At 47.0% G+C, this 70273-nt stretch overlaps 3 protein-coding genes and 1 long non-coding RNA gene across 13 annotated transcripts in view; 1 reads left to right on the top strand and 3 right to left on the bottom strand.

Annotated features, from left to right (window-relative positions):
* Positions 1-2975: 2975 nt before the first annotated feature.
* On the bottom strand, positions 2976-45068 carry SLC37A3 (solute carrier family 37 member 3). Of its 7 annotated transcripts, none has more exons than XM_066362868.1 (17): positions 44997-45068; positions 40128-40244; positions 38565-38650; positions 35323-35484; positions 33899-34004; positions 27290-27382; positions 22896-22979; positions 20340-20485; positions 16083-16179; positions 15257-15341; positions 14371-14549; positions 11294-11435; positions 9633-9734; positions 9014-9061; positions 7518-7669; positions 5471-5536; positions 2976-4253 (listed from the first exon to the last, which is right to left on the bottom strand). In XM_066362868.1, exons 4-17 carry the CDS (start codon positions 35409-35411, stop codon positions 4161-4163), a joined length of 1482 nt encoding a protein of 493 aa, XP_066218965.1. In that variant the 5' UTR covers positions 35412-35484; positions 38565-38650; positions 40128-40244; positions 44997-45068; the 3' UTR covers positions 2976-4160. The 7 variants fall into 7 exon arrangements, with proteins under 7 accessions (XP_066218965.1, XP_066218968.1, XP_066218969.1 ...); XM_066362871.1 differs by having other exon boundaries at positions 44905-44998; XM_066362872.1 differs by lacking the exon at positions 44997-45068 and adding an exon at positions 43312-43330.
* Positions 45069-47986: 2918 nt separating this feature from the next.
* LOC136391299 (uncharacterized) lies at positions 47987-52934 on the bottom strand. The gene is made up of 4 exons (XR_010748838.1): positions 52845-52934; positions 51515-51649; positions 51204-51404; positions 47987-48131 (listed from the first exon to the last, which is right to left on the bottom strand). It is a non-coding gene; the product is annotated as an uncharacterized lncRNA (long non-coding RNA).
* On the top strand, positions 52249-64243 carry RAB19 (RAB19, member RAS oncogene family). Of its 3 annotated transcripts, XM_066362878.1 has the most exons (6): positions 52249-52266; positions 52403-52510; positions 52756-52873; positions 54705-54917; positions 58611-58794; positions 61825-64243. In XM_066362878.1, exons 4-6 carry the CDS (start codon positions 54717-54719, stop codon positions 62091-62093), a joined length of 654 nt encoding a protein of 217 aa, XP_066218975.1. In that variant the 5' UTR covers positions 52249-52266; positions 52403-52510; positions 52756-52873; positions 54705-54716; the 3' UTR covers positions 62094-64243. The 3 variants fall into 3 exon arrangements, with proteins under 3 accessions (XP_066218975.1, XP_066218976.1, XP_066218977.1); XM_066362879.1 differs by lacking the exons at positions 52249-52266; positions 52403-52510 and having other exon boundaries at positions 52563-52856; XM_066362880.1 differs by lacking the exons at positions 52249-52266; positions 52403-52510; positions 52756-52873 and adding an exon at positions 53340-53521.
* A 3005-nt stretch (positions 64244-67248) lies between these two features.
* The window catches only part of MKRN1 (makorin ring finger protein 1), a 21260-nt gene continuing 18235 nt past the window's right edge, over positions 67249-70273 (bottom strand). For both annotated transcript variants that reach the window (XM_066362875.1, XM_066362877.1), the window contains exons 6-8: positions 70268-70273; positions 69591-69729; positions 67249-69229 (exon numbers count right to left, since the gene is read on the bottom strand). The exon at positions 70268-70273 is cut by the window's right edge and continues 105 nt beyond it. In XM_066362875.1, the coding sequence (XP_066218972.1) occupies positions 69017-69229; positions 69591-69729; positions 70268-70273 (358 nt within the window). In that variant the 3' untranslated portion in view covers positions 67249-69016. The remainder of the gene's footprint in view (positions 69230-69590; positions 69730-70267) is intronic.

The following is a 70273-nucleotide window of genomic DNA, read 5'->3' on the forward strand; positions in this document are numbered from 1 at the left end:
ATTATTAAAAATAGGAAGATAAGAATACACACTCTACTGGTAGCCGGTAATATGCCAATCAGCTTGATTTTGTAGAGGGGTCGCAAGTGATGGGGAATCTTGTAAAGAAGTAGACTGATTGATGCAGGACTGAAACATCTCACCCCAGGTGGCTCCCTACTCTCTCTCCAAGGTTTCTAACTGCACAGTCTAAGGATGGGCTTCACGTTTTTGGCCCACGAACCCCCTATAATAAACTCCAAATGTCTGTGCACGTGCGAATGTTGATCTAGGGGGGAGAGTAAATGGCTTTCAGATTCTCAGAAGGGTTTATGGCTCAGAAAGCGTGAAAACCCTCACGCAGGCAATCAGCAGAGTGGTCTGCTGAGCTGGTACAAGCTGAGCCCCTTTCCGTCGGGATCCACTGTTCACTCAGTACCAGGGAGAATTTAACAAACGGATGCCAACTAAGTATGTCACAGAGCTATTATTGGCAGGTTATGGGAACAGCTCGACAGGGATAGTTTGCGATGCCTATCGGAGAAGGGCACTAGCAGAGGGTGAGCAGAGAAGAGGGCCCAGGAAAGGAACAGGAAGTAAGAAGCCTCAATAAATTAAAATGCCGTATAAGTCAAAGGAAAAATGCCCCGGGGAAGATGGAGTAGCTCCCAGCATCAAGTTCAGGAAAAGGATTAAAACAGAAGAAAATGTCAAAAAAAAAAGAGAAAGGGGCGGAGGTCTTCAAATTCTATGACCTTCAGATGCACAGTTTCTGTCGGGTGATGAGGTAAGACATCAGAGGTTAAGGATAAGGTGTCCAAATTGGGACACTTGAAAAGGGAAGTGCTGTTGATAATTATGTCAGAACATCAGGCATAAGCCAGGACTGTCCCAGCAAACAGAGCTACCTAGTTACCTAGTTGAGGAGGAAGTGGGTAGTACAGCCAGGAAGGCAGCAGACAGCAACTGCAAGGACTCGGCTGTGAAAAGATAAATAGGACATGAGTCAGAAGAACCAGCAGAGATAAGAGGTTTTATCAGTTACTTATACAGTGGGCGGCAGGGAGGACTTCTGGAGGTTTTAAAAGGGAAGGGAAGGCCTGACCAGGCGGTCGCGCAGTGGATAGAGTGTCGGACTGGGACATTGAGGACCCAGGTTCAAGACACCGAGGTCGCCACCAGTTTGGACCCAAGGTCGCTAACTCGAGCAAGGGGTTACTCGGTCTGCTGAAGGCCCGCGGTCAAGGCACATATGAGAAAGCAATCAATGAACAACTAAGGTGTCGCAACAAAAAACTAATGATTGGTGCTTCTCATCTCTCTCCGTTCCTGTCTGTCTGTCCCTATCTATCCTCTCCAACCCCCCCCCCCCCGTCTCTGTAAAAAAAAAAAAAAAGGGAAGGGAAGGGAAGGAGTAGATGAGAGCATCCTGCATCCTCCCTCCCCTGGGACATCACGATGCACACAGAAGGCCCTCAGACATTTCCTGCATGAATGTTGACTCTGGTCCTCCAGCAAGCAGGAAGGAACAGAACAAGCAGGAAGCGGGAGGGGCCTTTCTTCCTTTGAATCTGTACTGAAGGGGAAAAGAAAATGCATAACAAGAAAAGGCCAGCCAGAGCATTTAATGTCAACCTAGTGAGCATCAGAGATCGAGCTGTCAGAGAAGAATGCATGTCCATTTGCAAATGACCCTCATACGAGAAAAAAAATCAGTGAGAAAGTGATGTTACCTCTTGGGAGTTAACACTAATTCCTATGGAGAGCATCAGAATGAGAACAGTAAGGAGATACAAGCATAGTGCAGCACACGTCATTCAGTGCGGAGCAGTTATTTATACTTTCATTTCAGATACACCTACGTTTCAAGTGGGTGAGAAAACTGTAGTAGGCGCTGGGATACGGAGGTGTGACCACACTGACTCGGGGAGGTGGAGGCCACACGCTGGAGGGAAGATGGAGACCAGGCTGCGGAGGAGACTGTGAACAGTGTAGAAGAGCCTATAGAATGTGCCCTCGGTGGCAAGAACATTCGGCACAGCAAAGCGAGTCTGCGCCCCAAGTGCAGTAGATCAAACTTCAAGCCAGATCACCAAGCTCAGAAAGCCACGGAAATACACTGTGACCTGTGTAATCACGCAGAAGCATGGAGCGGGAGGACTCTCGCGGCAAGTTCTTGCTTCCAGGACAGCTCTCAGCTGCCGGGGGCTGCACTGGGCAACAGGAGAACAAGACCGTGACCTTGCATGGTCAGCACCACTGGACTGTCCATCGAACTGCCCCGTCCACCCAGGCTTTCTCCGTTTGTCTCAACATTTCTCTTCCATCTTCTACCGGCAGCCATGAAGTCAGTGAACGTTTCCCATTCTCTCTGTATTTTGTGTTCCTCTCAAAATGTAGAGAAAAAAAAACAAATGACCACACTGTTCTATAATCAGATACCCTGGGCCAGAGGAGCAGTTCACCTGAGGCTGTCGGAAGCCTGGATCGCTGCTTGACTTCACTCTGAATATTTCCGTTCAAAGACGCTAAAAACTCCAATCTGCTAGGAGTGAACTTTTCTCTATGAAATGATTCAAACACACAAGTTTTCCATACGTTGTACTTTCGTTAGAATAAATTATTCAAAAAAAAAAAAAAAAAAAGATGTGACCACACTGACCATGTGGAGGGAGGCAAAACTCTCAGCCAGATGCCAGGAAGAGGGAAAATAATCAAAACAGGGCTCAGCTTCAGACAATCCTTAAATTACAACCAGGCCACGCATCCCAACGTAGCATCACCTCACACAAAGGGGGAGGGAGGGCCGACCCAGCCCCCGAGGGGAGAAGCCTCCGGCGACACTGCAGGGCCGTGAACAGTCAGCAGGGAACACTCCATAGCGGAAGATCAGAGGGCAGGAACCACATTCTAAAACGGGGAGCTCAGACGATGCATTTAAATAACCAGATGGACAGACATTTATTACAAAAAGTCAGTTTATTTTCCCTCCTGTGTTTCATATTTTCCCTTTTTGTCAGTAATAAGCAATTAATTGATTAGAAATCTGCTTGATTAAATACCAATAACAAGTTTACAAACATACCACATTTCATATAAAGCAGGTTAAAAAATATTCCCTAATGCAAATTAGTCCTCAAAATTGCACATTTATCCCCTAGTTTGCTTACATAATTTAAAATATTTATACAGAATGGCGTTAAAATATTGCTAATTAGTATAGAATTCACAGCCTTGAAGATGGCTCTACAAACTTCTAAAGACTAGATACCTAAACACCCTCAGGCCCTAGTGGTCCATCAATGTGACTCAATGTCACATGCCTAATGCTTACTAGGACGGAGGGCTCTCCTTTTCCTCTAACTCTAGTGTTCTGCTGAGGTAACTCAAGGAACCCGGTTGCAACAGAGACCAATCCTCTGAAAACAGGGCTGAGCACATTAGCTTCCCAGGAGACCCCAGAAAGCAAGTCTGGGGCTAGGGCTTCAGTTGTGGGATACACGCTGTAACGCTCACAACTGATCCACTTTCCAGTCCTTGAAAGGGTGACTCACCCTTCTGGGAGTCAGAGTTAGTTCTGCATGAAGATGGCAAGCCAGCTGACAATAACCTGGAGAGACCTCTGCTTCTGCGTGTAGTGTGATTTTTCCCACCGAGGTTAACAAAGGCATTCCTGGTCCAAGGCAGGCTGCAGCTGGATCCAGCTGGGACCCTGGGTTAGGTTGTGATGCTTCAAAGGTGAGCCACTCTCTGCAGACTCGTTTCCGCAGCACAATGCAACGAGCCTTTCTGTAAACAGGGCCCAACCGGGACATAATCCACACACAGCAGCCTCGTAGTCACTCAGCTTTCCCAGCTGGAGAACAACGGTCCAAATCCAATATAGCCTTTAAGGTTGAAGAGATAAACCTCAATGGGCCCAGCGAAAACGCTGGCAGGTTCACAGGCCATTTGTACACTCATGATACAACACTAAAATTCATCAGCATGATCCCCGCAGTGTAGCAAAGCAGCCCCGCCTCCCTCTGGTCAGCGCCGCCAGCAGCTGGCCCAGTGGACAGAGACTTGGCAGTCTGAGGTGACGCTGGAGCTCTTAACCCCAAAATAAAATGAATTAAAAGAAGTGAAATTTTAAAAAGTCCTGATGAGTCTCTATTATTCTTGTCCGTGTGTGCCACGAGTCACTCCCTCAGTAGGTGGCCTTGTTGTCTTTGCATAAGAGAGCGTATTTCCCTCACTATTAACGGCGAAATAAACAGAATGGTACAACTTGTCTGTGAAGAGAAGAAGAGCATTAAATGTGCGGTAACTATTTAATTCTGTCAGAGCATCACATTTTGAACATAATAATGACTTCGGACAATTACATTCATTCTGACTTTGTACAAAAATAACTCTAATCTTCAATAAATTAGAACATAATTTTGAAAATTACGGTTAATACTACAAAATACTTAATGTTATATAGAGTCTCTTAAAGAAAAAAAAGGTACACAAATTAAATAATTTGCGACAGGTGGAACAGAACGTCGAATTCTGGGGCTCGGACTACAAACAGTAGTTTTGTAGATCCGGTTTCCTTCTGTTACGATTTCTAGTATGATCGTAACAGCAAGCTCATCAAGAGGCATTTCCTGCTATTTGGCATGGACATCAGAAGCGGAGCAGAGACAGCAGGCAGGAGGCAGAAGACAGGATCCTTTGTGACAGCAGAGTACATGAGCCTAGGGCAGCACCAGGGTACTCCAGGTGCTGAACTGCTCACGCTCCATGGACAAGACTGTAGTGTCAGGCCCTTGGACGACTGAAGCGACCTCCACTCAGGACGCCCTCGACTCAGGGACAGCAAACTGATGCAAACCCTGGAGGACGCAGTGGCTGCCAGCCTCTCGTGGAGACCTGTCTTGAGCGCCAGCTCTCCAGCAATGGGACCATCTGCATCACGTGCTTATTCAACAGAAAACAACATTTCAAAAGCAAAAGGCCTTGTTCTATCTCGGTTATTTCTCAGAAAGTACAAAATTCCAGCCAAGAATGTCTAAGGCACAACATATATTTTCTCAAGAGACTTAAGGTTCCTTCTAGAACCTGCACACCACAGTGTTAATCAGAGAAATTCTTCCCTTTTAACTCTATGTGGCTCAACGCACGCTGTAATTTCCACCAGAATTCCCAGATTCTATTTAGCAGACAGAGAGTACCCTGGAAGAGTACACTGATTAATGGCTGGTGAGACTTTAAATAAATTTTGTCATTTCTTTCTGGTTTTATAAATGATAGTACTCATTAGACTTGGGTCAAGGGCAAACTAAGGGCCCTTCCGCTTCTTGAAAAAAGAATATCTTTTAGACTAATACAATGTTACTTATCACAAAAGCAGCTTTAAAAGAAATCAGCAATTTTATTGGTTTAAGCAGTGATTTAAGTAAATGCTACAAACTAAATTAATAAGAAAGCCTACCAGTTCAAAAACAAGGGGGCACACACTTACCATGAGAATGAAGAAGTAGAAAACCCACATCCATCCTAGGTTGTCCTGGATCAAAGACACTAAGTACTAAAAGGGAAAAGAAGAAATTACAATATAACCCTTCATACAGTACTCAAATGAAGTCGCTAATAGTAGATTAAACATGGCTCTTCCAGAAAATGGAGAGAGTTAGGGTTTATATAACATTTTGCAGCTTATATAGCTTGTTCACACACATTTCCATGTATGCTCTTCGCAGCCTCTACTCTATAAGCTGGCAGAGTCCAAATACAAAAACTGCCTTACATGAGACCTGAGTTCAGAAGGTTTATTTCTATTGACTTTGCTATTAAGAGAGGAAGAGGAACTTCCTCAAGTCACTTCTGTTTAATCATTCTTTCTTCCAATGAAAGGTACATATAATTGATGCTTTCAAAAATGATTTGTCTTGCCTGCCTGGGCAGTGGCGCAGTGGCTAGAACATTGGACTGGGCCGTGGAGGACCCAGGTTCAAAACTCCAAGGTTGCCAGCTTGAGCGCAGGCTCATCTGGTTTGAGCAAAAGCTCACCAGCTTGAACCCAAGGTCACTGGCTTGAGCAAGGAGTTACTCGGTCTTCTATAGCCCCCCCTCCATCAAGGCACATATGAGAAAGCAATCAATGAACAACTAAGGTGCTGCAACAAAGAATTAATGCTTCTCATATCTCTCCCATCCTGTCTGTCCCTCTCTCTGTCTCTGTCACCAAAAAAAAAAAAAAAAAAAAGATTTGTCTTTTATAAGTGTACTGCTCAATTTACAATTACGCTCTGTCCTTCCTGGCTCCTTCTGCCCTCTCTGCATCTGTGATCTGACTGATATCTCCTCAAATTCTGGCTTCCCATTTCTTTAACCACCGGGCATCCCTGAGGTTTTTGCCTATATTCATTCTCCTTTCCCACTTAAAACCTCATCACTTCCACGGTTGCAACTCTTTTCTCCATACAGATGATCCTCAAATCCTTACTTCTGCAAAATCAAAACTCAGTGACCTGATGTGGTACACCCCTGGGAGAGGCATGACTCATGACCGCCTCAGACAAGAAACACCTTTCTGAGATAAGGCTGCATTTAAGCAAAAAACATCGATCTGAATAGTTCTAACTACCTACCAGCTGGCTAATGTCAGCCTATCCGGCCAGAGCCTCACACTTCAGCAAACAGCAGAATCAGCAGTGAGGCTTACGGAAATCCAGACCCCTAGGCTCTCTCTCAACTCAGCAAGTCCGTGGTAAGCTTCTGTTCTGTACTTCTAATGACGACCCCAGACGACTCTAATACAGACATTTATCAGCTGCCTTGGGACACAGCTGTAGGAAGCCAAGACGACGGCTCAGAGCAGCTGCAGAGCCCTGGCCCTTTCGGGGGGGGGGGGGGGGGGATTCATGTGATATGAGAAAGAGAGAGAGAGTGTGTGTGAGTGTGTGTGTGTGTGTGTGTGTGTGTGTGTGTGTGTGTGTGGTGCAGGGTTTGCACATCAGGGGGATGATGAGAAGCATGTGCCTCATGGCCTCCTTCAGTGCCAAGTACAGGCTAGAGAGCAGGGGTGGTGGGCTGGGACTGAAGGCTGTATCTGATGAGGTGTGAACTTACTCCTGACAGGAAGACTCTGGGAGTCCAAGTGGAGAAAAGGAACTAAAAATGTCGAGGCAACCTCCATATCAGGTCGCATCAGCTGGACCTTAAAGCAGTGGTTTTCAGCCTTTTTACACTTGGGGACCAGTAAAAACAATTATTTTGGGGACCGCTAAGATAGAAACCACCCTGAGCATAAGTCAAGTCAACTAAGATCACTGGGTCTATAATCTTCATATTACATCAGGGTGGTGAACTCTTAATTTCTGGCAGACTGGTTCGTGGACTGGCTGTTGAAAACCCTGCCTTCACACACTAAACCCCAGGCTGAGTACAGCACACGACAGCACGAGAGTGCCCCCTACTGTGGCCCAGGAGGCAGGTGTGTCGATAGATTCTTCCCCAGCTGAAGGACCACTGCTCCCTCGACTCCAGCCCCGCCCCTCCCCACTCACCTGGCCCACCGCAGCGCCGATGCTCCCGGTCCCGTCGACAATCCCCGTGACCGTCGCCAGAGCCTCACTGCTCCCTTGGATCACTTCTTGACGACCCAGGTCGGCAGAAATAGCAGAGCTGATCATGTTAGAAGGCCCACCAATAAAAAATCCTAAAGTCAAACAGAACAAGTTCTTATCAAAACACTACTCACAACTCCACTAGGAATCTACTCAGGAAGGCAAACCCTGATCTCCCCATCTTAATCCGTATATTGAAGAGAAACAGAAAAAATGGGGAAAATAATGACTAAAAATGGAAACTCCCAGGTAGTATCATCTTCAAAATAGATAGCATCCACTTTTCTGAACTCCCTTCTCAAATTATGTGACATGCTAATATATTTTATAGAAACCAAAGATATGAAAAAAATATAGTGAACACATAGCCTTTCTAATTCTGTGAAGTGTGCATTCATTAATAGCTAATTGCATGAGCTTGTCAACTTCTGTCATGGCAGAGGCATCACCGAGCACGTGACTACCAAATTCAACCAGACAGAATAAACAAGCAGAGGGGAGGAAAAGCTATTGAACGGTGTGCTGGTCCTGTATGCCCCGCTCTCGGGGGGCTGGCTGAGGGGCAGGCAGGGGCTGGACCCGAATCAGCCAACATGGCCCAAGAGCTCCACGACCTTCAGGCAGCCCAAGCAGCTCCCACCACGCTGAGTGCGATCTGACATTTAAAAGTACGGACTTTGCCTGACCAGGTGGTGGCGCAGTGGATAGAGCGTCAGACTGGGATGTGAAAGACCCAGGTTCGAGACCCCGAGGTCACCAGCTTGAGCGTGGGCTCATCTGGTTTGAGCAAAAACTCACCAGCTTGGACCCAAGGTCGCTGGCTCAAGCAAGGGGTTACTCGGTCTGCTGAAGGCCCGTGGTCAAGGCACATATGAGAAAGCAATCAATGAACAACTAAGTTGTTGCAATGCGCAACGAAAAACTAATGATTGATGCTTCTCATCTCTCCGTTCCTGTCTATCGGTCCCTGTCTATCCCTCACTCTGACTCTCTCTCTGTCTCTGTAAAAAAAAATTAAATTAAATTAAAAAAAATAAAAGTAAGGAATTTTTCTGTAACGTGGTCCTGACTACACACAACTGTTTCATCGGGGGCTGGAGGGAAGACACACTGACCAACTCCAAGGCAGCAGGAAAGACTAGCTGCACTGGACCGTGGGAAAGCAGGTGAGCGGGTTCCCACTGTGGCGTCCTCCTAGGCCATCCCTAGAGTGCTAGGAGAAGCTGTTAGGACACCTCTGTCAGAGGGGCCGACTCTGTAACAAAACAGCGGAGGTCACAAAAGAGCAGAGAACAGGATCCAGGGGCAGTGGCTTTCCTTGTACCCTGACCTCTGCAATTAAGGGTCTAGTGTCACTCAAGCCGAGAAAAAACCAGTTCCCTTTCCCTCTTACTTCGACAGGAGAGAGCGTGGTGAGACCGGGCCAGGTGACATACCTGTCACGGCCATCAGCAAGGCGTTAATGGACTTATTGTTCGGGGAACCTGTGAGGAAAGACACAAACATCAGAAAAGTGCATTACGTGAGCCTCCCTGGACGGTCCACACAGACCTGGGTCTCTGTGACCTCACAGATCATGCCCAGACACAACAAAGGGACACAACTCTTTCCCAGCCTCTTCCAACTTTTATTTGCAATGTCTGCCTCTCGCTGAGCTAACGGGACTTCTAAATGCTACAGGAAAAAACCTACTCCCATCTCAGCAGCGTATTAAGGGACATACACCAAACTGACTAATTACCATCTTGCCTCTTCTGAAACCTTTTCCCTTTTATTGTTTTATTGGCTCTAATGCTGCCCCTCTGGAGCCTCCCTCACAGAAAGCATGCACACTCTCAAGCAAGCTTTTAAACAAATCAACAAAGCACCAGCAATGTCAGTTTCCTCCCCAACACAAATAAAACTCCGTGATGACACTTTTACCAGGTATTCACAGGACAACACAAAGGTCCCACGTCATGCCTTTGTAGCCAATCTCAAGGATCCCCCCACCCTGGGCAAATGTCTTAGTCCTAAGAGATCAGGAAAGTAATTTAACTGCACGGGAATACTCACGACTGTATCCAACCAGGGACCCAACCGCCAGAAGCAGACTCAGAGCAAGAACGGGTGCCCGCCTCTGTAGCACATCTGAGATGAAGCCTTGCAGGGTCCCGCCTTTGAGCACAGAGAGCGCATCACAATCAGAATCATTCACAACTTAGCTCGGTGACCTGAAACTTGCTCACCAGCTAACTTCCACCTGCTATCTGGATCCGAGCACTGGTCTATCCAGAAAGATGGCTGCCTCTCCTAAAAAGTTTCCTCCACAGTTTCCTTTTAGGAAGATAACTGATAGATAATCATCAAGAGGGCTGATTGGAGAAGGACATGGCAAATCAGACACCAAAATAAGTAAAAAGAGAAAATCAACCAAAACCACCCCACTGTCCCTGTTGTTTTCCCTTCTCAAAGCAGCTGTGAAGGCTTTTCCGGATTTTTCTTTTTTACTTAAAAAATGATTAAGGACCATCCATGTTTTATAGACTATTAGTAGCAGCCAATAAATATTCACTAAAATTAAGCAGCAGTTATGGGTTTATAATAATTAATAGGTCCTGATGTTTAAAAAGAGATGCTATGAACCCTTCAAACAACACAGCCACATTTAGACACAGCCCCATGTTAAGTTCCAGGGGCCAGGAGGCTGCTGGTGCAGCGTCATCAGACAGAAGGCCCCGGAAGTATGGTCAGGGCTAAGGTGGCAACCTCACCTTGGACTCTGGACGTAAGAAGAAGGGCAAACAAGTTCAAATACAACAGGAGGATACACTGGGTCCTTTCACGGGCTCAGGGTAGTTTAGTCTTACCACAAGTCAACATGAAAACATTGCAGAAAGGACAGTAAGGTCTTGTCATAGCTATTTATGTCATAGCCACTAAAATGCATTGTGCATCTGTCTTATTTAAAAGTTTCTTACTTCCCTGTTTATACTTCCAGCTGTAACAAAAAGTCACTACTGAAATCTGCTGTGTACAAACCAGCTACAAAATAGTCACACAAATTAATCCCTGCTCTTATTTCTACCAGTGTGATCTGACAATCCACACTCAGCTGTCAGGGACAGTGGACGCAAGGGTTCCATTAAGAGCAGGGGTCCCAAACTTTTTACACAGGGGGCCAGTTCACTGTCCCTCAGATCATTGGAGGGCCAGACTATAAAAAAAAACTATGAACAAATCCCTATGCACACTGCACATATCTTATTCTAAAGTAAAAAAACAAAACAGGAACAAATACAATATTTAAAATAAAGAACAAGTAAATTTAAATCAACAAACTGACCAGTATTTCAATAGGAACTATACTCCTCTCACTGACCACCAATGAAAGAGGTGCCCCTTCCGGAAGTACAGCGGGGGCCGGATAAATGGCCTCAGGGGGCTTCATGCGGCCCGCGGGCCATAGTTTGGGGACCCCTGGTTAAGAGAGATCATAAAGGGAAATGTCCCAAGACAAAGGACTGAGAAACAAGAGCCCATGAATCACAGGCTGCCACAGGCTGGCTCTTCTTTTCTAGAGATGTGGGTTTTAAGTGTTTGGCTGTTCACTGGTAGGACAGTTTAGGAAAAATGGCTGTGGAATAAGTAATGAAACTTGAAATGATGTCAGATGTCATAACCCAGTAAAAGATGACGAGTGACTATCACAGAAGGAGACACATCACGGGCGTTACCTATAATTCCTCCCACGTCGTACCAGATGGACAGCTTGTCAGCTTCGGCCTCCTTCCATCCAAAGTTGTTGCTCAGGTAAAAGGGAAGCCAGAAGAAAAAGGAGTAATTCACTAACTTCAAGCAGGCGTAGGCCAGGGAGTACTGGAAGGAAAACATTCAACTATCAACAAAGAACAAATTGTTCAGGACCACAATTTCTAATGCAATTAAAAAGCAAAACAAAACAGAGGAGTATGGATGAACACTACTTGACTGTAAAATTAAACATTTCTACAAATTCCCACTGGGCTGACTTCACCTAGCCTCCCTCTTCTCTCTACCCCATGAGCTTCTAGAAAGGCTCACAAGCAGGCCTTTGCGACAGAAAACAACGGACAGCCACTTCCCAATTCCCCCCCAGTCTCTTCTCCTGCCAGTCCCCAGGTAGAAGCAAACCAGTGTTTGTACAAGGCAGGGCACATACTCATAAAGTATTTGTTTATTTAAACAAAGATTAAAGGTATTCACGCCACTGACTAGCACGAACCATAAGCAAATACACCCAGTAAATATCACAGCTTCTATTACAAGCAGCCAAACTATTTTGGTTCTACTTCCTGCAAAGTTAATACTGTGAATGACAGAGAGCAACATGACTAAACTATAGTTTCAAGATCTAAGAAAAGCATCAGTGTTACAACCACTTTCACATTAGTTTCCAAAAGCTTTCTATTCCCACATCCAGGGGGGAAGGCAAAGAATATCTTTGGTGTCTCAAAGGAAAGGACATGATTGTCATGGGCCTCGTGGCTCTACTTGAGGACAGCAGTGGCGCTAAGACTCCTATATTCAACACATTATTACCAGGAAATCCTGCAGCATCAAAGGAAAAAGGGGGAGGAACAGAGAGACTGACTTCAAAGGGTGTCTGGCTAGTATATTCTTCTCCCTGGGGCCGCCAGTTACTCCCTGGGTATCACTTGTTTTCACACCGCTTCCTGGGCCAGGCAGCACCACCCCGCAGAGCCGGGTCCCAATCAGGAGTGCATTCTGCCCAGACAGTCTGCCACACAGACAGAGGAACGAGGCTGACAGATTTCCCTCTACATCCCTAAACGTCAGGGAACAACAACTCAGGAAATACAAGGAATAGAGAAAGATTCTGTACTGAGTCACAACAAATTTAAGTTCTGTCTCAAAAGTACTCCATTACCAGCGGAATATTTTAATAACTGGCTAAAATACTAATCCTTAGCATAAGAACAGGTCTAAAGGAACATGCATTCCTCTTATACATCATCCTTTAAAGAATTGTGGAAACCTGCATTTTAACTCACACTTAACTATATGTTTGCAAATGTCAGTTCCTTAGCTCGGGGCAAAGGCAGAAGGGGAGTGACAAGCATGAACTAGACAACCTGCAGACTGAATCTAGCTCAGAGGCTACCCTCAAAAAACACGACTGCAGAGTAAAATAAAATCAGGTGCATGTTCACCATACGATCACTCAGTGTTCTAGACCCCAGGCAAGACTGGTACGCTTTCTAGTCCATAGGGAGGGGAACCGAGACACAAGGATGGGCTGGTGACTTAGCCCAGGGCTCCCACAGAGTTAGTGGGCAAGCTGGAAACATAACCTAGGCCTCTTAACTTCCACTTCCGCACTAGAGCACCAGAAACATCAAGACAGAATAACTGCAGCAGAAGGGATTTAGTTGAGATGTTAGAGAAGTTCTCCCGACTGTTAAGGCTATGGCAACACTGGGACACACTACCCAGACACACTGGAGTATTCTGCTCTGGATCTTGTCATAAAAGGGCAAACCACTCGCTTCCTAGAATAAGACTACCAGCAAACAGGGCAGATTTAATGACCCATTCAAAACCCCTCTTGGCTGACATCTAATCATATAATACTGTAACAGGCCAAAAAGAATATATTTTAAAATGCCAACCTTGGCCCTGGCTGGTTCACTCAGCGGTAGAGCATGAGCCCGGCGTGTGGAAGTCCCAGGTTCGATTCCCGGCCAGGGCACACAGGAGAAGCACCCATCCGCTTCTCCACCCTTCCCCTCTCCTTCCTCTCTCTCTCTCTCTTCCCCTCCCACAGCCAAGGCTCCATTGGAGCAAAGTTGGCTGGGGTGCTGAGGACGGCTCCATGGCCTCCACCTCAGGCGCTAGAATGGCTCAGGCTGCAGTGGAGCAACACCCCAGAGGGGCCGAGCATCACCCCCTGGTGGGCATGCTGGGTGGATCCTGGTCCGGCGCATGTCTCCCTCCCCAGCTTCTCACTTCAGAAACATATATATATATAAAAATGCCAACCGCCTGACCAGGCGGTGGCACAGTGGATAGAGCATTGGATTGGGATGCGGAGGACCCAGGTTCGAGACTCCGAGCTCGCTAGCTTGAGCGCGGGCTCATCTGGTTTGAGCAAAAGCTCACCAGCTTGAGCCCAAGGTCACTGGCTCGAGCAAGGGGTTACTCGGTCTGCTGAAGGCCCACGGTCAAGGCACATATGAGAAAACAATCAATGAACAACTAAGATGTCCCAACGAAAAACTAATGATTGATGCTTCTCATCTCTCTCCGTTCCTGTCTGTCTGTCCCTATCTATCCCTCTCTCTGAGTCTCTCTCTGTCACTATAAAAAATAAAAGATAAAATAAAAAAAATAAAATAAAAAAATAAAAATAAAAAATGCCAACCTTGCTTCATACTCAAATGCTAGGTCAGGGTCAGCACACTGGGGTGTGCAGCTGAATCTGTACACCCATCCATTCCATGAGTACATGGTTTCTTTGCTCTAGAGTTAAGTAGTTGTGGCAGACACTATGTCCCCCCCACCCCAAAGCTGAAAAGACCATCTGACTCTTTATAGAAAAAATCTGCCCACGTCTGCATTAGATATCAAAAATTTCAAGTGGCACCAACATAAACATAAGCAGAGGGGCACTATCCAGCATTCCTCTGAACAGATCTTTCTAAAGTAAAGTATCAAAGAGAAGCTAGATACCTAAAGCCGCCCTATCCTAGGTAGAGTGGACCCCGGGCTCTGGGAACGCTGGCTGCACCCTGGGGACCCGCAAGCTCCTTACCGGAATGACGCCAGGCAGGCAGCACGCCTGGGAGAAGCCTATTGCCTTAACTTCGGCCACGGCGCTGCCTTCCTGGACGGAGTAATTGGGCTCACAGGCATCTTCGCTCTCAGCACCACTGATTAACGGCCTGTGTGTGTCTTCTTCAAAAGTTTCTTCTACCTCAATCCCTGGGAGACCTGGAACAACAGGGATGGCCACCACTCACAGACCGCCCTCAAGGTGTCTGGCCCTATGCTTCGAGTGGATCATTATTTACGGGGCTGACATTATTTTAGTTCCATTTTATGGATGAAGCAACAAGGTTCAGAGGCCAAGGTCAATGACTGTTAATTAAGGTCACATAGCAACAAACCCAGGGTTCTAATTCTCCTTTACTGGCTTCAGTGCAACGTGTTTTCAACTAAACAACACAAGCTCCCTTATGTACAAGAAGTTAACTACCCACTAATAAACTGACATGCCCCTTTAATAATACTGAAAAGATAGAATCATACATCTACTGTCTTATGTGGTTTTGCTTATATTAATTCTGTATTTAACCAGAGATAAGTTTCACACTAAATTATCTTTATGGAGGAAAATAATCTGGCTCAAGAAGTGAAATCAGAAGCACATCCGTGCTCATTTCTAACCAGGGTCTCAAATATAAAACTCATTCGCATATCTGAGTATTCCCTGAATCTGCCAACGGTGAGCGTCACTCCCTCACACGCGCATGGCTGCGCTGGGCTTAGCTGGACACAGGACACGACCCTGCTCCTTTAAGCCACTGACGGGAGCATCCAGTGCTCCCAAGAAAGAAGAGACTCGCTGTTCTGGCCTAACATTTCTCTCGGCCTATAACAGGAAGGCGTTCTGAACTGAAGCAACAGCGCGTCCTTACCAATTTCTTCAGGTGACACCAGGAGTCCAAAGAAGATGATGATCCCACCAGCAAACTGCACAGCCGCTGTCACCAAAAAGGCATACTGGAGGAGAGAGGGTGGGGCTCTTACACATCTGGGGTGTCTGTCTGTCAGGTCAGAGGCACAGTGAGAGGTGGGGCAGGGTTGGGGCAGGGACAGGGTGGGAGGAGCTTAACGAATACTAACGGGATAAAGGTATAAGTGGAATTTCTTTTCATACATTCATAAGCTGTTTCTATTGACTTTCATCAACTACACACTCAAGTTCTTTAACTTTCTGTTGGCCTTTTTATCAATTTGTAGGTGCTTTTTTAAAGATTTTATTTACTGATTTTAGAGAGAGGAAAGAGAAAGGGAGAGAGAGGAGCAGGAAGCATCAACTCGCAGTAGTTGCTTCTCGTATAATGGGGCAAGTCCAGGGTTTTGAACCAACAACCTCAGCGCTACAGGTTGACACTTGATCCACTGTACCACCACACGTCAGGCTTCCTTTTTCTTTTTTTTTTTAAGATTTGTGGGTGCTTTTTCATATTAGGAAGATTAGCTCTTTATCCATAACATGAGTTGTAAATACCTTTTCCCAATGGATTGTCTTCAGGCTTGGGTGTTTTCCAGAAATAATGTTCTGTGATCCGATTTTGTCAAAAGTATGTTTACTTTTAACAGAAGCCTTGCCATACCCAGGCACAGTTCAGTTCAAGGTGGTTTTAAATGGCCACAGTCTTATTTCTGTGTGTGTGCATGTGTGTGTGTGTGTACACACATATGTACATACTTGAGAAGAAGCTAGAAATAAACACCTACCTCATAGCCATACTGGAGGACAGAGGAGGCCAGGCACGCGCCCAGAATGTTGCCCACAGAAGCACAGGCACTCCAGAGCCCGAACACAACTCCCCGTCTAGGAAGGAGACGGTGGAAACACAAGACAACAGAATAGGAAGGAATTAGATCTGCAGTTTAAATACAAAATGGCCCAAACAATGAAGGTTCACATTACAGAGAATCAACACTCTATTTTAGGATTTTTTAAGTCACCCAAACGGCAAACCATTGGGTCTCTTCTAACTCTAAGAGTTTTTTTAATACTAAAGTTTAATTTGGGGTTCATCAAAAGAAACAAGAGAATTTAAAGACAAGGCACAGACTGGGAGAAAATACTGCATATCACTAATCTGATAAGACTTGTAACTGGGATATAAAAAACTCTCAAAACTCAATTAATATAAAAAACAGATAATGCAATAAAATGTTAAAGAGTATGGATCTATAATATCTCAAAATAAGAAATTCTTGTAAAGGCAGCAAAAGATCTTGATACTTCACATATAAACAATATGATGCAAACAAGCACACGAAAAGATGCTCCACATCACCAGACATCAGGGAAATGCAAATTAAAACCACAATGAGGTATTACTATACAGCTACAAAACAGCCAAAAGAAAAGACCAAGCATGTCAAGTGTTGGCAAAGGTATACAGCAACTAGAACCCTTTACACTCTGCTAGCAGAAATGTACAATGGTACAACCACGTGGAAGAAACTGGCAATTTCTTAAAGAGATACAAACACACCTATCATGTGACCCAGCCATCCTACTCCCAGGAATAACCCAAGGGGAATGAGAGCATTATGTCCATACAAGGATTCGTACACAAATGTTCACAGTGGCATTGTTTCTAACAGCCAAAAACTGAAACAACCCAGATGTTCATCAACAGGTGGACAGACCAATAAACTGTGACACAAGGGGTTACTATTCAGCTATCAGTAAATAAAGGAACGGACTATCAATACACTACATGAAGGAATCTCTAATTATGCTGACTGAAAGAAAACAAGAAGAAGTACAGACTGTATGATCCCATTTACATAAAGTTTTAGAAAATAACTGAAGTGACAGAAAGCAGATCAGGAGTTGCCTGGAGAAGGCATTGGGAAGGACAGGGATGGAGCTGGGAGGGAAAAGGATGGAGCTGGGAGGGGTAGGGAATGAAGCCAGGAGGAGTAGGGGATGGAGCCGGGAGGGGGGCGATGGAGCAGGGAAGGAACTGAGAGGGAGGAGGGGGGTCAGGAGGGAGGGGGATAGAGCCAGGAGGGGTGGGAAGGAACTGCTGTTTCTGTGTTATGGAGCATAAGGGGGTGATAGACTGTCTATTATCTTAACCGTGACGACGGTTTTATGGGTGTACTCATGCTATAACCCATCATACATGTTAAACGTGGGCAGCTTACTGTATACCTCAATAAAGCCATTTTTAAAAGATGGACGGGTCAAGGAAGAGTCTGGTGGAAGGGAAACTAGCTTTTACAACAGCCTTGGAGAAAAAGAGATTAGCTCTGGACATCAGCAATGGCAGTAAGGCTGGTATAAGAAAAAGAGGCTAAGAAAGTTAACTCTTTTTTAAAGATTTTAATTATTATTATTTTTGGCAGAGACAGAGAGAGTCAGAGAGAGGGACAGACAGGGCCAGAAAGACAGGAAGGGAGAGAGATGAGAAATATCAATTCTTTGTTGCGGTTCCTTAGTTGTTCATTGACTGATTTCTCATATGTGCCTTGACAGGAAGGGGGGGTGGCTACAGCAGACCGAGTGACCCCTTGCTCGAGCCAGAGACCTTGGGCTCAAGCTGGCGACCTCGGGGTCTCAAACCTGGGTCCTCCACATCCCAGTGTGACGCTCTATCCATTGCGCCACCACCTGGTCAGGCAAAGATTTTAATTATTGATTTAAAGAGAGGAGAGCAAGAGAAAGAAAGAGAGAGAGAAAGGCAGGGGAGCGGGGAACAGGAAGCATCAACTGGTAGTCGTTGCTTCCGGTATGTTCCTTGACTAGGCAAGCCCATGGCTAGGCTGACCGGGGACCTCAGCACTCCAGGTTGCCGCTTTACCCACTGCGCCACCACAGGTCAGGCAAAAAGTTCACACTTGTATTTTATCTATTTGAAACATATTTAATAACACACTGTGGTTTGGTCTAGATTATCTAGCTCTTGAAACATTTTTATAACCTCAAGACAGGAGGAATCTTAGATACGAACAGGGAGTCTGGGCTGCTACCTCCAGCTGTGTGGTTACACACAAGTCACTGCTGAGGCTCAGTGTTCCCAGCAGGGACAGTCTGCGGCCCCAGGACACGTGCAGCCAAACAGGAAAGGGTTGGGCGCTGCATAAGTGTTCACATTGTGCTCCCGAGCCTCCTCGATTGAACAAACTCTGACCCTAGCAACCAGAGGGAGGGGACTGGCTCATCCAAGGTCACAACCTTTTGAGGGCACGGTCCTCAGTGAATCAGTGCATGCCCCAGAGCCCCAACCTCTTTCACCTGGAAAACAAATGATTTGAACGAGCTCATCTCTACTCCCCACTGCTGAAACACCCCGTTCCTCTAAATTATGTAAGGTCTGTCCAGAGGGTTCTGGAGGAGAGTCAGAAGGCCAGGCTCTCAAGAACACTCGCTAGACAAAGACATGCTCTTACAAGAAACTGGCTGAAATAACTATGGTTTGAGTTGTCACTGTCCTACTGGCACTTTGGGGTTTATTGTCACGTTAACAGGAAGTCACCTCTCAGCAGTTCATAGGGAATTTCAGTCATTGGTGTTACTTATTTAAAAACAAATGCTCTGACTTGCAAAAAGAAACTATAATGGCTTTCTTGAATTCTTCTCTCATTGGAACTGACCCACAGAAATAAGAAAGTGGTCAGCCTGCCCAGTCACTGCCATTAAATACTCAGTGTCACCCAATTTCTAAAAACCTATAAAAATAATCTCAAAATGATCCATGTCAAAGTAATTTCCTTTTAGTGATAGGATTTCCGGTGGTGCTGCATTTCTCTTTGCTCATTTATATTATCTAGTTTGTCCACAATAAACAAGTCACTTTTGTACAATTTTCAAGAATCATGAGTGGAAAAAATTACCTTAAATCTTAAAAATAAGCAGCACGTCAGCATCACCCACTCCAGAAGAAAATGAGAGTATGACAGGGGACAGTGCCTCTGAACGCCCACTCTGTCACACCAGAGGTGCCACAGGCACAGCAAAGGAGAAATGGCCAGCACACTGAAGTCTACTCCAGAGCGTGCTCGAGAGGGGGAGCTTCCTCTGACTACAGACATTTTATACACGAACTCTCTGAACGTCACAGATCAACAGTCAGCCAGCATCACTGCCACCCACTGTGAAACCGGGAGCAGGACCCCAGCAGAGCTGGTCAGAGCATGCCCCACCCCTGCACTGGGGGGACAGTGGTGCGGACGCAGCCCAGCGTAAAAGTGCAAACAAACAAAAAAGACAGAGCCATAGATAAAATAAATATGCATCTCACAACACACAGATATTTGCCTACGAGAAATGACAGAAATTCAATGTAATAATATTCCTAAAATTGGAGGATCGCAAATAATAATAAACAACAAAGCCAATTCTTTGGGTATCTCAGCTTATTTCATCCTGTAAATTCAGTATGGCTATTCCTCCCGGTGGCCTAGAGAGTCTCTAGCAGGTGCCCGACCTCACATCTCGGCCCACACCACAACTCAAACACAATCGAATAATGACTTAAAGGTTTAGGGGGAAACACCCCAAAGTTTGGCATTCTCACCTGCATCTCATTGGAGCCTTTGTTAGGTGACTTACGGCAAGCCCTATGGGTCACTTTTGGCCTCAGTTTCCTTATCTTAATAGAAGAAGGCTAAAAAAGGCCACCAAGTCTCAAAAGGGAGAGGAAGGCCAACCCCACAGGAAGATACAGGATGGGATGGCACATGAGGTGCCTGCTCTCGAAAGGGGAAGATAAAACCTGGGGCATGCTCCCTTAGGCGCACTCAGAATCTGACCCAGAACCAGCCTGCGGCCAGAGCACGCTGTCAAAGCGGGCCCACACCACTCCCAGTGTACTCTGGCGTGAAACCTCTCCCTGAACCAGCCTAACTTTCTTTAACGAAAGGAGGACGTGGTCGTGTCAAGGGCTCGAGTCCACTGACAGACAAGTCTGGATAACCCGATACTACAACCACTTAAAAAGAAAAGCAGAAGAGGAGGGATGCGCATACCCAGCTTTCCCGAACCAGTTGCCCATGACGGCGACCACGCAGGGCCAGCCGGTGGACTGTAGCAGGCCGTTCACAATCCACAGACCGCAGTACAGCCACTTGTTGTAGAAGTGCAGCCACTCCGTGACAGTGCCAAAGACAAACACCTTCGAGAAGGAAGAGAGAGGGACATATGACATCCACACAGACCCTGGGGGATGTTCACTGCCCAACACACATACATCTCTGCGGGAAGAGACTACAGGGAGGGGATATTCGGGGTCCAGACCTATGCAACGTGGGCTGACTTTGCGATGTGCCTGCTCCAAGCAGCACGGGGTGAGTGAGACAGCCACCAATCCGCCACCAACCAAACAGGCACAGAGGTCAGACAGCATAAAATTCATAGTGATCATCCCTCCAACAAAGTCTCCAACTCCTTGACCTTTTTTTATATCTATAGTTGACCCCTGAATGACACGGAGGCTAGAGGTGCTGACCCCCAAGCAGTCAAAAATCCACATGACTTTTCAATTCTCTAAACTTAACTTCCAATAGCCCACTGAATGGAAGCCTTACCGATATTTTGTATGTTTATGTATTATATGTTGTATTCTTACAATAAAGTAAGCTAGAGAAAAGAAAATATTACGAAAAGCTTAAGAGAAAATATATTTATAGCATCTACTGAAAACAGTCCCCATGTAAATGGACCCGGCGGTATAAACCCATGTTGTTCAAGGGTCACCCTCATTTCTGTTTCCTCTTCCTCGGGCCCTTGCTTGTGGAGGACTGTTATGGGGACTGAGTTCAGGTGAGCAAGTCAAGTTCGAGCCAGGCCAGGTACATCGTGGGAACTGGGAAGTGCCAGCTATTACTGTAATTACCACTACTGGGTGAATCAGAGATTTGTGGGCTCAATGATTCGGTAGCACACACGTGACTACTCTTCTAAAGGGATTTTGCTCGAGTGGGCATTCATTTGTGGTTAAAGACTCTTTGGGAATATTTGGCATGGGTACATATAGTACTGTAAGATTCCAGTTATATGACACGGTGAAATGAGCAAAACAATCAGCACAGAAATGGCCAGTGGTCGCCAGGCCCTAGAGGAAGGAGACGTGGTGGTTACATGACTACACTCGCTCGTCAAATTCAGGACTCTACCCTAGAAAGTTTACATACATTAATTTTTCAAAAAAAAATCTTTTCAAAGTATGTTTTAAAACAGGTTTTAAGCCCTGGACCGATAGCTCGGTTAGTTAGAGCATCGTCCCGCTATGCAAAGGTTGCAGGTTCAATCCTTCATCAGGGCACATACAGGATCAGATCAGTGTTTCTGTCTCTCTCTCCCTTTCTCGCTCTTTAAGATCAATAAATTTAAAAATTAAGTATATAAATAAAGCAGGTTTTGAAATTGTATGTACATACATGTGGTGAGCAGCTTGTGAATAAAACAGTTCAATTTCTAAAATGTCAAAGAAAACACTTTTCCCTATATACAAATGGCAGACATTGAAAACTAATAATAGAGTCTACTAAACTCCATGCCTTCATTCCATCAATAGAAAAATTTCTCGCCCGACCCCTGTAAAGTAGAGCTGACTCAGACCTGGACGCGGCCCCTATACTGTGCCAGGCACTGCTCCAAGCGCCTCACACAAACCTCACCAAACCCTCACCACAGCCCCAGGGGCTGGGCACGGCTGGGGAAGCTGGAGCAGAGACCACAGCTAGGGGACTGCAGGGGATGGGGACACCCGGCTGCTGTCTCAGTGTTGAAACACTGTGCTCCAGCCTCCCGGGGAGAGCAAGGCTGGTGCCGACACATGCAGGCCAAGCAGCAGACAACATTCATGCCTTCAAAGACATGCAGGCGTGGGAGTGCAGAAGGGGGACGGTGACTCTGGGAGGGGTGTCAGTGAAGGAAGGCTCTATGAGAGAATGTCATGGCCGGTGACTTGAAGAAGACGTTGAGGGAGGCAGACTTTGGAGAGCTGAACAGAGGGCCGTGAGAGGCAGGGAGAGCAGCAAGGATAGCAGGGAGGCAGCAAGGACTGGACATGTTCGTGCCATGGGAAGTGTTCATAAAGGCGGCTGGGACCTGGTTCTGGAGAGCACGGAACCCCATGCTGTTCACTCTGACCTTGTTGGTGACTGAGAGTCAAGGAAGGGGCATGATCCAAATCACACTTTTAAGAGACTCCCCTAACTGAAAAGGCAGGCCAGGGATTCAAGAACCAGAGATTAATTTTACTTTTCTTTTTTTTTTTATTTTTTTATTTTTTTTTTTATTTATTCATTTTAGACAGGAGAGGGAGAGACAGAGAGAGAGGAGAGACAGAGAGAGAGAAGGGGGGAGGAGCTGGAAGCATCAACTCCCATATGTGCCTTGACCAGGCAAGCCCAGGGTTTCGAACCAGCAACCTCAGCATTTCCAGGTCGACGCTTTATCCACTGTGCCACCACAGGTCAGGCTAATTTTACTTTTCTACATACAAAGTAGGGGGATTGCTGGGATTCTGAAACACCCGATGATAATCATCATCATCGATTTTTTAGAGCTTCCAAACTTACCACTAATGCAGAAGAGCACATGCCAAAGGACAGAACGCATCGTAAGTTCAGCCGGTCCCCGACAATACCGCTGATGAAGAGGCCCTGGAAACAAAGCATTTTATTTTACAGCCCTGAAAACCAGCACAGCCCGAGAAAGGAGGCCTGCAGAACAAATGGGCAAGCAGTGCACTGGCCCCACCTAAAACTGAACCTCAGCCTCATGCCAAGACAGCTGTCTCTACCCGTCTCATAAATGTTCCATGAAACTGGGCTTCTGCACACTTCATGCACCCAGACGTCCTACGTCAACGCAAAGTTATGTTCTACTTGATCCCCTAACTGCCTAAAAGGAGATCGGGAAGAAAAAATAAAGACTTATTCCAGTAAAACAAGAACACAAATACATTTCATTTTCTAGTTATCTAGAAAGGGATCCCTCTTTGCCATCCGCATGCTGAATTAGGCTGCACTCCAGCATGTTCTATAGGACAGGCTTCTGCCTGATCAGTCTGACCCCTGCGTTTCATGACACCACGACGCAAGGGGGGAAGGCAGAGGCAACAATCAGCTGACTGCAGGTACAGGTGTTCTGCCTTCTGCTCTCATGGACTAGCAGGAATTAAAATGCTCAGATCAGCCCTGATCGGATAGCTCGGTTGGTTAGAGCATCATCCCAATATGTCAAGGCTGCAGGTTCGATCCCCAGTCAGGGCACATACAGGAGCAGATCGATGTTTCTGTCTCTCTCCCTCTCTCCCTTCCTCTCTCTCTAAAACCAATAAAATAAAATTTTTTTAAAATGCTCAGATCATCCTGACCAGGCGGTGGCACAGTGGATAGAGCATCGGACTAGGATGCAGAGAACACAGGTTCGAGACCTCGAGGTTGCCAGCTTGAGCACAGGCTCATCTGGTTTGAGCAAGGCTCACCAGCTTGAGGTCACTGGCTCAAGCAAGGTTCACTCAGTCTGCTGTAGCCCCCCACCCCCCACCCTGTCAAGGCACGTATGAGAAAGCAATCAATGAAAAACTAAGGTACCGCAACAAAGAATTGATGCTTCTCATCTCTCTCCCTTCCTGTCTGTCCCTATCTGTTCCTCTCTCTGACTCTCTCCATCTCTGTCACAAAAAAATAAAAAATAAAAAAGCTCAGATCATGGCAGCAAGCAGACTAAATAAAAGAGTCTGCTTTCTTCCATAAATATGTAAAATGTACAGAAGTCCTTCCTAAAAACATAACTTGTGATACAAGTGTTCCTAATAAATTGACTATATTACAATCTAAATGATAAACGTCATAATAAATGTTTCTCTGTCATTATCGACAAGCCTGCAAGCACTGAAGATCCCTGCTCTAAAGCTGCCGTCCACAGTCCTACACCACAAACAATGCAAGGGTGAAGGAAATGGCCCAGGTATGTTTCAGACTAGGGAATCAATTTACTCTGTGCCGCTCCAACCGCCTGCCCAGCACCTGGAAGCTACAGAGGATCGCACAGCTCAGCAGAAAGAACCACACCACCACTGACTTTTTACCCCCAACCCTATGTGACCCTGTGGGCAGGTATTAGCATCACAACTCTATACATGAGGAAATTAATAACAAAAAAGGTTAAAAGTGTGAACCCAAGTTTAACACTGCTAGCTGGCGGTAGAACTGGTTTTTCCACTTGACTCCTGCTGCTTCTTAAAATACCTCACAAAAGGCTCAAAGAGCAGCCCCGCTGGGAGTGCCCAAGACTCTGGGCTGAATGGCCACATGCTGGGACCTTGTACCCAAATCACCTGGGGGGAGGAGCTGGGCTACAGGATCTAAGGCCTGTTCCAACCTGTAACTTACTTCCTTATAGAGAAGATACTTCAATAATTACCCAAATAAACATTCTGAGGCGGCTCGGATTCACCCAGTGTTTCACATCACCTGCACTTTCAAGCTTATCACTGGCCATAGTTACAGGGCAGGACACAGATGCTGGGGGACAAGGCAGCCTGTTCCCACTGTGCCCGGGAGCCACTGCTCCTGGTCCCCACAAGCGACACTGGCTGCTTGGTCAAAGAAAACAACCTCAGAGGGTGGCAGCTCCGCCATCCCACTAGTTGTCGGGACTCCACCCTCTCCTGGGGCTCCGGCTCCCCCTGCTCCGTCCAGCCCCCTGCCCACTGCTCTTCCCTACCTCTACACACTGGAAACCCCCAGCCCAGTCTGCACACCTCCTCTTTGTCCTCACCAGCTCTCTTGATGACCTCACCCAGTCTCATAATTTTTTTTAATTATTTTTATTTATTTATAGATTTTATTTATTCATTTTAGAGAGAGGAGACGGGGGGGGGGGGGAGACAGACAGACAGACAGACAGAGAAGGGAGGGAGGACCAGAAAGCATCAACTCCCATATGTGCCTTGACCAGGGAAGCCCAGGGTTTCGAACCGGCAACCTCAGTGTTCCAGGTCGATGTTTTTACCCACTGCGCCACCGCAGGTCAGGCCAGTCTCACAACTTTAAAAATCACGTTCAAGAGGAGGACTCTGAAATCTTTACCTCCACCTGCACGTCTAGATACACTGACCTCACTTGCCCACAGCAGGGCTCTGTTCAAACACCCACTTCCTTGTGAGGTTTTCCCGGGCACCCTATTTAAATGACACCCCCCCACCAGAGCTGGCTAGTCCCTGTCCCAACTTACTTTCCTCCACAGCATTTACCACTTTTAAACATACTTTATAATTTACTTGTTTATACAATTTTCACTGTTTCTCTGTCAGCTCCCACTCCAAGAATACAAGCTTTATAATGGCAGGAATTTTTCCTGTGTTGCCCACTGGTGATCTCACTGATGGAAAAAGTGCCTGGCCCATGCTAGGAGCTCAATACTATTTGTCGAAAGAATGAATGGATGAGCCTGACCAGGCGGTGGCGCAGTGGATAGAGCATTGAACTGGGATGCGGAGGACACAGGTTCGAGACCCCGAGGTCGCCAGCTTGAGCACGAGCTCATCTGATTTGAGCAAGGCTCACCAGCTTGGACCCAAGGTCACTGGCTTGAGCAAGGGGTTACTTGGTCTGCTGAAGGCCCACGGTCAAGACATATATGAGAAAGCAATCAATGAACTAAGGTGTCGCAATGAAAAACTGATGATTGATGCTTGTCATCTCTCTTCGTTCCTGTCTGTCTGTCCCTGTCTATCCCTCTCTCTGACTCTCACTCTGTCTCTGAAAAAAAAAAATGGATAGATGAAAGGATACAGCCTGACCTCTGGTGGCGCAGTGGATAAAGCATCGACCTGGGAACACAGGTTGCTGGTTCAAAACCCTATACTTGTCTGGTCAAGGCATATATGGGAGTTGATGCTTCCTGCTCCTCCTCTCTCTCTTTCTCTCTCTCTCTCTCTCCTCTCTAAAAATGAATAAAAAAATAAAAATAATTTTATTTTTTTAAAAAGAACACGGCCCTGGCCGGTTGGCTCAGTGGTAGAGTGTCGGCCTGGCGTGCGGAAGTCCCGGGTTCGATTCCCAGCCAAGGCACACAGGAGAGGCACCCATCTGCTTCTCCACTCCTCCCCCTCTACTTCCTCTCTGTCTCTCTCTTCCCCTCCCGCAGCGAGGCTCCATTGGAGCAAAGATGGCCCAAGCGCTGGGGATGGCTCCTTGGCCTCTGCCCCAGGCTTAGAGTGGCTCTGGTCCCGACGGAGCAACGCCCCGGAGGGGCGGAGCAACGCCCTGGAGGGGCAGAGCGTCGCCCCCTGGTGGGTGTGCCAGGTGGATCCCGGTCGGGCGCATGCAGGAGTCTGTCTGACTGTCTATCCCTGTTTCCAGCTTCAGAAAAAAAAAAATACAAAAAAAATAAAATAAAATAAAATAAAAAATAAATAAATTTAAAAAAAAAAAAAAAAAAAGAAGAATACGGCCCTGGCCGGTTGGCTCAGTGGTAGAGCGTCGGCCTGGCGTGTGGAAGTCCCGGGTTCGATTCCCAGCCAGGGTACACAGGAGAGGCGCCCATCTGCTTCTCCACCCCTCCCCCTCTCCTTCCTCTCTGTCTCTCTCTTCCCCTTCTGCAGCCAAGGCTCCATTGGAGCAAAGTTGGCCCGGGCACTGAGTATGGCTCTGTGGCCTCTGCCTCAGGTGCTAGAGTGGCTCTGGTTGCAACAGAGCAACGCCCCAGATGAGCGGAGCATCGGCCCCTGGTGGGCGTGCCGGGTGGATCCCAGTCGGGTGCATGCGGGAGTTTGTCTGACTGCCTCCCCGTTTCCAGCTTCAGAAAAATACAAAAAAAAAAAAAAGAATACAAAATAGAAATGTCAGCCAATGCTGAGTGCTCCTAGGTCAGCAAATTCAAAATGTCTGACGGACCTCATGGACTCTGGCATCACTTCCTCTGACATTGTTTTTCAGAGCCCTGTGAGGCTGCCACTTACCACGGCATAGGAGAAGAGAAAGATGGTGTCCAGTGTTCCCAGGAAGAGCGTGGCTTCCTCCGCACTGGGGAACAAGTGGTTGCGGCTCCAGATCTGCAGCAACAACAAGAATGTGTCAGTCCTGCTGGTACCTATCCATGCTCTGTTCCCCAGAGCACCTGCACACACCGTTCAGCCCGCTCCCACAGAAACCCGCTGATGCTGAAAGGGTGAGGCGGTTCTTCAGGGCTGGGAACACAGGCGAAGTCAACGCCATCTGCGTGGTACAGCAGCCCCACCCTTATCCATTGTTTTACTTTCCAGTTTCCAGTTTCCAGTTTACTTTCCATTGTTTTACTTGAGGTCAACTGAGGTCCAAAATATACAGTATTTAGAGGAGACAGCACCTGAGCCCATATTCACATAGCTTTTATTACAATATATTGCTGTGTGTTCTGTTTTACAACTAGTTATTGTTGTTAATCTCCTAGCGTGCCTAATTTATAACTTAAGCTTTTTAGAGGTATGCTCGTATAGGAAAAAGCGTATAGTACACAGGGCTTGGTACTGTCCATCTTTTCATACCTCTACTGGGGTCTTGGAACATATCTGCTGGGGACAAGGGGGGACAATTGTACTAAAAAGTTTTCTTTTTCTCTTTAATTTTTCCATTGCTGGTACAAAAGCTGTGGTGGGTCAGACCGCTGTGTCATGGCACGAGCCAAGCTGTATTACATTAATCACTGTATCCTGTATTGCCACACTCAATTTCACTTATGAATGTCCTTGGTAAAGCAGTAAAAACTATTGACTGTATTAAATCTGACTCCTGAGCACTTTTTTGTTCTATCCTGGGGGATGGAAGTGAAAATCTACCCATAGCGCCCCACAGACCAGTCTGAGATGGTTGTCCTGGGGAAAAGGCTTGTGCAACTGTGGGAGCTGCAAGGGGGGACGTCAGTTTGACTTGAGAGAAAGACTGACAGACACAGGGCCCAGTTCTGAGCATGCGGCAGATCTGAGTATCTGGCAGACATTTCCTCAAAACAAGAATGAAACCAGCCTGTCACTTCACGATTCATTCAGGGTACAAGGTAGACAAATGGATCTTAATGTAAGATTATAAAAAGTTAATTAATACAGTTTCAGATTCCACATGCAACTACCCTGTAAGAAACTGCCACTTGCCAAATTCGGGTATTGTATCAAAAACAGATACCCACAATTAATTGAAAAGGCTGGAAAAATACTTCCCTCTTTTCCAACATGGATCTGTGGGAGCCAAACTCTCCTCAGAGACCTGAAAGGATCATGTTGCAAGAGACGGAAGTCAGCAGCAGACAGGAAAACCCACCGTCTTCTATTCCGCCACACATGAAGAGATTTACAAAAATGTGTCAGTCAATGCTACTCTCCTCATTAACTGAATATTTTGGTCTTGAAAAAGTCGTTTTTTTCATTAAATGTCATTCATATTAACATGTTGTGGGTTGTTTTGAAAATAACTTAAAAATTAATGTATTTTTTCAATTTCTCAGTTTGAATTTCTAAAACAGTACATATCTATAAATATAAACCCACATAACCAAAAAGTTCAAGAACTGTTAGACTAAATGATTTCTGAGATGTATTGTTAAAGAAAAAAAATTTTGGCCCTGGACGGTTGGCTCAGTGGTACAGCATCAGCCCAGATGTCCTGGGTTTGATTCCCAGTCAGGGCACACAGGAGAAGCACCCATCTGCTTCTCCACCCTTTCCCCCTCTCACTTCTCTCTCTCCCCCTCTCTCTCTTCTCCTCTCCTCCCACAGCCATGGCTCAACTGAAGCGAGTTGGCCCCAGGCACTAAGGATGGCTCCATGGCCTCCGCCATCAGGCACTAAAAAATGGCTCAGGTTGTAAAAGAGCAAGGGCCCCAGATGGGCAGAGTACTGCCCCCTAGTGGGCATGCCGGGTGGATCCCGGTCATGGCTCATGTGGGAGTCTTGTCTCTGACTCCCCTCCTCTAACTAAAATTTTTTTAAAAAGGGAAATTTTGCCCTGGCCAGTTTGCTCAGTGGTAGAGCGTCAGCCTGCGTGCAGGAGTCCTGGGTTCAATTCCCGGCCAGGGCACACAGGAGAAGTGCCCATCTGCTTCTCTGCCCCTCCCCTTCTCCTTCCTCTCTGTCTGTTTCTTCCCCTCCCGCAGCCAAGGCTCCATTGGAGCAAAGTTGGCCTGGGCGCTGAGGACGGCTCTGTGGCCTCTGCCTCAGGCGCTAGAATGGCTCTGGTTGCAACAGAGCTACGCCCCAGATGGGCAGAGCATCACCCTCTGGTGGGTGTGCCAGGGTGGGGGGTGGGGGGGGATCCTGGTCAGGTGCATGCGGAAGTCTGTCTGACTGCCACCCCGTTTCCAACTTCAGGGGGAAAAAAAAAGAGGGAAATTTTGACTTAAGAATAGTAAAAAGAAAAATCACAATTAAGAATGAATACACAGCCTGACCAGGCGGTGGCACAGTGGATAGAGCATTGGACTGGGATGCAGAGGACCCAGGTTCAAGACCCTGAGGTCGCCAACTTGAGCATGGGCTCATCTGGTTTGAGCAAAGCTCTCCAGCTTGGACCCAAGGTCACTGGCTCAAGCAAGAGGTTACTCGGTCTGATGTAGCCCCATGGTCAAGGCACATATGGGAATGCAGTCAATGAACAGCTTAGGTGTCACAACGAAAAACTAATGATTGATGCTTCTCATCTCTCTCCGTTCCTGTCTGTCTGTCCCTATCTATCCCTCTCGCTGACTCTCTCTCTGTCTCTGTAAAAAAATAAATTAAAAAAAAAAAAAGAATGAATACACACACACACACACACACCCCGGTACATATCTTTAAAAGAAAGTAAAACCTCAAATTATAAGAGCACATACAAAGTATTATTCTAATGTATTGCAACTCGTTTCTGGGTGGCTGATGGCACTCAAGTTTTACTTTAACAGCACATCACATGCTGCTCTCCTGATCGATAAGAAAGCAGCTAACACAGCTATTTCAATCAGTAATTCAGCATGCCAATCGGGCCCTAAATATCTCCAATTAGTGATTTTGCCACATTTTTCCTCTAACCACAATCTTCGATCCTGATGCTGTCTGGACTGAGTAGGACCCAGGATTAAGTCCTGTTGGGCACACACCCTTGTGACCTAGAAACCCGGGGGCCTTAAATAGCTGCTGCAAGTTTCAGGGTTTCTTTTTTTTTTTTTTTCTTTTTTTTTTTTTTTTTTTTTTTCTTTTTTCTGAAGCTGGAAACAGGGCGAGACAGTCAGACAGACTCCCGCATGCGCCCGACCGGGATCCACCCGGCACGCCCACCAGGGGCTGTGCTCTGCCCCCCAGGGGGCGATGCTCTGCCCATCCTGGGCGTCGCCATATTGCGACCAGAGCCACTCTAGCGCCTGAGGCAGAGGCCACAGAGCCACGCCCAGCGCCCGGGCCATCTTTGCTCCAATGGAGCCTTGGCTGCGGGAGGGGAAGAGAGAGACAGAGAGGAAAGCGCGGCGGAGGGGTGGAGAAGCAAATGGGCGCTTCTCCTATGTGCCCTGGCCGGGAATCGAACCCGGGTCCTCCGCACGCTAGGCCGACGCTCTACCGCTGAGCCAACCGGCCAGGGCTCAGGGTTTCTTTACTCTTGCAAGAAACCACCCAAACTCCCACAGGTGTGGCTTTCCCAGGAACTGACAGATGGCAAACAGCTTTCTTCTGTCTCGATGAGAAAATTCAGCTGAAATACACTTCTGCTTGCCCACTTTAACAAGCGCAAACAGAACAGAACCAAAAACTAAAACAACAAAGTATGACTAAAAAAGAAAAAAAAAAGATTCAGAAAATAAGATAACAGAAAAAAGCCTGGTGAAGAAAGTTTATGTCAGTAACGCAGCTCCGGTCAAGATGTCATACCAGCGGGTCAGAACTGGTCCAAGTCCATACTTGTAATGAAAGTCATCGACAAAGGGACTGAAATGCTCCACGGTTCAGCTGGCCTGCGAGCCTGTGCATTACCATGTGACGGTACCGGCAGTGTGTACCTCGGGCTTTCTGTGCTGCAGGGGCAGGGGCTGCACTAAGCCACAACACTGCTACATGTCAGGACACTTCCTGGAAGCGTGAAATTGTGGGCGCACTCGAAAGGTCACAGTGAGAATGTTTGTCACAGAGTAAGGGCTGTGCGCGGAGGTGGGGGAACTACCAACACGAACAAGCGTCCTGGTGTGCAGAGGGTGACCTCCAGAGACCTGTGATCGGGGGGTACTCGCCGCCGTCTAAGCTGAGACCCTAATAAGCAAGGAGGTGGCTGAGGAGGGGAATTGGGACCCCGCTCCCCTCTCCAGAACAGGACTTAGGACTCTCTCATGCTATTCTCAGGGCAGGACTGCACTGTGTAGACAGGTTACCACTTTTTAATTTAATAGAACAAATTTTTGTTTACAATTTTCAGGCAAGTTGTCCTCAAATATTAGATTTAACCATTACCTCCTTATTATCTATAAACATAGATTTCATGCTATTTTCATTTAATATTTCCAAAGTTTGTCCACATCAGTGGATTCATTATAAATTCTAAAGATACAGAGACTGTGTACCTAAAATAGCTACGTATAAAAAGACAAGTTATACTAAGTACATTTTGAGAATGCTAGTTAGGGAATTTCAGAAGGGTTTCACAATGTATCTGAACCACGTATTTTCTAGAGTTCAGACTCATTTTACATATACCATGGTGCCTTCCCACCCTGGACAGGGGTCTCAGAGGGGAGCTAGGGCACAGGCGTTACCAAGCCCCAAGCACAGGAGGGAAGGGGACGCTGTCCCGGCCTCTGCACCCCCAGCAGCAGGCGTCAGGGAAACCACCCTGCACCTGGGAGTCTAAGAAAGAATGCACAGTCTGCACTGCTCTGTGTGAGGGCCGGCACACATGTACACAGCTCCTGGTTAAGTCAGCACTTGACTCCTACACAACCAATCCTTCCAGACCACCTACTGCATAGTTCTAACACACCAGAACGGTGAAACCTATTTTAGCAGCAGAGTAAATAAATACCTAAGCAGAAAAATGAATGCAAGTTAAAACACGCTAATAATGTAACGGTTCCTGGCAGGAAAGAGTTAACATGGCTGGCCTGAGATTGCTAACCTTCAGAAGACGGACCTGCAAGGCTGGCCCTTGCCTAGCACCTGGAAACTTGGACCCCAAGAGGGTTTCCATGATCCCCTGCTAAGACTGGCTCACTGTGCCTATGCTGTTCAAACAATGGGGTTTATGCTCACCACCTGCTTGCCTTCTGGGAGCATGGAATTTCCATATGTGCCAGGCAGAGTGGCTACAGGAGGCGCCCCAATAAAAACTGGGCACTGAGCCTCTAATGGGCATCCCTGGAGGACACGTTCCAGCTACTGTCACACCTGTGCTGGAAGAATTAAGCACATCCTGTGTGATGACTGGGAAAGGACTCTGGAGCCCTGTGCCCGGTTTCCTGCAGGCCTCACCCTGTGCTTCGTCCTTGGCTGGCTCTGCTCTGCAGCCTCTCTCCATAATAAACCACAGCTCTGAGGACAACTCTATGTAGAGTCCTGTCAGTCCTAGTGAATCATCAAACCCAGTTACCGAAAACCCAAAGGCAGCCTTCAGTGGTACGACCTGAAATCTAGTGCTTAAACCAAATGCTACTGTTCTGTGTCTCAGTCAGACTCTACCTGAAATACCTCCTTTAGTGCTCAGTGTCACTGAACTGCAGGGAAGGAGACAGGGATGTTTTACCCTAAACAAGAAAAGCTCAGGGAGACAGGTTTTCTTCAGCTATTCAACAGGCCATTGTGCAGTGGGAACAGACAGCATACACGGCTCCAAACTAAACAACAAAACACTTTTATCTCAATGGAAATACTTCAAAAGAACTTCCTAGTAATGAGAAAGGAAGAAGTGTAATTGTCCACCTCAGAAAACAAGCAGCTGCTTCTCCCTACAAGTTTTAACACAGAAGCTTGGCAGTCACCTTCCAACAACCACAAAGAAAGATTCAGGACCAGCTGGAGGTTAGGAAGCAGGACCTCCCAACAGCCAGTCCATCCTGAAGGTTTGTGATGAGTCAGCTCATCATTTACAGGTACTCACTGCGCACACGACACTAGTCAAGGATCAGTGGGAAATCTAGCCCTCTCTTCTTAACGTCTTTCTTTCAAAAGCTCCTGATAAGTGACGAAAAAATTGTTCAGGAGTACTCTACTAGAATGTCTGCTCCATGAGGACAGGGGCTTTTTTTTTTTTTTAATGTTTATTTCACTGATTTTAGAGAGAGAAGAAGGGAGAAAGAGAGAGAGAAAGAGAGACAGAACATTGATCTGTTTCTGCATCTGCCCTGACCGGGGATCGAACTGGTAACCTTGCCAGAATGGTGAGAAATAAGCTGGTCAGAATGGTGCTGACCCAGGGCAAGTTAAGAAATCAGGCCAGCTAAGAAGAGTCTGGATTTTATGCCATAGGAAACAGTAAGTCATTTCAGAGTCCTAAGCCAATGAATGGAACAAAACAGAAGACCTTAGGAAGAATTCAGCGGTGGGCACGGTTCCCTTCTTAAATTCATCCCAGCCCTTTGGTCTACTTACCTCTGCAGGTTCAATCGATTTGTTAAAAGCACTTGGAGTCCACTGCTTAGAGATGCTGACTTTGACATTGCTAAATGTTTTTCTGGATGCATGAAGCAATGAGTAACTACAAAGGAGAAAAATTCAGCTGAATGAATAGCAAAGAAAATGGCATTCAATAAAATCACAGGTATATTCCTATTTGTTTTGCTCAATTTTAGAATTTTCTTCAAAAAAAGAGAAAGGAAATACAGCTTTACAAACTGCTTTATCAACTGAAACAGTCCCTGCCAAACAGAATAAATAATTAACTAGTCGTCTTCAATATGAACCCCCATGTGCATTCATAACTTATCCCTGTACCTAGAAGAAGATGGGGATGTGGCTGAGCCCAATATGCTTTAAGTCAGGCATCCCCAAACTACGGCCCCTGGCCACATGCGGCCCCCTGAGGCCATTTATCCGGCCCCCTGCCACACTTCTGGAAGGAGCACCTCTTTCATTGGTGGTCAGTGAGAGGAGCACTGTATGTGGCGGCCCTCCAACGGTCTGAGGGACAGTGAACTGGCCCCCTGTGTAAAAAGTTTGGGGACCCCTGCTTTAAGTTATGGTTGCAGTTTTGTAAAAAAAGTTTAAGTCTTTAGAAAACACTGGCTGCTCACTGCCCTAGCCATTTGGAAGCTTTTTCTTTGGGTCCTGACTTTTCCTCGTACTGCAGCTTCCCCCCACCCCTTACAAATGGATATCCCCTAAACCAAGCATCCAAAACTCCCTATCAACTCTTACATAAAGAACTGTCTTCCTACTTTCTACCTTAAAAACAAAACAAATAAAAAAACCAATCTACCCCATTTATGGTACCTTCAATAAAGAAGAAAATCTATTCAGAAGAAATAAAGCAGCTGAGTCACAGCAGTAAGTCTATGCCATCAACAGACCACTAGGGAGGGCCACAGACTCATCAACACGTCTCTTTAGCCAGGCTGACCAGTCAGGGACCTCACACGAGTTACCCAAGTTCTGCATGACTTGGTCTCACACCCTGTTTACTGCTCCAAGGGGCACAGGGTGGCCCTGAGTATGCACACCCTTTGTTCTCAGGCTCCTGGTTTTTACAAATAAAGGGCTCTATATTAGATCTGGGTTACTCAACCACAACACCTTCGCTATTTTGGGTCCCCCAAATTCTCTAGCGTGGGGCTGTCTTGTGCATTGTTGGATGTTTGGCAGCATTCCTGGTCTCTACCCACTAGATTCAACTAGCATGACAACCAAACATGTCTTCAGACATTGCCAAATATGGGCAAAACAGCCCCAGAACGACTCTGTTAGAGCTACCAAAAGGTACAAGAGGAATAACCAGCCTCCTCCACAATAAGCACTTGCCATGCAATTGGTATCTCCCTGAAAAGAGAAGCAGCAGAACACCTGCGGCCGCCCCTCACCTGAAGAAGGTGAGCAGGAACACGGCGACGTGATGGTGGCTGAAGCGGGACAGCAGAGCTCCTCTCTGAAACCCATCTGGCCAGGCCATGTTCTCCTCGACCTCCCTTCCAGCCTCTGACCTTCAAGCCTGCGACAAGAATGAGTTACACCATTTCTTCTTTCTGGAAAGGCAAAACACATTATTAACATTACTCCAAATGGGCAAATGATTATTAAAAAACGAAATTATTCAGGTCTATAACCACTCAGCATAAAACCAGGCCTGGAAAGAAAAAGCACGTGGGCTAGCTGACACCAGAAGACCAGGTGAGTAGTTATGTGCATAGCGGTTAGCTAGCTCTTTAAAATAAAAAAAGGAACAGCCTGACCTGTGGTGGCGCAGTGGATAAAGCATTGATCTAGAACACTGAGGTCACCAGTTCGAAACCCTGCATTTGTCTGGTCAAGGTACATACAGGAGGGGAGTTGATGCTTCCTGCTCCCCCTCCTTTCTCTCTCTCCCTCCTCTCTAAAATGAATAAATAAAAGTTGATTCTGACTTTTTTTAATAAATATATAAATAAAAAAGGTACCCTGGACCAATGATTTCATCCTAACAGACAGAATTCTCATACAACCTGGTAAGGAAATCACTAATTTTAACAGAGGAAAAATAAACAAAGGAAATAAACAGGTAACTCAGAAAAAATGAAACGGCTATTAAACTTAACAAATAAAAGTTCCAGTCTCACTAGGAATATAAGAAATGCTAATAAAGGCAAGAAAATGTTTGCATAGTTATAACAGGCTGTGGCCAATGCAGCTCAAGGTCCAATGGTTTTTGACATCACACGTGATGCTGATGAAAGGGAAATTAGTATGGTACTACAGAAAGACAATCGCCAAGGTCACCAGAGCCTTTCACACAAAAGTGTCATTTCCAGGGTTCTATTCCTAAAGAAATACAAGATGCATTCAGGTCTAATAAACACAGTTAGTTTTCACAGAGTCAAAGGAGCATTTCCATTTTACAGAAATGAACTTGTGTCAGTCGTAAGGGACGTGGGGAAGGAGGCAGGGCCGCTCCTCACCGATCTCCCTCCAACCTTCCAAGGACGGTCCTCTCTGAAGGCCGCATCCACGCTCTGACGGCCCAGAATAATGAAGCCTAACGTAAGCATCTAAACTTGACTTCTCCACTTACGAGTCTGCGGAAACAACCTAACTATGCAATAAGGGTGGAATGATTAAATAAATTATGATATATCCATAAGGTCAAATACTTAATAATCATTTAACATAATGAACTAATGTTTTAATACCGAGAAAATGTCAAATGAAAAAACTAGAACATAAAATAAATATAATCAACTCTATGTTTACATACTATTGACAAATAAAAAAGGAATATACTGCCTGACCAGGCTGTGGCGCAGTGGATAGAGCGTCAGACTGGGATGCAGAGGACCCGGGTTCGAGACCCCGAGCTCGCCAGCTTGAGCGTGGGCTCATCTGGTTTGAGCAAAAAGCCCACCAGCTTGAACCCAAGATCGCTAGCTCCAGCAAGGGGTTACTTGCTCTGCTGAAGGCCCGTGGTCAAGGCACCTATGAGAAAGCAATCAATGAACAACTAAGGTGTTGCAACGCGCAATGAAAAACTAATGATTGATGCTTCTCTTCTCTCTCCGTTCCTGTCTATCCCTCTCTCTGACTCACTCTCTGTCTCTGTAAAAAATAAAAAAATTAAAAAAGGAATATACTAGTTTTCCTTAGGTAGCAGGATTATGGGTAATTTTTTTAAATTTTTATTGATTGATTTTATTGAGAGAGGAAGGGAGAGAGAGAACGAGAAAGAGACAAGAACATCAGGTCTGTTCCTGTATGTGCCCTGACCAGGGATCAAACCGGTAACCTCTGTAACCTCTGTATCCTCTGCAGCCTCTGTGCAAGACAAAGCTTTAACCAACCGAGCTATCTGGCCAAGGCAGGATTATGGGTAATTTTAATTTTCTAGATCCTTTCCTAAAAATTCTGCAACAAATGTGTATATTACTTCTATTATCAAGAGAGGAATATCCAGAGCACTGTAAAAGCCCTATTACTCATCTGCATAATAGGAAAAATTAAACTAACAAAATGACTTATATGTCAAATACAGTACAACAATCAAGGTAGGAGACAACTCAACACTAAAATGAGCAAATCAGCCTGACCTGCGGTGGTGCAACGGGTAAAAGCATCAACCTGGAACGCTGAGGTCGCTGGTTCAAAACCCCAGGCTTGCCTGGTCAAGGCACATTGGGAGTTGATGCTTTCTGCTCCTCCCCCCTTCTCTCTCTCTGTCTCTCTCTCTGTTTCCTCTCTCTAAAAAATAAATAGGCCCTGGCCAGTTGGCTCAGTGGTAGAGCATTGGCCTGGCGTGTGGAAGTCCCGGGTTCCATTCCCGGCCAGGGCACACAGGAGAAGTGCCCATCTGCTTCTCCACCCCTCCCCCTCTCCTTCCTCTCTTTCTCTCTTCCCCTGCCGCCGCCGAGGCTCCATTGGAGCAAAGTTGGCCCGGGCGCTGAGGATGGCTCTGCGGCCTCTGCCTCAGGTGCTAGAGTGGCTCTGGTTGCAACAGAGCTACGCCCCAGATGGGCAGAGCATCACCCCCTGGTGGGCATGCCAAGTGGATCCCGGTCGGGCACATGCGGGAGTCTGTCTGACTGCCTCCCCGTTTCCAGCTTCAGAAAAATACAAAAAAAAAATAAAAATAAAAAATCTGTAAAAAAAGTTTTAAAAAAATAGCAAATCGACAGGGCTCTGCTTTCAAGGCTGTGCTCCTGCCTGACCAAGCAGTGGTGCAGTGGACAGAGCATTGGACCAGGATGCAGAGGAACAAGGTTCGAAACCCCAAGGTCACCAGCTTGGGCGCAGGTTCATCCAGCTTGAGCACGGGATCATAGACATGACCCTATGGTCGCTGGCTTGAGCCCAAGGTCACTGGCTTGAGCAAAGGGTCACTTGCTCTGCTGTAGCTCCCCCCCCCTTCATGGCACATATGAAAAAGCAATCAATGAACAACTAGGGAGCTGCAACAAAGAATTGATGCTTCTCATCTCTCTCTCTCTTCCTGTCTGTGTGTCCTTATCTGTCCCTCTCTGTCACCAAAAAAAAAAAAAAAAAAGGCTGCCCTCCCTGTAACTGCTATGATACTTCTGTTTTCACTAGCCCCAGCTTGGTAGATGTAGTCAATTCTTCATAAACATCACATTTTACTTACTGGCTGTGAGCCATTGGACATGTCAGTCAATGTGGATCCCAAATGATCTTCTGTAAAATGGCCTCTCTCCTCTAACAGTTATGAGACTAAAATAAACAAGGTATGCATGGAATTAACCATTTAGCCACTGATCTGTCCAGGATTAATACCAGGTCAGAGGAAGGTAGCTAATTGCATTTAATCATTCCCCCAGAAAAATATTAACAAAGTTACTAACTGAATAAGACTATACAATTCCATTTACAAAATATAACAAATAAACTTCCTGTCTGTAATTCCAGGAAGTTACAAACCCTAGAGCTGTGTTGCAGCTAAATTTATCTCCATTCTCAAAATTAAACATGCAATCTAAGTGGAGAAACAACTGGGAGCTTTAACTGTTCTCAATAAAGCATAGCCCTTTGAACATAGTCACATCTCAAATCACTGTATTGAGTACACAGGAAAGGTTATAGGTTATGGAATTCAATAATTTAGCAGGAAAAGTAATTCTAAAAATGTACGCTCCAACAGATTAGGATCACATCACTGCAGCAATAAGGGTTGTGTATTTCAGGGTTGTACGGCTACATTAATAGTTTTAATGACTAAGAAGCTAGTTGAGACCATCTGGACTTAGTTTCTAAATAAATCTGTCTTTTCCTTGGCTACAGTGATGGGGGAGAAAAGGCTCAATATGTACATCGAGAAAATGGTTATTCATCTGCTACTGACAGAATGACTTTTAAAATAAATACTATTCTAACATCTGGTCCTATGTAATTATGACAACTAATAATAACAGCACCTTGCACTTCTATGCCCTACATCACAGAAGTGATTTCTGATCATCTATGAAATCTGGGGCCCTGGGAGGCATGTAGGGTTTTTGCCAAGTCTGAATCCATCAAGCACATCCTACTTTCTGAAGACCATTTTCCTTCCTGCCCTAAATACAGACTAAACAAATATGTAAATTTCTCGAGTATGTGTAAATGCTTTTTATAGCTTAATAAAGCCAAAATTCATTTAGGTGTTTTTGAATTCACAGGTAAATAGTCATTTAGTACTTTCTCAATCAATGGATATTGAATATACATACAATTATCATGTGAGAACAAGAATTACCTTTTTTTTAAAGATTTGATTGATTGATTTTACAGAGAGGGGAGTGGAGCAAGAAGAATCAACTCATAGTTGCTTTACTCTAGCTTCTCGTATGTGCCTTGACCAGGCAAGCCCAGGGTTTTGAACTGGTGACTTCAGCATTCCAGGTTGACACTTTATCCACTGTGCCACCAGATTTTTCTGATTCATTTAAAAAAATTTTTTTAATATTTATTTATTAATTTTAGCAAGAGAAAGGGAGAGAGAGACAAAACATCAATCTGTTCCTGTATGATCAAACCAGCATCCTCTGTGCTTCGGGACAATGCTCTATCCAAACAAGCTGTCTGGCCAGGGCTACGTATTGATTTTTTTAGAGAGAGGACAGAGGGGGGGGGGGGACAGGGGAGGAGCGGGAAGGGGAGGGGAGGACAGGAGAGGGAAAGAGAGAGAGAAATGGGGGGAGCACCAACTCACAGAGGCTGCTTCTCCTATGTGCCTTAACTGAGCAAGCCCATAGTTTCAAACCCGTGACCTCAGCATTCCAGGTCGACACCTCATCCAGTGTGCCTCCATAGGTCAGGCAAGAATTATCTTAAAAAAAGGAAAAGAAAAATCTTATTAATAATAAGATCCTTCCAGTGATCCATGTTTTACTTTTCAAAGCAAGTTCATAATCACACACTCATCTGATTTAAACAAAGCTTGCTTTTGGGTTCTAGAGGACCACCCATATAAGGTACTCTCCAAAATGGAATACACTGTATCATCCATGCTGAATAAAAGATGGCTTTGCATGAAACGTGTCCAGAGAGGAGGCAATCTTCCCCCTATAAACAGTACCTTGCAATATAAAACAGTCTAAAATTTTCACTCTTTATAGATGTGCAGAGTCCGTTCCAACCCAAACAGTAAAATTTAACGTTGTCTTGTACTTAAAAGACTATGGAAGAAACAGACTGCAGCATGGGAAGCGGAAAGACTGGCAAAAGAAGCCAATCTAGCACACATCTCAGCTAGCCCCATCTTCACCCCACCCCAACCTGCTACCACGCTCTCTGGAAATCTAGATAAGCAGTGAATAAACGTCTTATCGTATCAGCGAACTCCTGCTGCCCCCAGATAACCCACTTCCTCTGAGGTCTCCCAAGGAGAAGCAATCTTTCTTCTCATGCCCCCTTTTCCTCCTTGCAAAACTCCAGCTCCTTTGAAACTCACGCCCTGGGCTTTACTGTCCGAGACACTGACAGATGTCATCACTGCCCTGTCTCCGCAGAGCTCCTGACTCACTCTTCCTCCACACCATACCTGCATCTCAGTGCCACACCCAGGGGGCATCTATCACAGCCCCGTCCACTTCACCACTGACCTGTTCCTCTATCCCACAATAAAGTCCCACTCCACACTCAACATTTGGTCCCTGTCATCACCGGTAATCATCGCCTCCCCAAACTAGTTCAAACACCCTTTCCTTCCAGAAAACGGCCTTCTTTCATACTCCACACTCCGACAGTCCCTTTACCCCAGCAAGGCTACCAACTCGGTCACTCACCACTTTTCCCATTATCCATTACCCTCCTCTCGTCCTCATTCCCTTCTCTACCAACTTAGAATCTGAACTGTCTCCTGTGGGACAGAATCCTGTGGGACTTTTGCCCCTTGCCTGCCTCTGCCCTCCGTCCCTGAGTCCAAGCAGTTGAGTTTTGCCAGAGAAAAATCACAGGGGAAGCCAGTTTCACTTTTTAGATTCAAAACCGCAAACCTCAAAGGGCATGAAACACTGCCCAATAAGTCGGCACTTCCCTAATCATTGTGCTTCCTCAACCTCTAAGACAGCCAGCTGTTCCCTACTCTGGCTTTCAACCTCCTCTGCATTCTCCATCTCCTCCATCTAGTACCACGGCTTTCTGCCAGCGGCTCCCAAGTCTGCAGCTCCGACTCAGACAGTCCACGGGTTCCCGACAGGACAGCCAACCCACACATGGTATCCCCCCCTGCATCTGGACAGAATTTTTCATCCTCCCTCCACATCAACTCTCCCCCGCTGCCCCACCTTAACAAATGGAGTCATCGTTGCTCCACGCCGCCCACTGTAACCAGGCCTTACCCTCTGTTTCTCCTTTTCTCATCCTGCACCTGTAATCCATTACTAAACCCAGTCCCTGTAACCCAGCGGTTCTCAACCTGTGGGTCGCGACCCCGGCGGGGGTCGAACGACCCCGGTTTCCGATGGCTTTAGGCGACCCCTGTGTTTTGGTCGTTCGACCCCCCTTTCCGATGGCTTTAGGCAACCCCTGTGTTTTGGTCGTTCGACCCCCGCCGGGTTCACGACCCACAGGTTGAGAACCGCTGCTGTACCCTGTCAAGTACAACCTAAATCCCTCCCTCCCTCTCCACCCCTGCTGCCACCACCAAGATAAACCATCCAATCTCCCACCAAGCCTACCACACAGCCTCCTAGAAGGTTTCACTATTTCTACACTGAACTCCCATCCCCCACCCATCACTCTCCACATTTTAACCAGAAATACATCCTAAGGCACACCTCTGTCGTCACTCCTCTGCCGGCTTTCCAAACCTGAGATAAAAACACATGGCCCTTTGCCATGGCCTTCAAAGCCTGTATGCCAGTCCTCTGTAGTAAAGCAGGAAGGGTAAGGGGCGGGACAGTTGACAGCTGGGGTTGGCAGAAAGAGCCTAACGATGGAGGGGGTTGTCAGAGCAATGACTGGAGAGATTGGGCTTATTTATTTTTTTTAATTTTCAATAGGTCTTATAGGCATAAGGTAGAAAGTTCAAAAGACACCAAAGGGTATACAGTCACATCTCCCTCCCTGTTCTCATGACTGTGTTACCAGTTTCTTTTGCATCCTATGCATTATGGGCACTGCCCTCTCACATACTCAAATGACACAGGGCGCACCCTAATCTGTACTATTTTTTCCCTGCATTTATCAGAGGCTGGGAGTCTGTCCACATCCTCGCCTACAGAGCAGCCACATTACAGTCTATGGGACATCTGGGCAGTCCCAATCCTTTGCCAGTATACACCATGAGGTGCTGGCACCTTCCCTTTCTACTCTCTGCCCACTTTGCCCCACCCCTGCCAGCAACCATGCCTCCATGCTCCCTCTCATCTCCCCACACTCAACCCCTTTCTTGTCCCTGAACCCACCTGGCTCTTCCTTGCTTTGGGCCTTGGCAGGGGCCGTTTAGCAGCCTGAAACACTTTTTTCCTGATTCTTTGCCAATGGCTTGCTCTTTCCTTTTCTTGGCTTTTCCTCAAAAGTCATTTTCCAGAGCAGTGATTTTCAACCCCCAGTCCGTGGACTGGTCACAAGAAATTTCATGCCAGTCTGCAAAAGAGACTGATGGCCAACCCCAAATGCTTTCAAAGTGCAGGCAGCGTGCTGGGTACTTGCCATGTAGTTCTCACATCTTACAGATGAGAAAACAGATTTTAGAGAATAGTATCTTTCTCTCAAGAGATGAAGCGAACATTAAAACTCAGACCTGACCCTAGCTAGCACTTAGGTTATACTGTATATGAGGAAAACATTAAAATATAAAATATCCCAAAAGTTGGGTAAAACACAGTAATTAGAAATATCTCATCTTAAACTTAGGGATATAAATCCAGAATGGGAAAAAAACAACGTACCTTATTAGTAACAGTGGTTCCCCTACACACTCCACTGAAATGAGAGGGTATTTGATAGACAATTACTTTACTCCCTAGACACCAGTTTCATGTTTGCAAAGTACAAAGATTACGTGTACTCAAAGTATAAAGAGGTAAGTGACAAAGTATTAGATGAATGATTGAGTTTCCTATTTCGACAGTATTGTTTATGCTGTAATTTAGAGCCTCAATCGCCGACACTTATACAAGTATCTTTTTATCCCACTTTATCTCATTTGAAGCTGGTAACCTGTACCGCATAAACCCTTTTATTCAAAACTCAAGTCTTCCTGTAATTGTTCTCTCTTCTCCGATGGTTTCATTACCACAAATGTAAAATACCTAGCATTTATCTGTAAAACTCTCTCATCTTTCCCCAGGGTGCCCCAAACCACATTCTTCCTACCTATTTTTGAACACATTCCAAAGGCAACTAGTCTTCAAGATGAAATCCCTCCGTCTCCTAGACAAAAAGGACTTGCACTCATTTCATTGTCCCTGATGAACAGGGACAGAATCAAACCTTCCCCAAAACGCTTGATCCTCACAGGTAGAGAGCAACAGATCACTGCACTGACTTTTAATTTTACAAAAGGAGGGTTCCCGAGGTCATTTTCTGATGGAAATCAAAGAAAAACATAAGAATGATGTCACGTGGCCCTAGCCGGATAGCTCGGTTGTTTTAGATCATCATCCCAAAGCACGGAGGTTACCGGATAGATCCCCGGTCAGGGCACATACTGGAACAAATCGATGTTCCTCTCTCTCTTTCTCCTTTTCTCTCTCTCTCTAAAATCGATAAATAAAAAATAAAAATAAAAAGAATGATATCATGTGAAGCCAGGTGTGGCCCACAAAGAGGCTTTGTAAAGTTCGAGCTGGAATCCAAGACCCTCCACTTAATTAAATGCTGTGAGCCTCCATTTCCCATTTAAAGATCGAATGAGATCATTTACAGAGCTCCCAATACAGAGCCGGGCACACAGGACACAGCTAACACATGGGAAAGAAATAACTCAAGTGCCAAGACACCGAAGAACGGAGGTGGCAATTAGAAATGAGATTTCTGCTCATCCCAGAAACACCGTCTTCTCTCTGTAAACATTTCGGTACAAGTTGCCAGGACCTCGCCTACAATCTATTAAAGCCTCGAGGACACGCTCCCATTGTCCTCTGTCAAAAGTGAGAACAAACAGACCACGTTCTGCAAATAAGGATACCGAGGAAATGACGAATAAGCAATCTGATCCAATTCCCTGGCTGAGACCCTGATACCTCAGAAAACAAAACCAGGCACCCTTCTCTGGCCGCTGCCCATCCTTCCCCAAACTGCCCGAAAAGGAGCCGGTCCACCTGAGCCAGACTGGAGGCTGCAGCCGCCTGTCCTCCCCGGCCCCGGCTCTCCAGGTCCCGCAGCGCCGGGGCCGAGCACCAGGCCGCGAGCGGAGGGAGAGGGCGGCCCGCCCGGCCCAACGCGCCACACCCACCGCCGCCACCCTCCGCATCCCGCTCGCCCTCCGGCTCCTGAAAGCCCCTCGGGACCGCCACCCAGCCCCGTGCGGCGATCCCGACCTCGCCGCCCCAAGCCGGGCTGCGACCCCTTCTCGGTTCGCGCACCCGAGCCCCAGAGGAATCGCCGCTCCCCGACCAGCCGCTCCGCTCACCCCGCTAGTCCCCGCTGCTCGCTGGCCGCCTCCGCCGCCACCTCACCCCTGGCGCTGCGGCCAGGGTTTCCGGGCGCCCACGTGACCCGCGCAGTCACCCGCAGACTGCTGGGAGTTGTAGTCCGACCCTGAGCGCCGGGGCTGGGTGGGCGGGGGCTGCTTTAAGAGACGGAGGTACGTTTCTGGGCGCCCTGAGGGATTCCAATGCCGTCCAGGATTGTGAGGGGAAAAGCCTTAAGCAGAGAGAAGATACAAACCAAGAACTGATGTAGAAACCACCATTCTCTCAAAAAGCTGTATTCTGCTCATTGTTTTAATAGAAAGCAAAGTGTTGCCAAGCGTACTGCTGACCAGACACGAGGGCGTAGGCTTTACATTGTTGTTTAATAAATACAGTCGCCCGTAGTCCACCAGTACCTTTCACTGTTCTACGTCCCACCACCCACCCAAACAAGTAAATGAATGTTCAGACCCTGGCAGTCTCAAGCAAAAATTAAAGGTCTTACAACACTCAACTTTGAACAAGGGTCCTCTGTCCTCCTGGGCTGCTTTCAACTGTTGGGGAAGTAAAAAAGAATTAAAAACAAAATAGCAGCCCTGGCAGGTTGGCTCAATGGTAGAGCGTCAGCCTGGCGTGCAGGAGTCCCGGTTCGATTCCGGCCAGGGCACACAGGAGAAGCGCCCATCTGCTTCTCCACCCCTCCCCCTCTCCTTCCTCTCTGTCTCTCTCTTCCCCTTCCGCAGCCCAGGCTCCATTGGAGCAAAGTTAGCCCGGGCGCTGGGGATGGCTCCATGGCCTCTGCCCCAGGTGCTAGAATGGCTCGGGTCGCAACAGAGCGATGCCCGGGATGGGCAGAGCATCACCCGCTGGTGGGCGTGCGGGGTGGATCCCGGTCGGGCGCCTGCCGGAGTCTGTCTGACTGCCTCCCTGTTTCCAACTTCAGAAAATAAAAAATAGCCCTGGCGGGATAGCGTTGTTCTCAAGCACAGAGGTCGTGGGTTCGATCTCCAATCAGGGTACATACAGGACAAATTGATGTTCCTGTCTCTCTCTCTTCTCCTTCGCTAAAATCAATTAATAAAAGTTTAAAAAAATATTTCCAACCCAGATAACTTTTCCACAAAGGTAGTAAATTAGAAAAGTTTTTTATTGGCCTTTCCTGTGGTGGCACAGTGAATAAAGTGTCAGCCTGGAACACTGAGGTTGCTGGTTCAAAACCCTGGGCTTGACCCTGGCCGATTGGCTCAGCGGTAGAGCGTCGGCCTGGCGTGCTGGGGACCTGGGTTTGATTCCCGGCCAGGGCGCATAGGAGAGGCGCCCATTTGCTTCTCCACCCCCACCCCCTCCTTCCTCTCTGTCTCTCTCTTCCCCTCCCTCAGCCAAGGCTCCATTGGTGCAGGGATGGCCCGGGCGCTGGGGATGGCTCCTTGGCCTCTGCCCCAGGCGCTGGAGAGGCTCTGGTCACGGCAGAGCGACGCCCCGGAGGGGCAGAGCATCGCCCCCTGGTGGGCAGAGCTTCGCCCCTGGTGGGCGTGCCGGGTGGATCCCGGTCGGGCGCATGCAGGAGTCTGTCTGACTGTCTCTCCCCATTTCCAGCTTCAGGAAAAAAAAAACAAAACAAAAAAAAACCCTGGGCTTGCCTGGTTAAGGCACATGTGGGAGTTGATACTTCCTGCTCCTCCCCCCTTCTCTCTCTCTCTCTCTCTCTCTCTCTCTTCTCTCTCTCTTTCTCCCCCCTCTTTAAAATGAGTAAATAAAAAAAAGTTTTTTAATCAATAGTATTATGTGATATGATGTATATCACAGGCAGTGCACTAGGATTGCAGAGACAAGGAATCTCCCCGTTACACAGCCAAGCCTGTGCAACTCATTACAAAAATGTTCTCAAGATAATCGCCTGTGTTCAAATGAGAGGACTTGTCAGGAGTTTTTGTCATACACAGTTCATCCTCACTGTATGACAGTGACAGGGGAGACCACCGGCATCAGCTTATCCAGAGGAGAAACAACCTTCTTCTATCTTTAGTTTTGCAGAGAGGAGCAAGGTGCCCACAAGTTAGGCTCCTACCCTCACACAGGAACTGAGAGTTAGGGACACTGTGTCCCTGAGGTTTGCATTTCAGAAATGACTGCCAGGTCCTGGAGGTTAGGTTCCTGAGTTGTGAGAATGGCCACGGGTTATTTAGCCATTATAAAGGTATACTTGGATTTGAAAAACACACAGAAAGAAATCTTGAAAAAGGGAGGGAGAGTGCCTGACCTGTGGTGGTGCAGTGAAAGTGTGGACCTGGAACACTGAGGTCGCCGGTTCGAAACCCTGCACTTGTCTGGTCAAGACACACATGGGAATTAATGCTTCCTGCTCCTCCCACCTTTCTCTCTCTCTCTCTCTCTACTCTCTAGAAAATGAATAGATTAAAAAAAATTAAAAGAAAAAAGGGAAGGAGGAGGATTTACACAATGCAGCAGTTCTATTTCCAGCCATCTAAGGGTGTAGCTGGGCAATGTGATCTCAGGGCGAGCAACAAATCAGCCAAACATTTCACTTTTATTTATTTATTTATTTTTTTATTTATTTTTTTTTTTTTTTACAGAGACAGAGAGTGAGTCAGAGAGAGGGAAAGACAGGGACAGACAGACAGGAACGAAGAGAGATGAGAAGCAGCAATCATTAGTTTTTCATTGCGCGTTGTAACACCTTAGTTGTTCATTGATTGATTTCTCATATGTGCCTTGACCGCGGGCCCTTAGCAGACCGAATAACCCCTTGCTGGAGCCAGTGACCTTGGGTTCAAGCTGGTGAGCTTTTGCTCAAAGCAGATGAGCCCGCGCTTAAGCTGGCGACCTTGGGGTCTCGAACCTGGGTCCTCTGCATCCCAGTCCGATGCTCTATCCACTGCGCCACCTCCTGGTCAGACTGTTTATTTTTTTTAAAGATTTTATTTATTGATTTTACAGAGAGGAGACGGGGTAGGGAGCAAGAAGTATCAACTCATACTTGCTTTACTTTAGTTGTTCATTGCTTGCTTGTCCTATGTGCTTTGACTGGGCAAGCCCAAGATTTTGAAGTGGTGAACTCAGTAATCCAGGTCGGTGCTCTATCCACTGCTCCACCACAGGCCAGGCAAGGTCTCCTTTTTATTTAAAAAAATACATAGTGGGATGTTACCCAGACTTTAGAAGAAATGAAATTCTGATCCATCCTACAACATGAATGAATCTTGAAAACATTATGTGAAGTGAAATAAGCCACACACAAAAACAAATATTGTATGATTCCATTTATGTGCAGTATGTAATCAAATCCATAAAGAATGAAAAGTAGAATAGTGATTACTGGGGGAGGAGAAAATGGGAGTTATTGTTTAATGCAGTGGTGCTCAAACTTTTGAAGTCAGGGTGCATTTAAAATCCTACCAATAGCCTGACCAGATGGTGGCACAGTGGATAGAGCGCCGGACTGGGACGCAGAGGACCCAGGTTCGAGACCCCCAAGGTTGCCAGCTTGAGCGCAGGCTCATCTCGCTTGAGCAAAAAAGAGCTCACTGGCCCTGGCCAGTTGGCTCAGTGGTAGAGCGTCGGCCTGGCATGCAGAAGTCCCTGGTTCAATTCCCGGCCAGGGCACACAGGAGAAGTGCCCATCTGCTTCTCCACCCCACCCCCTCTCCTTCCTCTCTGTCTCTCTCTTCCCCTCCCGCAGCGAGGCTCCATTGGAGCAAAGATGTCCCAGGCGCTGGGAATGGCTCCTTGGCCTCTGCCCCAGGCGCTAGAGTGGCTCTGGTCGCGACAGAGCTACGCCCCGGAGGGGCAGAGCATCGCCCCCTGGTGGGCAGAGCGTCGCCCCCTGGTGGGCATGCCGGGTGGATCCTGGTCGGGCACATGCGGGAGTCTGTCTGACTGTCTCTCCCCGTTTCCAGCTTCAGAAAAATACAAAAAAAAACAAAGAGAGAGAGAGAGAGCTCACCAACTTGGACTCAATCTTGCTGGCTCGAGCAAGGGGTCACTCGGTCTACTGTAGCCCCCCAGTCACGGCATATATGAGAAAGCTATCAATGAACAACTAAGGTGCCGCAATGAAGAATTGACGCTTCTCATCTCCCTTCCTTCCTGTCTGTCCCTCTCTCTGACTCTCTCTGTCTCTGTGACCAAAAACATAAATAAAAGCCCTGGCCAGTTGGCTCAGTGGTAGAGCGTCGGCCTGGCGTGCAGGAGGCCCGGGTTTGATTCCTGGCCAGGGCTCACAGAAGAAGCGCCCATCTGCTTCTCCACCCTTCCCCCTCTCCTTCCTCTCTGTCTCTCTCTTTCCCTCCCGCAGCCAAGGCTCCATTGGAGCAAAGTTGGCCTGGGCGCTGAGGATGGCTCTGGTTGCAACAGAGCAATGCCCCAGATGGGCAGAGCATCGCCCCCTGGTGGGCGTGCCAGGTGGATCCCGGTCGGGCGCATGCAGGAGTCTGTCTGACTGCCTCCCCGTTTCCAACTTCAGAAAAATACAAAAAAATAAATAAATAAAATAAAATCCTACCAATAATTGTAGGTGCACTATATACAAATTTCTGAGAAATATGTTATAATAATTAAGTCAAATATTAAAGAAAAAAATATAAAGTCCAAGCATGCTTTTATGGTAATTAAATGAAATAAATACAACAAAATTAAATTTATTCTGACATATAAATACATTTTTATGTTACATTTTTTGAGTTATGCTTTTTAGAATTCATAATAAAAGAGGGGTTAAAAAATAAACGACAAAAAAATGTTATCTTTTTATAAATAGATACATTCTTTTTTTTTTTTTTTACAGAGACAGAGAGAGAGTCAGAGAGAGAGAGAGATAGGGACAGATAGACAGGAACGGAGAGAGATGAGAAGCATCAATCATCAGATTTTTGTTGCGACACCTTAGTTGTTCATTGATTGCTTTCTCATATGTGCCTCGACCGTGAGCCTTCAGTAGACCAAGTAACCCCTTGCTCAAGCCAGTGACCTTGGGTCCAAGCTGGTGAGCTTTTGCTCAAACCAGATGAGCCCGCGCTCAAGCTGGCAACCTTAGGGTCTCGAACCTGGGTCCTCAGCATCCCAGTCCGACGCTCTATCCACTGCACCACCGCCTAGTCAAGCAGATACATTCTTAGTAAGATTTAGTAAATTTGGCAGGTCCAGGTGAGAATGTGTTAAGGTTTTTCATTCTTGTATTTATAAGAAACATGAGTTTGATATGTCCCTAGCGATTTCTTCAATGTTTGGGCATATATTTGAAAAGCAAACTCTCATTTCCTCATCAATACATTGAAGAATTCCTTTCTTTTTACTCTTCATTGTGTTGAGTGCAGAAAACCCCCACCTTACATATCATCTTAACTTTACACCAAACAAAGGATAGAAGAAACTTGCCTCCAGTCTTTCCAGGGAACATGGGGTAGTGTAAACAATCCAGCACCACAGCTTAACAGCCTTTGCAACCTAATCAGGCAAGTGAGGTGGGGGGTTGGGCAGACTGTCAGCCTACAGCCAATTCCCCTCAAAAATCTAGACTCCAAACACCCTGTTGGTTTTTTGGTCCCCAACAGGCACGTATTTCTCTGGAATACCATAGGACGCACCTGGAAATCTTCTAGGGTGCACTAGTGTGCCTTGGCGTACACTTTGAAAACCACTGGTTTAATGGATAGAGAGTTTCAGTTGGGGATAGTGAAAAGGTTTTGGAGATGGGTAGTGGTAATGGTTGCACAAAAATATGAATATAGTTAATATCATTGGATGGCACACTTAAAACGGTAAAATGTGCCTGACCAGGCGGTGGCGCAGTGGATAAAGCGTTGGACTGGGATGTGGAGGACCCAGGTTCGAGACCCCGAGGTCGCCAGCTTGAGTGCGGGCTCATCTGGTTTGAGCAAAGTTCACTAGCCAAGGTCACTGGCTCGAGCAAGGGGTTTCTCGGTCTGCTATAGCCCCACGGTCAAGGCACATATGAGAAAACAATCAATGAACAACTAAGGTGTTGCAATGCGCAATGAAAAACTAATGATTGATGCTTCTCACCTCTCTCTGTTCCTGTCTGTCTGTCCCTATCTATTCCTCTCTCTGACTCTCTCTCTCTCTGAAAACAAAACAAAAACGAAAAAACGTTATAATGTATATATTGTGAAATATGTGTGTATGTACATATATGTATATATATGCATGTATATAAAACAAGTACATACCCTGATGGCCACCACCTGGAGTGCTTCTTCTCCATTGCTCAAGCTATGCGCTTTGCACTTATTGTCATGTCGATGGAGGGGGTCAGAGTAGGGTGGGGCACAATCCCTCCTTGGTTTCCATATAACCATCTGGACAGCTCACCATTTAATTTCTACTCTAGATGTTCTCCAAGTACTGGGTCTGAATCAGCTGACTTTTCCCTTCAACAGAAGAAAACATTTGATCTGTAACCTCACTGACATTGACATCTAACGGGTTCTATTTCCTGTCCCTGCACCCGCCCACATGTTTGTGGTGGATCTTGGCCTACATTTCATTTCCAGGTCGCAGATATATGCCTGTGGCTCTCCAGGTGGCAGTCTGCATTTGGCAGTGTCTTCTGTTTTCTTGGCCCACCTGCCAGCATTGGGTTCACCTTACTCAAGAGCAGTTCCTGAAATTTGATCTATACACGGAATTTGGCGTGAGATAAATGATATTTTCAAGGTTATCTGAAGGAATCATAGAAATTGTTCTTGGATAGTGACCAAATTGTCCTCTATTTTAGCACTTCAATCGTTCTAGATCTCAGCCCACAGTAAGGAGCACATTTTATATCACCCCCAGGATACACAGGCAGGGCAACACCTGACCCAAATGTTTCACAGAACAATGCTGTGTCTTGCTGCACATTCTGAAATTTTTTTTGTTAATCTTTTCTATAAAAATGTGGTTGCAACCCACTGAAACGGATTTCATGACTCATTCATAGGTCTCAGCTTCACAGTTTGAAAACACTACACCAACCTAAATATTTTATCAATCGGATGTTTCTGTTTTGCATACTGTGCCTACAGAGGCTTAAGGGCCAAATGTTATATTCTCCATAGCGGAGAAAATCGCATCTTATAACCTGACAACCAGTGACTCTTCTAGACTCTGCAGGGGGAAAAAAATTATTTATGTGTGTGTGTGTGTGTATGGAAAATTCACCTTGGCTTTATATATCTACGGCCAGCATCGGGGACTGATCAACTCTGTTTCCTCAGACCTAGAAATTAATCTCTGATCCTCTGATCTGTGGTCGAGTATTTGACGGAAGGAAACAGAAGTGTTTCCCGGCTCTTTCTTCCCTTATATAATACATTCAAGGTTCTTTCTGTCTTTTTAATCTTTCCGTCTTTTTAATCTTCTCTTTGGATCGCCTCCTTTCTCGTAGTGGCTCCCTAAGAAGAGTAATTCAAATCTACAAAGCAATTAGACTCAAGACCCAGATCGGTATCCTGTAAATTGTGTTTGCTTCACTAGAGCCCCCACCCCACCCCAGGTAAACAAGGAACATCAGGAGAAAGGGGAGGAGGTTGCATAGGAGGAGAGTAGAGAGAAGGGACGGGGTGGGTTACTGGGCATTGGCTCGGTTAACTGGCTTTGCAAGGTTAGGTTCGCAGACTGTTGCACAGTGAACGCTGGCCAGCGCCTCACCTGAGCTGGTGCCCAGCAGCAGCTCCGGGCTCAGGGGCGGTGGGAGAGCTTCACTTTCCTTTCACTTTCTCCGGCCGCCCAACCTGGCAGAACTACAGTTCCCACCACGCAGCGAGGCAGCAGGAAGAAGGGGCCCAAGGGCCGAAAACGAAAACAAGGACAAAAAAAGAAAACCTTACCTGCTAGCAGAGGTGAGAGAGCAAGACAGGTAAGCGACAGGTGAACCTAGAAGGCGAAGGCTACAGGATGCCGAATGGAGGGTTGCAGGGCGTACAGGCTGAGTTAAAGGGGCTTTTGTGGAAACCCTGAGGACTTCCTGGGGGTGGGGGGTGGGAGAACATGGAGGGAAGATTTCAACTCAAGTTATAGTGATAAGACACTGGAAGTAGAATGGCTTTATCTGAAAAGTCAGAGGGGGTTTGACTGTATCTCTTGTCTGCTGGATCAATGAGCCACAAGTGACCCTGGAGGTGTCCAGGACAAGTATGGGGCTTTTACAAATTGGATATTTTTGTGCATTTTAAATTTGTGTAATGATATAGACTTGTCCCTTTCTATGACTTTAGAGAAAACCAAAGAATAAAACTGGGGGAAATGAAGAAAGGTAGCGTAGGGCAGGAGCAATTTGCAGCACATCAAATTTAATCATCAACTGGGGCGAGGTTTCATGTATTTTTATGAGGCATTAGATGAGGAGACCCAACACAACGACAATGCGGAACAGTTGAGGGCTTGGGGATATTTGCCTGCCGCTCCAAATATCTGGCGGGCTGTCATGTGGAATCGGAATCTGCCCAGACCTGGCCAAGCCTGAGGGCCAACGACTGGAACCCCAAGGAGATAGACTTCAGCCCACGTAAGTTAGAGCTGCACACTCAAAATGGATTTTTGCGGGAGATAGTGAGTTCCTCATGATCAATGATCTTGAAGCCTAGAAGAGCAGTTGATCAGAGGTGCTGAAGGTGAGAATAAATTTCAGGTGTGTGTTGAGCAACAGCTCCCAAGCCTGGCGAGGCATCAGAATCACTTGGGGAGAGTGTGTGCATGTGCGTGTGTGTGCTGTGGTTTGAAATATCTTTAGCAGATCTTGGACAGGCTCCAGGAATGTATATTTTTAATTATCTCCCCAAATAACTCTGATATCATCAGTTAGTTTAGAAAACCCTGTCGTTTAGAAACTTTAAGTTATTTTTCAGCTTCTGGTAAAGCATACCATAAACTTTCTCACCACCTCACCACAGTTTTCTCTTTGAATATTCTCACAATCCTAATTTCCTGGTGAAGAAAAATTAGGTGCCAGCTGGAAGGAAAAGACCATGTCACTCTTCCCTAAACCGTCTTCTCTGTCAAATCTTGTCGGTCCTTGTGGTCCTTGTTGCTGGTTGACTGGGGTCCTTCTCTCCATGCAAAACAGGGATAGGGTTACAGCTAGGCATGTCCTCCAACTGAAAACTGGCAGAGAAGACACTCCAGTGGGCACCTTCTCTGCCACACTCCTGCTGTGTCCCCAAACTTTTTACACAGAGGGCCAGTTCACTGTCCCTCAGACCGTTGGAGGGCCACCACATACAGTGCTCCTCTCACTGACCACCAATGAAAGAGGTGCCCCTTCCAGAAGTGCGGCGAGGGGCCGGATAAATGGCCTCAGGGGGCCTCATGCGGCCCGTGGGCTGTAGTTTGGGGATGCCTGCATGGAGCATGGGGCACCCGGTCTTGATAACTAGGATTTCCATCCATGCTACTATCTGACTGTTGACTGTGTAGTTGTGTAGTGGGCCCAGCAGAGGGTGGCAGTAGAACCTCTTCATTCCAAGGACACCCCTAAAGTAGTATCAACCCACCTAACGTAGGTGTGAGCTTGTAGGGGCAGCTGCCTTGGAAGTGTCCTTCTCCCACGAGGATGTTAATGCTATGAAAGCAATGCTCTCCCTCTGTCTTGTCCTGTTCTGGACTCCTAGTGCCTAGAACAGTGCCTGGTGCCTGGTAGGTGCTCGCTCAAGAGACGCCGAATTCCTTCTTTCCGCCTCGCTCCATTCCAGGTAGCAAGAGCCATGCAGTTCTCCAGCTCAGCCAGGGCAGCAGACGAGAACTTTGACTATTTGTTCAAGATTATCCTCATCGGGGATACCAACGTGGGGAAGACGTGCGTGGTGCAGCACTTCAGGTCCGGGGTCTACACGGAGACACAGCATAACACAATCGGGGTGGACTTCACTGTACGCTCCCTCGAGATCGACGGCAAGAGAGTGAAGGTCAGGGGGCACAGGGTTTGCTCCCCCTCTTTCAGCCAGAGCCCTTAACACCCAAACACATGCCTGAGGCAAAGAAGACTTAAATATAAAACATGGTATCATAAAAGTACCAGGAAAAAAACATAGTTGCATTTACTTTTATCTTTGGAGAATGAGGAAATGGGGCTTTGCGGTAAGATGAGAAACCCAGAAACCATAAGGGAAAAATATTGCTCAGTCTAACTGTCTCAAGGCCAAATTTATATATTTCTGTGTAACTAGATAAAGCTCAAACTTCTACCTATTCCAAAACACCATAAACCAAGTCAAACAGTGAGTGACAAATTGGAAAGAAATATTTGCATGTATGGGACTTGACAAAGGGCTAACTTCTTTAATGTGATAAATAGCCAAGAAAAAGCTCAACAACCAAATACAAAAAGTATGCAATTCACAGATTGAAAAAAAAAGTTGCACGAATTTTATAAGATGTAAAGGTATCCATCCTCACTCATAATTAAATAACAAACTAACAATGAGATACTATCTTTTACCCATTTGATTAGAAAAGATGCAAGTGTCGATAAAGATGTAATAAATGGGTCTTGTTTGGGATCCTGATTTTAAAAAACAGCAGTAAAAAGGCATTTTGGAGACAGTCAGGAACATTTTCTGTTCCTGTTTCGCTCACTTATGCATTCACTGGTTGACTTTTGTATGTGCCCTGACTGGGAATCAAACCCAACACCTTGGTGTGTCAAGACGATGCTCTAAACTGGGCTACCCGGCCAGAGCATAATTGGAAAATTTTTCATATGGGCTTGGTATTAAATGATACCAAGGAATTATCAAAAAATTTATTAGCAGTGATATTGGCATTGTGGTTACGAAAGAAAATGTCCACATTTATAGCAATGTGTATCCACGTGTATAGGGATGAAATGACATGAAGTCTGGGATTTGCTTTAAAATAAAACCTCAAAGAAATCAACAGAACAGCCTCACCAGGCAGTGGCACAATGGATAGAGTGTGGGACTGGGACACAGAAGACCCAGGTTTGAAACCCTGAGGTCACCGGCTTGGGCGCAGGCTCACCAGCTTGAGCATGGGATCATAGACATGACCCCATGGTTGCTGGCTTGAGTCCAAAGGTCACTAGCTTGAAGCCCAAGGTTGCTGGCTTGAAGCCCAAGTCATTGGCTTGAGCAAGGAGTCACTGGCTTGGCTAGAGTCCTTCAGTCAAGGCACATGTGAGAAAGCAATCAATGAACAACTAAGGTGCCGCAACAAAGAATAGATGCTTCTCATCTCTCTCCCTTCCTGTCTGTCTGTCTGTCTATCTCTCTCTTGCTTAAAGAAAAATATCAACAGAACAGACTAGATATAACAAGAGTGGCATAATTTTTTTTTTTTACAGGGACTGAGAGAGAGTCAGAGAGATATACTGGGACAGACAGACAGGAACAGAGAGAGATGGGAAGCATCAATCATCAGTTTTTCGTTGCAACACCTTAGTTGTTCGTTGATTGCTTTCTCATATGTGCCTTGACCGTGGGCCTTCAGCAGACCGAGTAACACCTTGCTCGAGCCAGTGACCTTGGGTCCAAGCTGGTGAGCTTTTGCTCAAACCAGATGAACCTGCACTCAAGCTGACGACCTCGGAGTCTTGAACCTGGGTCCTCTGCATCCCAGTCCGACACTCGATCCACTGCGCCACCGCCTGGTCAGGCGGCATGATCTTAATAATTATTGAATCTGGGATGATGGGTATATTCTCTTCTCTCTAGTTCATTGTTTTCTTCTCTCTAATTTTGTATATGTTTGCAAACTTTCTTTAAAAATTAAACTTTGTCGCCTGACCAGGCGGTGGCGCAGTGGATAGAGCATTGGACTGGGATGCAGAGGACTCAGGTTCAAGACCCCGAGGTCGCCAACTTGAGCGCGGGCTCATCTGGTTTGAGCAAAAGCCCACCAACTTGAACCCAAGGTCGCTGGCTCCAGCAAGGGGTTACTCAGTCTGCTGAAGGCCTGCAGTCAAGGCACATATGAGAATGCAATCAATGAACAACTAAGGTGTTGCAACGCGCAATGAAAAACTAATGATTTTTTTTTTTTTTTTTTTGTATTTTTCTGAAGCTGGAAACGGGGAGAGACAGACAGACTCCCGCATGCGCCCGACCGGGATCCACCCGGCACGCCCACCAGGGGGCGACGCTCTGCCCCTCCGGGGCGTTGCTCTGTTGCAACAAGAGCCACTCTAGCTCCTGGGGCAGAGGCCAAGGAGCCATCCCCAGCACCCGGGCCATCCTTGCTCCAATGGAGCCTCGCTGTGGGAGGGGAAGAAAGAGAGAGGAAAGAGAGGGGGAGGGGTGGAGAAGCAGATGGGCGCTTCTCCTGTGTGCCCTGGCTGGGAATCGAACCCGGGACTTCTGCACACCGGGCCGACGCTCTACCACTGAGCCAACCGACCAGGGCCGAAAAACTAATGATTGATGCTTCTCATCTCTCTCTGTTCCTGTCTGTCTATCCCTCTCTCTGATTCTCTCTCTGTCTCTGTAAAAAAATAAATTAAAAAAAATTAAACTTTGTCAATAATGTAAGTATATGCAGAACAGGTACCATCAGACACTGTTGGAGGATGCATAAATTGGTGTCATTGCTCAGGATGGCAGTTTGGATGGTTATGTTATGAAGACACTCCTGAACATAAATGGCAGAGTGGCTCTTTAAAATTAAAACCATTCAGCCCTGGCCGGTTGGCTCAGTGGTAGAGCGTCAGCCTGGCGTGCGGAAGTCCTGGGTTCGATTCCCGGCCAGGGCACACAGGAGAAGTGCCCATCTGCTTCTCCACCCCTCCCCCTCTCCTTCCTCTCTGTCTCTCTCTTCCCCTCCCGCAGCTGAGGCTCCATTGGAGCAAAGATGGCCTGGGCACTGGGGATGGCTCTGTGGCCTTTGCCTCAGGCGCTAGAGTGGCTCTGGTCGCAACAGAGCAACGCCACAGATGAGCAGAGCATCGCCCCCTGTTGGGCATGCCGGGTGGATCCCGGTCAGGTGCATGCGGGAGTCTGTCTGACTGCCTCCCTGTTTCCAGCTTCAGAAAAATACAAACAAACAAAAAAAAATTAAAACCATTCAGCCAACACTATCTCCTTTTTCGGTGTTAATACCAATGGGCAGGCTCAAGGGATAGACTCCAACTTCTGAACTAAGGGATGTTTTTTTTTCTTTCTTTCTTTTTTTTTTTAATTTTATTTACTCATTTTACAGAGGGGGGGGGAGAGAGAGAGAGAGAGAGAAGGGGGGGGAGCAGAAAGCATCAACTCCCATATGTGCCTTGACCGGGCAAGCCCAGGGTTTCAAACCGGCAACCTCAGGGTTCCAGGTTGACGCTTTATCCACTCTGCCACCACAGGTCAGGCTGAACTAAGGGATGTTTGAGGTGAAAAGGGAAAAGAATACCAGACCCCAGGACCTTGGACCCCCCTCTCCTACTGAAGCATCCCTGAGCTGGATGCTCCCAACCTGAAAACCCATCCAAGTTACCCTGGGGAGCAACTGAAAAAAATAGATACATGGGCCCCAGCCCCGACGCCCTGAGTGTGGGTATCTAGAAGTGAGCCCCAGGCACCTCTATTTAGCCGATGACTTAGGTGAGCAAGTCCCTGTCAGGCATGGGAACTCCTGATGCCATCCCCTTTCTTGCCCCTCTGCAGATGCAAGTGTGGGACACCGCAGGCCAGGAGCGCTTCCGGACCATCACCCAGAGCTACTACCGCAGCGCCCATGCGGCCATCATCGCCTACGACCTCACCCGGCGGTCCACCTTCGAGTCCGTTCCTCACTGGATTCACGAGATAGAAAAATACGGCGCTGCGAACTTGGTCATTATGCTGATCGGTATGGTGTTTTCAAAGGGTTTAACTGGCTTTCCCGGTTCCCTCTGCCCATGCTCAGCATTGTGTGTTTTCTGGTGGCAGGGGACCATGAAATCATAAAAGTGCAAATGGTGGACAGGACCTCAGAAAGTATCTGGCCCAGAGATTCCCATCACAGTCACTTGAAAATGAGAGGGAGGGTGGTGTGAAGTAGCTAAGAACACAAACCTCAGGGCTCCAATGTAGTTTCTCATCCAGAAGACCTGCAATGGGGCCCAGACCTGTCTTACGCAGGTGCCCGGCTGTCTTGCTGCACACATCTGAGCAGACCACACAGGAAGTGCTCTGCAGGCTAAGGTTCACAGAGTCAGAGAGCTCCACATCCCTGAGGGGCCCACTCAGATGAATGTGATGGACACACTGACATCAAAACTAACAGCAAGTTCAATGGCAAAGTGAACTCATGGCCTGAAACGGGAGCAGTCCTAGCAGACTGACATTCATGAAAGTGTTAACGTTCCTGCTATTTCTCTGTGGTTTCAGTTTTGCCAACAGAGGTGCCTTCTCCTCCCTCCTCTCTCACAAGTTGACCCTGGCCCCTGGCAGCCACTCCCCCTCCACACCAATGGCAAAAACATGGCTGTGCATGGATTTCTACTGTCCTCTTCCTCCAGCCATTCACAGAGACCAGCTCCTCGGTAATGTCCCTGTGTTTAAAATCCTCGCTGGTCCCCCATGGCCCTCCAGATAACACACAAATTCCTGAGCACGATTAACAAGGCTCCTCCAGCCTCTCGAGCATGGCTGGCCTCTTATCTTTTGTATCCCTCTGCTCTGTGCCTGACCTCTGAACTCTTCAGACATTCCATCAGAGGAAGAGTTCAGGAGCCAACTTTTTTTTTTTTTTTTTTTTTGTATTTTTTTCATTTTTCTGAAGCTGGAAACAGAGAGAGACAGTCAGACAGAATCCCGCATGTGCCCGACCGGGAACCACTCGGCACACCCACCATGGGGCGACGCTTTGCCCACCACGGGGCGATGCTCTGCCCACCAGGGGACGATGCTCTGCCCATCCTGGGCGTCGCCATGTTGCGACCAGAGCCACTCTAGCGCCTGAGGCAGAGGCCACAGAGCCATCCCCAGCGCCCGGGCCATCTTTGCTCCAATGGAGCCTTGGCTGCGGGAGGGGAAGAGAGAGACAGAGAGGAAAGCCCGGTGGAGGGGTGGAGAAGCAAATGGGCGCTTCTCCTGTGTGCCCTGGCCGGAATCGAACCCGGGTCGTCCGCATGCTAGGCTGACGCTCTACCGCTGAGCCAACCGGCCAGGGCCGGACAGTTCCATTCTTGTATAGCTTTTTAAATATCTGTGTGACTCTTGCCTCCCAAACAACACAGAGAAGCCCTTCCTTAGGGGCCGGGGCCAAGCATCTCTGGTGCCCACAGAGAACACACAGTAAGCAGGGACTCAGATTGCAGGTGTCCTGGCTTATTCTGAGGTGTGCAGCCACCAGCTATTGGGAGGTAGGGCAGGGAGAGCCAAAGCCGTTAAGCTGGTGTGGCACTGGGACAGGTGGGAAGAGCAGGTAATAAAAGTCAGAACCAGTGAGTGTGACCCAGCCCAGAAGCCACAGATCAGGGTGAGGGGTTGCCTAGACTCCTGGCTCAGGGATTCCTACTCTGAATATCCCTGCCCCCACCAAGGGGCTCTCTCACCTTTCTTCTAAGAGGCAGAGCTGTGCCCTGAGCTTAAACCTCTCCAGCTATAAAAAGGCATATGGTTTTCTTGAAGGTACATACCTGAGTTAGGTTCCTGTGGTTTCTATGTTAAATTACCATAAACTGGGTGCCTGAAAAACAACAGAAATGTGTTTGCAATCCGTTCCAGACCAGAAATCTGAAATCAGTATCTCTGGGCTGAGAGCAAGCTGCCAGCAGGACCGTGCGCCCTCTACAGGCTCAAAGGGGGAATCACTCCTTTCCTCGTCCAGCCTCTAGTGCTGTCGACGTTCAGTGGCTTGTGGCCACCTCCTCCGTGTGGGTAGTCAAGCACCTGCATGCACATTCATCAAGACTTATTGAGGAGCCTGACCAGGCGGTGGCGCAGTGGATAGAGCGTTGGACTGGGATGCGGAAGACCCAGGCTCGAGACCCCGAGGTCGCCATCTTGAGCATGGGCTCATCTGGTTTGAGCAAAAGCTCACCAGCTTGAGCCCAAGGTTGCTGGCTCAAGCAAGGGGTTACTCGGTCTGCTGAAGGCCCGCAGTCAAGGCACATATGAGAAAGCAATCAATTAACAACTAAGGTGTTGCAACGCGCAACAAAAAACTAATGATTGATGCTTCTCATCTCTCCGTTCCTGTCTGCCTGTCTATCCCTCTCTCTGACTCTCTCTCACTGTCTCTGGAAAAAAAAAAAGACTTATTGAGGAGCACTGGAGATCATGCTCCCCAGCATAGAGCATCAGTTTGGCTCAAATAAATAAATGAATTTTAAAAATCTCTAAAAAAAAAAAGATCCATTGAATGTCAAGTCTATAGATTTTGTTAGATGCAAAATATAACAAAGAAAGTAAGTCTTTCCACAGCTTCAACCCAAGAAATCCTGATCACAAATCTTAGCTTAGCTAGACCCAGTTCTGCCTCACAGAGTCCACAGCTCTGTAGCTGGGGGTTAGGGGAGATGGGGACAGGACCTGAAGGGAGGAAAGAGAAGCCTGAGAGAGCCACTCGGGCACCCTCTGACCCTGTCACACTTAGAAGCAGTGACAGCCCCTCCCAAGAATACAGAAGCTCCACCTGTCCCAGCCAATAAAACACACACTTCTGGCCCATTCCCTGCAGATCTTAAAGATCTTAAGAACAGTGAATTAAGATAGTGGCTCTGTTCCCAACCATCTGTGGTTTTCTTTTCAGTCAATGTGTGCTCAACTACTATGTGTGAATGAATGCATGTGAACATATTGCTAAACTAAGTTTCTTTTTAGTTTTGGGATTGTTTTTTTTTAAGTTGTGTTAAGTTACTCAATGTGGTATTTGCTTCTCTCTGCCTCCCAGGAAACAAATGTGACCTGTGGGAAAAGCGGCACGTTCTGTTCGAGGATGCCTGCACCCTGGCTGAGAAATACGGCCTCCTGGCCGTTTTGGAGACATCAGCCAAGGAATCCAAGAACATAGACGAAGTGTTTGTGCTCATGGCCAGGGAGCTGATCGCCCGTAACAGCCTGCACCTGTATGGGGATGGTGCCCTGAGCCACCTGCCCCTGGACTCCAGTCCGGTTCTTGTGCCCCAGGGGCCGAGTCAAAAGACCCACTGTACTTGCTGAACATGTTCACGAGGCCAACAGCACCCACCAGAGGCTGTGCCTAAAACCAAAGGTAGCCAGATCTTCCAGCGTCTGATGAGTAGCATTTCAGACCCCGGTGTAGACCTGCCACTAATCCTCAATCCTCGATTCAGACCAGTGGCCAGGGGTTGACTGAGGATAGGGTACACTACTGTCCTTCTCGATTATGCCTTGGACTTAAAGGCACCTGGGTAGCAGGACAAGGTCTGCTCTTTCCATCTTTCCCTTTCCTGTCTCCCCAAACCTCCAACTGTGCTTCTACTGAATTTTTATCACTTGAAGAGGGTATGGAAGGAAAAAGGACTATCAAGAGACAGGAGAGGAGATTTGGAACATTCTGGGACAGTTTAAAACAGTTTGGGAGCCTGACCAGGCGGTTGCTCAGTGGATAGAGCATTGGACTGGGATGCCGAGGACCCAGGTTCAAGACCCCAAGGTCGCCAGCTTGAGCACGAGCTCATCTGGTTTGAACAAAAGCTCACCAGCTTGGACCCAAGGTCATTGGCTCGAGCAAGGGGTTATATGGTCTGCTGAAGGCCCGTGGGTCAAGGCACATATGAGAAAGCAATCAATGAACTAAGGTGTTGCAACAAAAAAGTAATGATTGATGCTTCTCATCTCTCTCCGTTCCTGTCTGTCTGTCCCTGTCTATCCCTCTCTCTGACTCTCTGTCTCTGTAAAAAAACAAAACAAAAAACAAACAGAAACAGTTCGGGAAAGGGAGTAGTGGGAACAAGCCTGCAACGCTGTTAATATTTGCTTCCTGACATTCACACCTCAGGGCTTTAGTCCAGGGAGCAAAACCTTTTGACACAAAGACCATAAATACCTCTTGCCAAATGGTCAGGAGTCACATGATGGAGATGGTGTTGAATTTCACTTTATTCTCCTGGGGCTAATGAGACCACCCTCCTAAGATGGGGGAGGTGTCTACAATTTCTAAAATATCAAATTAGCTGCTGGGTCAGGAGGCATTTCTGAATTGACATTACATTGGCTCATAAGTGAAGAGCAAACCAATATTGACCTTATAGTGTGGCCCTCGGTGCACCATGTACCCTCTAGAACCTGTTAGTAATAATACAACATGGTTTTTCAGAGTTCCCCAATGGTTGTCACTGAAGTGCGTCTTGCAGTCATAATAAGAACCACAAAGGACTATCTAGCCACAATGTTGGCCCCAAAAGGAGAAATGTCTGTGAGAGTTCTCCTTGGGCCCAGATGAGTGCTGCCAGGCATAGGCTGAGACCGGCAGAAAACAGAAATCACTAGCCACATGTGGCTATAGAGTCCTTGAAGACAGAGGCCACAGTGTGAGATGAATGGCTCACAATTCTCCCATCATTTCTCTCTCCATCAATCTCAACCAATGTTCTCTAAACCTTATCAGCTTCTAGAATTATGCACTCTGGGAATTATCTGGAATTCAAAGAGTCCTACTAACTTAGACATGTGAGAACAAGGTCACCGAACACCAGGCAGCCGTGATTAACTGGCCTGGCCTTCTGTTGGAATGCTAGGGCTGTGATGGGAACCCTAGGGCCTCACTGGAGTAGGGCACGCAAAGCTCTGCCCCAAAGGGGCACAGGCGCTTCGGACGCTGACAGTCTCGTCCCAGGAACGTGAGGCTAGCTCAGGCAGGCTCCCCTTTGTAGCTGTGGTCTCAGAAGGTGCGTGTTAACTGAATGCTGGTGGTGTCCTCACATCCCCAAAGTTGTACATAAGGTAACGAGTTATATGACAGTAAGTTACAAAAGGGACAGTTTGGAAGAATAAAAAAGATTGCAATGTCTCCATATTTTGTTTGCCAGTGTCAAGTATGTACATTCCCGTCTTAGGAGTTAATCTTTTTTCAGTTCTAGTCTCTGATCATACCTTCTCTCGGACACCCCACTCTCACTCTAATGACACCATCATAAAAGCTATTTATGCATCTCCCTTGAGCTCCTCCATTAGACTGTAACTCAAACCGTTAGGCCTGACCAGTGGTGGTGCAGTGGATACAGCGTCAATCTGGGATGCTGAGGACCCAGGTTCAAAACTCCGAGATCACCAAATTGAATGCAGGTTTATCTGGCTTGAGCGCAGGATCATTTACATGATCCCATGGTCGCTGACTTGCAGCACAAGGTCTCTGGCTTGAGCAAGGGGGTGTTGCTGGCTTGGCCTGAGCCCCTATGAGAAGTAATCAATGAACTATGTAAGTGCCTCAACTACAAGTTGATTCTTCTCGTATCTTTGCCTGCCTGCCTGTTTCTCTGAAAACAAAACTTGAGAACAAGTACTAGGTTGGTACTAGCTTTGCATCCTAGCACTGTGACTAACATACAGAAGTTGCTTCAGGTTTGCTGGGACGAATGAAGTACTGTGGACAGGCTCCATTGTATGCACTCAATAAACAGTAGTTATTATAAAGCCATACTAGATCTTTCACCTTGTAACTGCTGATTTAATGTGTTTCCCAACATCTCAGTGGGCAGAAGGGACAAAGGAGGCATCAGCATGGGGTCTAAGTCACATGGCGCCAACTTAAGTGCAAAGAAGCCTGGAAAATGGAGGGCTCCCATGGACTGCTTTGAAGCACCGTTTCTGTCCCACCTGGGCTCAGAGCTCCTCCAGTCCAGCACAGGACTCAAATATTTGTGCAGCAAACGGTTCCCTTCATCTTACTAAGAACATTATCCACTAATAGTTTCAAACAAACGGCAAGGGCCGGGAAGGAAGTGAGTTAGAACATAAGAACAAGCCCTTTTTCCAGAGAGCAAATTTATTATCAGAAATGAGTCTCCCCTAAAACAAATCTTTTCCATACTGACTCAAGTTTTTTACATTTTGGACTATGTTCACTGTTAACAAAGACGGGAGGACATCAGTTTCTAATTATTTACTATGGGGAACAAGATTCTGATGGAGAATACGAAGCCCATCAGTTGGACCTTAAAGCTGCTTTCTTTGTTCTCGACACTGATAAGGCAGCAAGAGACCTGGGCAGTCTGGGGGTTCTCTGTGATCAGCAAAAGACCTCTTCCTGTCATTCGACACAAAGGATAAGCACCTTGTTAAACTCATTTACTACAAAGCACTATCTTTTGTCTAAAATGTAATAAAATGTTTATGAAGTCGGTCCTAGACACTGTGAAAAGCGATAAAACAGACACCATGGAGACAGTCACTGTGGTAATCACTTCAGATAGAACTTACGAAGGATTTACTGTTTAAAAACTAGGCACTGTGATTCCAAACCCACAGAAGTTTGCTCAATATGATTCACTCAAACGCCTTACAATTTACCATTCAGTTGATTATCTTGAATACAGGTGCCTAAAAGCACTGACTTTAAATTGTTAGACAAGTTCTTTCAACAGCTTTCAACACAAAATAGGCTGTTACTGCTATGACAAGATTCACAATCTCTGGCTTTCCACTCAGAGCTTTACTTTGCGCTCACTCGGGTTGGGTAAGTGTCCTGTCCCACCTCTCCTGGCACAGCCCCCCAGCTGAGGGGCAGCTGCCTTCTCAGAAAGGGTCAACTGCCACGGGTATGTGGAGAACCGACTGGCTCTTTTTTTCCTTTCTTTCAGAGACAGAGTCAGAGAGAAGGATAGATAGGGACAGAGAGACAGGAACGAAAAGAGATGAGAAGCATCAATCATCAGTTTTTCGTTGTAACACCTTAGTTATTCATTGATTGCTTTCTCATACATGCCTTGACAGTGGGGCTACAGCAGACCGAGTAACCCCTTGCTCAAGTCAGCAACCTTGGGTCCAAGCTGGTGACCTCAGGGTCTCGAACCTAGGTCCTCTGCATCCCAGTCCGACGCTCTATCCACTGCACCACCGCCTGGTCAGGCCCAACTGGCTCTTAAAACTCCCACCTGGAAGTGTCACTTCTGCTTACATCTCATCAGCCTAAGAATTCCCAGCAACTACACTGTATGCCCAGAAAGCACAGGATTGGGAGGCTAGTGAATGGCACCAGTAAGCAGGACTTCAAATACCTGTAGCGACATCATACCTCCTCCCTCCCCAAATGTTTGAAAGACTTTGCTTTACTGTTCCCCCTCAATCTTTAAAAATAATAATCTAGCCCTGGCCGGTTGGCTCAGTTTAGAGCGTCGGCCTGGCGTGCATAAGTCCCGGGTTCGATTTCTGGCCAGGGCACACAGGAGAAACGCCCATCTGCTTCTCCACCCCTCCCCCTCCTTCCTGTCTCTCTTCCCCTCCAGCAGCCGAGGCTCCATTGGAACCAAGATGGCCCGGGTGCTGGGGATGGCTCCTTGGCCTCTGCCCCAGGCGCTAGAGTGGCTCTGGTCCCGGCAGAGCTATGCCCCGGAGGGGCGTCGCCCCCTGGTGGGCGTGCCAGGTGGATCCTGGTCGGGCGCATGCGGGAGTCTGTCTCTCCCCGTTTCTGGCTTCAGAAAAATACCAAAAAAATAAAAATAAAATAATGTATAGGTCCACATAAGAATTGATAGGTCCACAGGAATTACGTCAGAAGTAAGCATTACTAATTGTGCGTGGTGGCAGATAAGATGACACTGTAGCTTTGTGCAAAGATCAAGTCTGAAGTTTCACCCATCACCGTGGTCCCAACCCCTTTTGTAGTCGGCAACCCCATTGAAGAGCTATCAATGCGCAGTGACAGGGTGGCCTCATGGACTGGCTGCCACGAGCTTCCACTGCCCTTTCCAAGGCAGAAAGGCAGCTGCCCAGGAACACATACCTGCCTCCCTCAAGTCCCCCACCACTTGCTCTCATGTATGCCCACAGGGTGGCTCCCAATGGCCTCCTCCCTACTTTCTGGACACAGAAAAACAGAAAAGGCAGAAGGTTCTCTGCCCCACTAAGATTCCCAAGATTTCTATTCCTGAGGCTCCCAAGGATCCCTGGGGCACACGTGGTCCCCAGCACAGCCCGACCAGTAGCAGCTTACGGTGGACTTTTAACATTTCTGGAAGGGAGCAGCTGGACCATGAGCTTACAAAAGGCTCAGGGGACCTATAGCTGTTACCATGCCTACGATTAAGTCAATATACACAACTCCTAAATGTGGAAACAATTTCACTAGACACATTCTTAAATAGGCATTAAAATTAAGGAGCAATATTTTTAAAAATAACCTCTGCAAACCATCTTCCAAAGGAGTGACAAAAAGGTCTGCATTTTATTAACTAAAAATTCATAGAATTAGGACGAGAAATATCCTTTCAATACAACACGTGGCCTACCTGTTTGCAGGCACAAAGGGGGTTCAAGTACAGTAAGGATGGCAGTAACTGGCAGCCCAAGAGTCAGTCTTGAAAACCCTAATACAGAATAACGAGGATCCGAGCTGCAGAGAGTCCCCTCTCTCTCACATTGCTCAGCAGGCTAGGTGTCTTCGGAGAGGTGTCCGTTTTCTCGATGAAATTATATCCAGACTCACCGATGAACTGATCCAAAAGTTAGTGGAAGAAATAAAAAGTATGCATGTTTCAAACAGCTCACTACACAAGACAGACCACTTATAGTTTTTATTGTTTTATTTGGGAAAAGTGCTTCTTACAAAAGGGCAGCTGTAAAATACAGAGACCTCTGTAACAATGACTTGTTTTTTTTCTTAAAGTGAAAGAATGGGTGGGGTCCCAGGAATCAAGGCGTAGATGAGACAACTTGGGAGCATCTCCCAGTTATTTTCAGGAAACAGCAACATTAAGCTGAGTTTCCCAAGCAAGAACAATTTCACTTGTCTCGGGGGCGCATCACCACCCCTTCCCCTCTTTAGTGGGAAAGCATAACTTATTGCAAACCAGTGACTCCACTACAAGAAACACCTTAGGACGTAGTTTTGAATCACATCTATCTGCCAAGCACAGGGTTGGAATGAGGCGAATGCCCACAAACACAACACAAAAACCCAACAACAAATCCCTCGACTGAGGACAAAGGTTTATTAGAAAGTGCCTGAGCTGGAAAGGCTAGGAGGTCATTCAACACTGAATACAACTGTGTATCCAAGACCCAGTTTCTCTTCATAATGGGATAACCAGCTGGTTTTAACCTTGACGGCTAAGCCCATTTAGTCACATAGACAAAGCTAGTATTGCTCTATGAATAGCTACCAACATCCTGCTTTGTCTTGGAAGATCTATTTGCCACACTAGGCTGAAACCACTAAACCAAGGTTTTCCACTAAGGCTAAGAATGCTGCACCTAGGCAGGGATGAGAAGGTTATCAGACACTCACACCCACACACGCCAAGTCTATGAGCTCTTGAGAGGCGGCTTCAGACTCGGCTTCTTCTATGCCACCAATGTTTCTATCATACTAAATACAGTAAAAAAATCTCAACACATTCGTACCCGGCTATGGTTCCCCAGTAGTTATTACTTGTGTGCAATGAAACAAGAGACCAAAACCACAGACAAGTGCACAGACAGGGTGGGGATGTGCAGATTTTATTGAAAACCTCTCGTGTGCACCTCCTCAGTCTGGAGCAGAAGTAACCACCCTAGTTGGGGTCCTTCACCTGTCATTGCTATTCTCGGACCCCAAAGCAGGGCCAATGCTGTTACTTCCGAACCTGAGGTCCTCACATGAATGCACCAAGTCCACAACAATACCCTCCAACTGTGTGAATCTGGCTGAAAACGAATTACGCCAACAAACCTACACTAACCGACAGTGAAATTCGTGTTACAAAAGAACTAACTTTAAAGTTTATTTTTGTGACTCTTTTAACCAGAGAAAACATACTTCTTGGGGAAAGGTGAGGGGCTGAGGAGACAGGCCCTGGGTGAAAATGACGTCAGCACCTGGAGTTGCTAGGCCTGCCTGGGAGACAAACGCGGCACTGCCACACTGGCTCGGGGACAGCCACCATCTGGCCTCGGCAGACCAGTCCGCACGCCACACAAAGCTGCTATAGAGCCAAGTCATAAAAGTCTTCCAGCTCGTCGTGAAAAAAGTCCCACTCGTCTTCCGAGTCTGTCAGCTCGTCGTCCCCACCTGCAGCCAAAAGCATAAGCAACATCTCGCCCAGCTCAAAGGTGACAACCTCTTCTTCATCGTTGTCAAAGGGGATGCTGTTCTCTCTTTCCTCAATGAGCTCCCAGAAGTGGTTCCTTCGTTGGGCCTGTAAAAAACAAGGCCGTGATAGGGATGGCACTGCCGGGCAGCATCTTCTAGCGCCTCGTGTCTAAGGCACACCGTCCAGCACACCAAGAGGACATGACGAGCCAGACTTCTCACTCGGGCTCCTCTTTACCAATGCCTCCCCTGCGGGTACCGGTGCCAACGCCTAGGCTAGAGCTCTAAGCAGTCTGGGTGCTGCTCTCCTGTCCCTCCCCGGTTGCTGAGGTTGGTGTCCTCTAATCCTCAAGTCTTGCTCGCTCCCAGACCTTAAGTGTTAATGTTCTCTTTCCCCTAACCCCAAGCCGCACAGGGCTCAACGGGTAGCGTGGTATTTCCCCTTCTTTAAAAAAAGTGAGAGTTACCCGGTATCTGCTTGATGTTCCCACTTTCTGTCTCTGTGGCTCCTCTCTACGGCCATCAGGGTACGCATGCTTGTAAAAACAGTTCCCTCCAAATGGGCAGCTCCCACGTCCTTCATCAAAATACCTGCACGCCTTGTCACTGGAAAGGAAAATATCGCAACCCTTATTCACAGTGGATTTCAGGTGTGTCTGCGCCTACCATCCGGGGTTTCTTGAAACAGGGAGGGACAAAACCAGGTCAGTTTACAGCCCTCCCCAAGGTGTGTTCTTACACGTGTGTGTTCTAATGCGAGAGACACCGGCTAGGAGCAGACACCCTATTCAAGTCTATGCTGTTTAACAGCTCTGTTGCTGTGGATCCAGCAGAAATCCTCCTAGAAAGACCCCACACAAGAACACAGGACAACTACAGCACAGACTCAGGAAAAGGCAGGACCCCAGCCACGGAGCTTTGGCTATCAGCAGGGTAGATGTCATTATAACACAGTCCTGTGGCAGGCACCCCAAGGACGGTGTTATAGCAGGACACAGAATGGGCAGGTGCTACCAGGGTGACATAATGAAGTCACAGAAAGGGTAGGAAGGAGGTAGGAGTGCATAACGCAGCTCTGTTCTTTTCCACGTGAACTGAAGCTCCGCTGGAAGCTCAGCTCCGGAAAAGGCTGCGGTGCTCATACCTCATC

Source organism: Saccopteryx leptura, chromosome 2 (assembly GCF_036850995.1).
Source record: "Saccopteryx leptura isolate mSacLep1 chromosome 2, mSacLep1_pri_phased_curated, whole genome shotgun sequence".
Taxonomy (NCBI): domain Eukaryota; kingdom Metazoa; phylum Chordata; class Mammalia; order Chiroptera; family Emballonuridae; genus Saccopteryx; species Saccopteryx leptura.

Coding starts and splice junctions, on each gene's coding strand:
- RAB19 (XM_066362878.1), top strand. CDS start 54,717: ATGCAGTTCTCCAGCTCAGCCAGGGCAGCAGACGAGAACTTTGACTAT. Junction 54,918..58,610: donor TCGACGGCAAGAGAGTGAAG/GTCAGGGGGCAC, acceptor GCCCCTCTGCAG/ATGCAAGTGTGGGACACCGC. Junction 58,795..61,824: donor CTTGGTCATTATGCTGATCG/GTATGGTGTTTT, acceptor TCTGCCTCCCAG/GAAACAAATGTGACCTGTGG.
- SLC37A3 (XM_066362869.1), bottom strand. CDS start 35,411: ATGGCCTGGCCAGATGGGTTTCAGAGAGGAGCTCTGCTGTCCCGCTTC. Junction 34,005..35,322: donor TTCCTGCTCACCTTCTTCAG/GTGAGGGGCGGC, acceptor TCTCCTTTGTAG/TTACTCATTGCTTCATGCAT. Junction 7,670..9,013: donor CTTGCTGATGGCCGTGACAG/GTATGTCACCTG, acceptor GTTTGACTTTAG/GATTTTTTATTGGTGGGCCT.